This window comes from Arachis stenosperma, chromosome 5 (genome assembly GCF_014773155.1).
Source record: "Arachis stenosperma cultivar V10309 chromosome 5, arast.V10309.gnm1.PFL2, whole genome shotgun sequence".
Lineage (NCBI taxonomy): Eukaryota > Viridiplantae > Streptophyta > Magnoliopsida > Fabales > Fabaceae > Arachis > Arachis stenosperma.
Genome location: NC_080381.1, coordinates 30,272,971 through 30,345,059, shown reverse-complemented (window position 1 = coordinate 30,345,059; position 72,089 = coordinate 30,272,971). Strand labels below are relative to the sequence as shown.

The 72,089-nt window shown below is 34.2% G+C and overlaps 3 protein-coding genes, 1 non-coding gene and 1 pseudogene across 4 annotated transcripts in view; 3 read left to right on the top strand and 2 right to left on the bottom strand.

Moving 5' to 3' along the window:
- Positions 1–24,928: 24,928 nt before the first annotated feature.
- Positions 24,929–25,462, bottom strand: LOC130979775 (uncharacterized; annotated as a pseudogene).
- Positions 25,463–25,881: 419 nt separating this feature from the next.
- Positions 25,882–38,392, top strand: LOC130980647 (protein MAIN-LIKE 2-like). The gene is made up of 3 exons (XM_057904306.1): positions 25,882–25,950; positions 26,235–26,693; positions 38,276–38,392. The coding sequence occupies exons 1-3, from the start codon at positions 25,882–25,884 to the stop codon at positions 38,390–38,392; spliced, it is 645 nt and encodes a 214-aa protein (XP_057760289.1).
- Positions 38,393–40,235: 1,843 nt separating this feature from the next.
- LOC130984877 (U1 spliceosomal RNA) lies at positions 40,236–40,395 on the bottom strand. Its single transcript, XR_009088782.1, has one exon. It is a non-coding gene; the product is annotated as a U1 spliceosomal RNA (small nuclear RNA).
- A 4,525-nt stretch (positions 40,396–44,920) lies between these two features.
- On the top strand, positions 44,921–47,023 carry LOC130983110 (xyloglucan O-acetyltransferase 1-like). Its single transcript, XM_057907294.1, has 2 exons — positions 44,921–45,529; positions 45,853–47,023. The coding sequence occupies exons 1-2, from the start codon at positions 45,352–45,354 to the stop codon at positions 46,965–46,967; spliced, it is 1,293 nt and encodes a 430-aa protein (XP_057763277.1). The 5' UTR covers positions 44,921–45,351; the 3' UTR covers positions 46,968–47,023.
- Positions 47,024–70,066: 23,043 nt separating this feature from the next.
- LOC130980000 (xyloglucan O-acetyltransferase 1-like) overlaps positions 70,067–72,089 on the top strand; it is a 4,374-nt gene continuing 2,351 nt past the window's right edge. Inside the window, exon 1 of the mRNA XM_057903591.1 lies at positions 70,067–70,650. Coding sequence (XP_057759574.1) covers positions 70,191–70,650 — 460 coding nt within the window. The 5' untranslated portion in view covers positions 70,067–70,190. The remainder of the gene's footprint in view (positions 70,651–72,089) is intronic.

Sequence of the window (72,089 nt, the reverse complement as noted above, 5' to 3'; positions counted from 1 at the left end):
CTATCGGTTCATTAACGAGTGTTGCTAGATGCTAACATTGATTAGTAAATTTAGTATATATGACTAATTTATTACCTGCTTAGTGTTAAACTTATGAGATTACATACTAAAGAATGTTCTAATCTTTGCTAAATAATTATTTAATTATTATTTTGATTTGATCAAATAAACAATTATATTAATTCAAATGAAATATTATTATATTTATTGTTAGCACCAAGAATATAATAATAATATGATAATTGAAAATATTAAATGAAAAGCAAGAATAATTAATTATTCTATTTTTAAATTTGAATTCTAAATTTAGATGAGATCCTAATTGATTCTACTTCAAATTGAATTATGATATAATTCATAAATTTGAAAGATTCAAGTTTGAAATAACAAGATATAATTTAAATTTGAAATGAGATTCAAATTTAAAATCAATAATAAATCTCATACTATATATATGTATGCAAAGAGTAAAGAAAAAAATATACACAAGTTTTATTCCTATACCTATACACACATAAATATATGTGAGCCTAATTCATGGAGAACAATTTTATGGTGTGCAAAGTATTGCAAGAAGTTTCTCAATTTAGATCAGTTGTCCATTGGTTAAAGAATTGACAACAAAAGTTGGTCTTGGTGTGGATACGCATAGAGTCTTTGTACAATCGAAGAATAAATTTTTTTCTAAAACATCCTAAAGTATTTAGATTTGATCTATATATTGTTCGAGTAAAGTTTAAGTACAAAATAGATTTTTATGATTATTTTTTTTCATTTCATTGCATGTTATGAACACTTAGTAATCCTTCAATTTTATCATATTTAGAATATTAATGTAAGAGTATTATCTGCCAAAAAGAAATGCAAAACAATTATACATAATATAATGAAATACATAATTTTAGTTTAAAAAATCTCATGATAAAATACACTGCGTTCATCAATTATAATTGTCAAGGATATAGAAGCATCAAAACAGACAATAGTTAAAGAAGATTAGTTTTCTGTTATTTCCTATAAAATCAAGATTGCCTTGCTGTCATCTTGATTTTTGTTCTGAAGCTCCAATATATATATGAGTTGGAGTATGAAATGTAAAGCTAAGCTTCCTTACTGAAACATATACAAATCCAATTCACTCAATTAGAGATTCTTCGGTTCTTTTAGTGTGAAATATTGGTTTGTTCTTCCTATACTATATTCATCAAGAAATATTACATGGTATACAGAGCTTGATGATTCATGGTACCTGATTCAATGGCTCTTACCATTGCTGATTCTGCTGCAAATGCCAAACCCCTTCTATATCCAATTCCAGATAATTTTGTTATCTGGCAGCAACAGGAACTTTTTGCAATCTTTAGCCAAAATCTTCAAAGTCGTATTCAACCAAATCAACAACCTCCTCAATTTCTAGCTGATGCTGATCGAGCTACAGGTACAGTTTCTAAAGCATATACAGATTGGAATATTCAAGATTACATTCTGGGATCATGGCTTCTAGCATCCATGGATGTTTCTTTTAAAAAAAAATGAATGATGCATCGCAAAACTGCATTTGAAATCTGGAAAAAAACTACATGTTCATTTTGCTTCCTCCACAAAGATTAAAGCAATACAATTCAAGTCTCAATTGAAAAACTTCAAGAAGATGAGCCTTTCTGCTTCAGAGTATGTTTCCAAAATCAAGAACCTGGTAGATTCTTTATCAGCAATTAGCCATCCTATTTCAGATGATGATCACATTGATCCACTATGTAAAAGCTAAGTGACTAAGTCAAACATGTATACCATTGGTGAAGTTGAAGCTCTTTTGATCTCTCATGATGACATGTTGAAAAAATTTAAACAAAACTCTTCTAGAATTGCTCAAGTAAATCTTGCTCAGCAAATGGGACAGGTTTGAAAATCTTTCATATTGGTACAACTTACTTGTCTGATTCTTTTTCTGAAGATACTTTTGTTCTTCGAAATATTTTACACATTCCTAAACTCACTAAAAATTTGATTAGTGTCTCTCAGTTTTGTTTAGATAACAATGTTTATTTTGAGTTTCATGTTTTTTATTGTTTGATTAAATCACAGGTTACACACCAAGTTCTTCTTCAAAGGCATCTTAAAACTGGACAGTATGAATTCTATGGCCTTACTATCCCTAAATTTGTTCAACACATTTCATCCTATCATACTTTCCTTATTCAGTGTAATTTTTCTAATAGAATTTGGCATCAAAGGCTTGGTCATCCTTCTTATAATATTGTTAAAGCTGTGATGCAATCTTGTAATATTCCTTGCACTCTCAATAAAGATGAATTTTTGTTTTGCAATGATTGTTGTCTTGCTAAAATGCATTCACTACCATTTTCAGATTCTAAAACTATCTACCATTTTCCTCTTGAACTTGCATATGTAGTATGAGGACCTGCTCCTATTGTCTTTAGGTCAGGATATAAATACTATATTAGTTTTGTAGATGCCTATAGTCGTTATACACTTATTTTTTTATGTTGAATTGAAATAGTCTCGTTGGCAGATATAGTTAGAATTACTGAAATTTATAAACAAATATTTATTTATTTATAAATTAATTATTAATTATCCTATTCGTCAAGAAGAGACACCAACTATCAAGGTATTAAGTAATATTTATATTCTTTAATTTATCATCCCATAAATTTAGTATATGTGCAAATAATAAGTTCGTGTAATGTGTGATCAGCGAAAAAAATAGAATATATTAAATAGATAAATATTTATTTATTCATTTTTAAGGCTCTAATTTTTTATTTTAAATCAAAAGTATTGGATATTTTTTATTTAATTTATACTGCAAATAGACACATTTTATTTTATTTAATATTTAATAAATTTAGACTCTAATTTTTTTTATTTTTTTCACATGGTTAAATTGAAATAGTCCCATTGTATGATTAATAATTTTAATTTCTATCATAATAATTATATCCTCCTACTATAATATTAAGTGTTGATATTTTTTATTTAATTTATGTTGCAAATAATAATATTTTGTTTCATTTAATACCTAATAAATGTAGAATCTCATTTTCGAAAATTTTCTTCAACATAGTTGAATTAAAATATTCTCATTATACAATTAGCAACTTTAATTTCTATGATAATGACTATTTTCTTCTACTATAATACTAACTCTCACAGCATAATCGTCAGCACTACTACCTCACAAAATTTCATCTTCATTGTTTATAGTATTTAATTTATCATCCCATAAATTTAGCATGTGTGCAAATAATAAGTTTGTCTAACATGTGGTTTTAAGAAAAAAAAGGATAATACTGTAAATATATTAAATAAATAGATATTTATTTATTTTTAAGATTTTAATTTTCTTTTATTATAAAAGTATTAGATATTTTTATTTAATTTATGCTATAAAACTATTTATTTTATTTCATTTAATACATAATAAATTTAGACTCTAATATTCTTTTATTATCTTTGACGTGGTTGAATTAAAATAATCTTACTGTAAGATTCTTTAAATCGAGAAAAACAAAAGATGAAAACTTATGTGTGTAGTAGTACCTGACGTATTTGACAATTCAAAACATACATCGAATTATATGAATTTAATTTTAATACACTGTTAATGTAAAATTATTTTATACGTATATTCAATTACATAATGCCACATTAATAAAATTAATTATTTTTTATATTAACAGTGTGAATAATAATCTAAAAAAATGATTGTAATTATACAATTGTATAAAATATTTTACACTGTCAATCAGTGTATCAAAATTAAACTTCGAATCATATTACAAAACTAATAAGTATTGACACAACATCGAAGAGAGGAGTAAAACTTATAAGCATGGACACAAACGCTCTTTAAAAAGAACTTTTTTAAATCAATGAACATTTTAAAAATTATAAAATACAAAGAAAATTTCTTATAGCTTATTTTATATCACTTTGTTGATAACAAATAAAAGAAAATAAAAAAAACATGATAATTAACAGGAAAATAATTGACTGAATTTTTATTATACTTTATATATTGCCATGTCATTATGTATGAAGAGTTAAAGTGGGATATGATAATTTTTTTTATTACTTGAATAATGTAAATGATAATAGCATAGTCATTTAAATAAAATTGGACACTCATATTATTACATACAATGTCAGCAAAAATAAATAAAGAAAAAAAAACTTTAAAAAATATACAAAAACATGGAATAAAAAATATTATTTTTGGTAACAAAATTTGATTCACATATAACATACTTATTCAGATTTATATGTATAAGAAAAAATAATTCCAATCTAACGAATTAGATTAATACTAGAATATACTTATTCAGATTTATATGTATAAGAAAAAATAATTCCAATCTAACGAATTAGATTAATACTAGAATGAGAAAGATAAAATCTAAGATAAGATATCAACAATGAATACTAAAATGTATATATTTTATTTAAAATTCCAACTTAAATTTATTAGTAAAGAGAATAAAATTTAAAAAAAAAATAAAAAATAAGAAAGTAATTTGGGGCATTGAAAGAAGGGAGATGATCATTAGTAAGATTGTTCTATAAATATTAGGGTTAAATACGATTTTGTTCTTTATAGTTTAGGCAAAAAATTTTATTCGTGTCCAATTATTTTTATTCGAATTTATCCCTAAAATTCAATTTGATTCTAAAATCGACTTCGGACAAAAATTTCTAAAATTCTAAACTATCCCTAATAAAAAATTATAAAAGAAAAAAAGAAAAAGCACGTTTTGGAAAGAGAGAGAAGAGAAGGAAGAGAGAGAAGCACGGAAAAGAGAAAAGTGGTGACGACGCTGGCGAGGCCATCGCCGTTTCTGCTACGGCACCAGCACGTCCATGAGTAACCGTAGTGGAGACGGCGTCGACGCAAGCAGATCAGACGGCGGAGTCAGAGTCGCGTCACCATTCTTTTTCCCAGCAAGCTTTGCTGCGCTACTCCTTGTGCGCTCGCTCGCCGCTTCTTCTCGTCGCTCGCTGTTACTCTTCGCCCACTCGTCGATGCTCCTCTCTCGCCACTATTCCATAGGGTTCCAATTCTATTTATTTTTAATTTTGTTGATTCTTTGGTATTGATTTTTGCTTCTATTTCTTGTTTATTATATTATTTTTTCTTGCTACTTTGTTGTTGTGTCTTGTTGATACTGTTGGTGTTTTTTGTTTATTCCTTCTGCTTCTGTTTTAAAATTTTTATTGCTGTTTGTTACTGGTGTTTCTTGTTGGATGAAGAAGAAGAAAAAATAAATAAAAAAAACTAAGTATTTTGATGAAGAAAGTTGTTGAAGGAGGGTTGTTAAAGAAAGGTATTTTAGTTTGAAAGATAATTTTAAAACCAACTTTAACTTTAGGGACGAATTTGAATAAAAAAATTGCAAACAAATAAAATTTTTTGTCTAAATCATAGAGGCCAAAATCTTACCTAACCCTAAATATTACTTAAAACTTTAAAGTATCTTAAGAAAGCTTATTAAATAATTTAAAAATTTATATTTTTAAAATATATTTATAAATGTCAAAATCTCATCTTTTTTATAATTTTTAAAATTTAATCATTGATAAATTCTAAATATAAAAATAATTTTACATATATATATATATCCAATTATATATTGTTAAGAAAATAAAAATAGTTTGCAGCATATTTTGTAGTCCAATTTGCAGGGTATATGTGTGGGATAAATTTTGCTGAGTAATGGAATAGAAAAAAATTTGTCTTGGGTTACGCCGTATATGTATTCCAATTGAGTTATGCGTGGAAAAGAGTACGAATTTTTTATGTATTATTAATGTTCTATAATGTGTTCAGTTTGATAACTGAATTAAATTGAAAAATCGATCTAAAAAAGAAATAGACTCCACCAACAATTGCATGTAGTCGCAAATTAAGTTATAGATTGGAGTTTGGCGATTTTAATCGAGATAAATGGCCTTAGATTTGTGATAATGATCAGTATGCGAGATGGGATATATATAATGATATTTATATTAAAATAAAATTTATAAATAAAATTAATTTTAAATTTGTCAAAAATATGACAAAAAATAAATAATTTTTCAAATATAAATAATTTTAAAATAGTACTCATCGATTTTTGAATGATTTAAACTTTTTAATAATTGAATGAAAATAAAAAATTTTAATAATTTTTTGACTAATTTATTTTTTAATCTTGTCTCCATTAGTTTTAAAATAACTAATTCATTGAGAAAGTGTATAAAGACTTAATTGATCTTCAATTAATTAGTTATTGTTCTTTATTTGAAATACAAAATGTATTGAGTGAATGATAAAGGTTTTTAAAATTTGTCAGAAATATGACAAAAAATAAATAATTTTATAAATAAAAATAATTTTAAAATAATATTCTTCGAATATTAAGTAATTTGAGATTTTTTATAATTGAATGAAAATAATACTCTTTGAATATTAAGCAATGTGATTCGCTTAGCCATGCGTCTTTTGTTTGGATTTGTCCTTCCCACGCTTTGCAAGCCAGTTTGAATTAATTTTTCATTTTAGTTAGCATTTAATCCAAGCATGCATGTGTTTATGTTTTTATTATATTTGGTAGAGATTTAAACGTACCTGACATAATGTTTTGAGTTCATGGAGTTTCCACTGATCCAATGTGCGGGTTATGTTTTCGTGAATATCAATTAAAGAGTAATTATTTAAATTAATTTTTAAAAATTTTAAAAGCAAATATTTTAATTTTTTAAAAAAATTAATACATAGATTAATTTTTATGATTTTTTTTCCGTCAAACTTATTAGTCTCAAATTTATTTTCCGACGTGACACACTAATGAAAATTGTTGAATTGGCATATTAATTCGCACACGTGACCGTTAAGTGTCTACGTGTGCGAGGAAGACAAAACAATCCCTAAGGATCTAATTAAAACATCATTGTATTAGTACTTCTTCTTTCTCGTTCTTCATCATTAAAACTCCTCATGAAACCTAGTTCTTCATCTGAAGGAATCGTCACATCGAGGTTTAATTTCGATGACGCCAAGTAGAAGAAGTTCGTCTTCTTCGAATCGCCCTAGAGGGAGACACGGTGGCTCCATTGGTTTTAGTCTCGTACATGGTGACATGAGTAGCTTGGGAAAAGTTGAAATCACGAAGGGGCAACACCCAAAATGCTTATGCGATTTGTATGCAATAATTTTCATTTCAAGAACTCGTGAAAATTCGAGCAGATTATTTTTTGGATGCTCATTATATAAGGTAAACAATTGTTGGAATTATAGTTAGTTAAAATCAGAAAAATTTGCGTTGAATAATTTGTTTGTGGGATTTGCAGGAGAAACTCCCTCACTGCAAGTTCTTTGCATAGGTTGACCAAATTTTTGACATAAGCTTTAATGATAATTTTGTGGAGGCGACGTCTGGTGTGGAGTTGGTTGCTAATAGGCCACCCATTTGTGATAATGATGTTGCTGGTTTGGGACAGAAATTAGTAGAGTTGCAGAGTAGAATTGATATGTTATAGGTTCATCAAAATATAGTCTCAAAAATTGACTCCAAGAGTAGAGGTTTCAATGTAGCGTCTGTTTTTATGATTCTGGCATTTTTAGTGTTTGCCACGACAATGGTAATTATTGACTTGTAAGAGCTTTAAAGTTGACATATAAGGATAGAAAGCTTCCTTTTAGTTTAGTATTTGAATGCTATTTTGCTGAAATTGTAAGTGCGTTTGTAATGTTTTTTGGATTGAAGGGAAGTAAGTTAAAGCAAGTTTTTGCAATATGTATGTTTGTTAAAAAAATTCTTCATTGCATTATTAATCAATGTATAAACACCTAATGATATTTATCTGTGAACTTGACACAAATTATAAAGATAGTAACAAATAAATGGGAACAACATAACACACCATTACTTCCAATACTAACTAAATCACTGTAGAGTATAGATTTTAGAATATAGCATGCAAGTCTTCAAAAAAAACTATCCATGTCATAGTAGCAACCTAACGAGATAATAGGAAATGCTAAAACACAAACTCTTCATGCATATAGCAGCATAAAACATAATGACAACGAAACCTAGAGTTTTCTACATAATAATCTCTCATCCAAAACTAACATTATGATATCAAAACAAAAAATTAAAAGTATTTCAAGTTTTCATCCTTGATTGCTTAATCACCAAAACATAGCTTAAACTAAGACACCAAAATGCCTAATATCATGTCAACATGCATCACTGATCACTTTTTTCTCGGATGCTTGAAATCAGGATTTGGAATAAAATGGAACATCCTTGATGTAGTACCCTTACTGGCAGCTGCCATTGTTTTAGCTGAGATCCCTCCAGTTGTTGTAGATGGTGGAATCGGCGGTGGAGTGCTTGATTGAATGGGGGTGATTGATGTGGCTGGATGATAGGTTGTTTGACTCTAGCATTAGGTGGAATAGGCGCTTGAAAATTGGCAGAACCTTGCGATGATGGTGGTGTCATAGTTATCTGCATATAACAATTAACAACTTATTAGATTAGATTATAAACCTCTATATCAGAAGCACAACATATTCACTACCATATTAACTTACCATGTTAGGCATTAAACTCGAGTTTACTGTTTCTGATAGAACCTGATGAGCATTAACATTTACATTCTACAAGAGACTAAATCGCAGATAAAAAAAACTTCATTTCAAAAAAAATAGCAACATAGTCCCCATAAGTTATTACAAACTTTATTTTATTCCCTATCGAAAATTTAGAAAAGATAATGTAGTACCTATGAAAGTTTTAAAGAGACCATTTAGTCCCCACGATCAAGGCGTAAAGTATTTTGGATGGGTTTGATTTTACCTATGCTTGTGGAGCTAATGGAGAGACATTGATCTCACCCATAGTATGGATTGAGGTTCCAAAACTAGAACCAACTCTTGATGTTGTTCTCTTATTTAAATTGGTTGGTCTTTGATTTGTTAATGCTGAAGGGCCTTTGCAGGTCTTGTAGTTATGGCCAGTCTCGCCACATTTGCTACAAGTGACTCTAAATGATTTCTTAACTTTGTTGCAATCATTTTTGCTAGCTTTAATCTCATATTGGTTCTTTCTCCTTCTCTTCACTAATCTGCCTACTGATCTCTTCAGCTTTGGTAGAATCAAATTCATGTGTATTGTTTTTTTCCAATATTCCTCTGAATTAACTGGTTGAATGCAGTGTTGATATGTAGCTAGTGCTATCCCAATCTTCAACAGTGGGTGCACGTATGTTTCAGGTCTATCCCCTCTTCTAGCAACGGCAATAAGTGCATGAACACATAGGAGACCTACCAAGCAAAAGTTATTCAGTAACAATTTAATTTCATGAATGAAAATTAAATGATAAAGTCAAGTAACTACACCAGTTAGTTGCCAAGCGTTGCAAGTACACTTGTTCTGAGACAGGTTCACAAAAATTTTCGTATATCCTTGTTGCACCTTAAAGATTCACCTCTCATCGTCACTAACCCAAACTGGATGCTAATATCTCACACCTTTCATTATCTCATCTAGCCTCTTTTATTGAGTAAGAGCCACTTGAGTGCCCATGTGTGTCTCTAACACTTGCTTGTACTTAGTCATTATCATATAGCACCAATGTTTCTCGCATATCATTAGAATCTATTTGGAACGATAATTCACTATTTTTGCGTTCTAAATCTCGCACATGTTGTTGGTGAGGTTGTCAATCTTTGTCCCTTGATTGAAATGAGTCTTGGTTCAGCATGCCGGCTCGAATTTCACAAGGTAGCTCCATCCTTTTTCATTAACCCTTTTTAACTTCTCCATGCTTGCTTAGAATTTAGCATCAGTAGTGCATTTAGTACATTCTCATACAATATTCTTAACATACTTATCCTTGTATCAGTTTGTGAAGTTTTTACAAATATGCCTCACGCGTTTCCAATGATAACTGATGAGCGTGAGGCATAACTTCCTTTAATATAGACAACAAGCCCTAGGCCAAACAATGCAATTATCCAATATAAATCAGCCATGTGAAAACTTAAAGTAAGAGAATTAACAATTTTCAATTCCATTGTTGTGCTTAAAGTAATGTTATTATCAAATATAAATAAGTGATGTTAGAAACGTTTGACTTTTTCTAGAACACAAGTAGGTTATGTTTTTCTTCTATTTATTTTAACATTCAAGAGTGAAATAAAAGAGTATAACTTTGTTCAAGTATCAGACAAAATAATAGTTGGTGCATTACTATTTTCACTCTTGTGCTTTGTCTTCAATTGAAGATCTAATAAATGGAGAACAAATCTGTCACTACTACAAGAAAATTCACTTTTAGCGGCTATTTATTTTGCTTTTAGCGACAATAAAAATAACCACTAATACATTTATCGGCAATTAGACATTAGTCGTCTTATGCTCTGTCGTTAAAAGGTTTTAGTGGCAATTATAACATTTGCCGGTAAAGACCGTTTTAATGGTCGCAAAAAGTATATAACTTTTAGCGGCCATTTTCTTGGCAATTTATATGGCCACCAAAAGTAATTCCAAGATTGCAATGTTATTCCAAAACTCATTTTACCGGCAATTTATATGGCTACTAAAAATAATTCTAAAATTGTAATATTTTTCACTTTTAGTTATCATTATTATTGCCGCTAAAATCTTAAGACTTTTTTAGTTATATTATACTCATTTTCTTAGAAGCAACGAACTATCTTTTTCCTAGAATTAAGTATATATTTTTGCCAACAATAGTTATTATTATGCATAATATAAATATACTGAAATTAATTACTACAAAATGAGATATTTTACTAAACTCAAAATATTGATACACAAATTTCTCTTGAAAAGTAATAAACTATATTACAAATCTAACAATAAAAAATCTACAAGCCTATAACTATGTAGACTAGTTAATACAACTTCAAAAGTATTAGGCGCGAAGGTAGAACAGTAGTTGTATTTTGCTTCAGCAATATCAGCGAGAATACCTAAAATATATTTCAGAGCTATCAATTGCAACAAAATGAAAGTTTCTTCTAATACAAAGCTAATACTTTCTAAATATTTTATGAAATAGGAAGATGAAATTGCATTGCATTTTATATTTTTTTATGGTAAAAAATGTTCAAGGACCCATGTATTGGTTTCTATTTTGTTTTCCTTTTTCTAGAATTAAATATTGAGATTAGCTTAATATATTTTTATTGATTGGTCAACAATTAACTAAATACATGAATTAATAATGATTGAGTTTAGGCTTAGAAAGTCAAAACGAATTGTAAGATGACTTTACCATGGTGAATGCATAAACACCAATATCGAGCTAACCAACACCTCTTTAAAGTAACCTCTTCCTACACGAAACAAAGCAGAAAATTCACTCAACTAAGAAAAAGGTTATAAATAAAGTTAAAAATTTGTAATAAATGAACCAAACCATTTCTTATGCCATAAGTATCATTCGTTGAGTCACAAATCATAGTTTTTCCAATGCAGCCACCACCTCCTCCTTTTCAACTTAGTGCAAAAGACTAAAAGAAATTCTGATTAAATTTCATATGCATGAGATGTTACCTTTTATAACTTACATTGCCCTTCAGAGCCTTTCATAGAAGAATTTAGAAGCAAGAGTGATTAATTAGAAATTAGATATCATGACTTGACACTTTATAACTATAAAAAATTAGACAGTAGTAGAGACAAGATCGCATATCTGATACTTTAAAAACATATATAACAAGAATTCACTTACTTCACATTGCTGCACCACTTATTCAATTAGATATAGTATTGGGGTACATACACGCCCTCGAAGTCGCGAAAATAAGCATGATATTCTGCTGGTAATTAATTTCCAAAGTCCAAACAAATTATGACATTATAAGACCAAGATTGGTTGTAAACAAAGGAATTAAGTAAATTTAATACTTGCAGATCCTTATATCAGTAAGAGAACGTTCCATAAATTTTCATGAAAATGTAAAGTTGCTTCATTGGAAACCATGGGAATCTGTTTTGCAGATCCTTATATCAAGTTATAACTCATGCAGATTTTTATGGCCTTTGCCAAGCAAAATGGAGGAGCAAAAGCCCATTCCAATCTTTTGGTTAATTTAGCAACTAGTTTCCTTAAAGTAAATTATATTAATTTCATCTAAAAATAATACTTCTATCATATTAATGCAGCTTCTGCCTAATGATTTAGTAGGTTTATGATTAAGGTTCGGTGCTATGATGACTTCTGAAGCCAAATATATTATTACATCCAATTTTTAATTGCAGATCAGGTCATCTCAGATACATTTTCAATCAATTGAACATTCAGGAAACAGCAACATTGATAATCCACATACATTTAAATGCTAGAGAAAAAGTTCAAAGAATTACCTTTTCTACAAGATCCCCGGCAATTCCTCTAACAAGTTCACAGAGATTGTTTTCAGTAAATGATTCATTGATCCAGAAACTGATGTCCTTGTAACAAGGAGGATACTATAAAAAATAATTTTCTCAGTTAGAATTTTGCAAATTTTCCAATCACGATATAAAGTTAATATTTCTTATAATCGATAACTGTACAGCTGGTAAGGCTATTCAATTCTCTGTAGTTTGATATTTACAAATAGGATAGGTATTTTTGACAATAATGGAACTAAACAAACAAATATAAACAGGAACTGTAATTTCAATTGTGATAATATATCCCAAGAAAATAATATTCTTAGTGATGAATATATATGGATGATTAAAAACAAATGTTAACACCTAAGGTAAACACACAGATATAATGTAAAAGTTACATTTGATCATTGAGTTTGCCACCATGTCTACTGGTATCTGCATCATCATTGAGTTTGTCGTTAAAACATATATATATATATATATATATATATATATATATATATATAGTGAGAGAAGAAAAATGAAGAAATAATTATAAAAATTTAGAAACTAGCTTCACATCTTCATACTGTATTATTTTTGTTAAGGAAGAAGAATCAATTACTTGAGTTATAAAAAAGTGAATTAGTTACAAAATCTAAATCTGTTATGAGCTGAGTTAGTCACACTAACTGAGTCTGTTAAGAGTCATTAGGTGTTAGTTAGTATGGCTCTTCCAATTGTATAAATAAGTATGAATTTCACTAGCGACATAATTACAATTTATCAAAATCACATTCAGGTTTACCCTTTTCTATTTGCTACTCATTCTCTCTACATCACAGGGTTCTTCTTCTTTGAGTCTCACTTCTTGAATAAGGGTATTTTTTATGCCCGAAACAACAGCGTTTTACTTTGATAATTCCTATAATCCAAACCATGAAACCTATTTACATTACTTAGCATTCACAGGAAATAGAAACCTACAACTTCACACTTCTGTGACTGTTATCAAATAAAGTAATGAATACCCTATACCTTCCTATGTACACCATAATACAACAGAATGATGAAAAAAATACCTTTCAATAATGACAAACAGCCAATGTCTCTATGAACTCTCTTCTGTCAGATTCCACAAAAGAAGATAAAACTAAAAATGAAAACTCAGGCTTCTGAATATTCAAACCAAACAATTAATTGAGCAAAAGAAAAATTCAACAACTGAAAAATATGTCAAGAGGGAGAAGTAGCGATCGTGACCAGAGAGAAACAGAGGAGCATAGCAGCAACGAATAATGAACAACAAATTTAGTCACCAAAGATAAACAGAGGAGCAGCAACAACCGTTGGCGACAGTGACGGCTACAACAACAACAAAATCCTGCTAAATTTCAGAATTAGCAAAAATATAAAATGAAAAACAGAAAATCGAAAAAATAAAGGGAGAAGATCTACCGGCAATGACGATCTTGTGGGCCTACGCACAAGACCGGCGGCGGTGTAAGCGGCGGAGGAGCAGTGTTGTGAAGAGGAGGAAATGGCAGAGTCGGATGTAGCGACAGCATCTCTTGTGAAGAGGCACTTTTTCTCTATCGAACTCAGGGGTTTGGTTTGGGCGTTACTGCCAGATCTGGAGATGCGTTGGTGGAGGAGGCGCCTTTGCTCGACGGTGGTGGCGATGGTGGCAGCAAAGGCTACGACGAGCTTAGGGTTTTGGCATTGAGACCATTCTTCACCTTCAACATAAGCTAGGTCTTTCTCTCTGAATACCTGAATCAATACCTTTTACACTAAATTTCAAGAAGGGCACGTAATAGCTCATTCTATAAGGCAATTGTTATAAAAATTTATTTTAATGATAATAATACTGGCTATAACTGTATGGCCACTAAAATTATTTTACTAAAAAGAACTTTTCTTATATTTATTAATTGTTATAAAGACAATTGACATTATAATATATAGCAATAATAACAAATATATAATTTCCACAAAAATATAACTTAAATTATAGAATTAATGACAATTATGTTATTGCCGCTAAAAGTTTGTCGTTAAAACATATTTTTCTAGTGTGTGAATACTATATATCTACCACAATTAGTAACACATGAATTCCTAACATTTGTAGAAAAAATAATTGAATATACTTTGATGATTGAATAATCATCCTACAACTTTGTGACATAATGGACCTACATCAATCATTTCATGGTAGTTTATATTGCTCTATCATCCATGAATTAATGTATAATAATAATAATAATAATAATAATAATAATCATAATAATAATAATGGCATGCAATGAAAGAATAAAAACAAAGTGATTTAGCTTAAACATAACTGCATGCATTCATCACATGCAGACACTGCCAAATATGTCACTCAATTCCTGTTATAGCTACGAAGAAGGAGAATAAATTGGATGAGTGCATGTGAAAATGAAATTAATTTAAATAAAGTAGTGATGAGAGTGATTAACCAAATCATGTTTGGCACTTTGGTTTGGTCCATATCACAAACAAGTGGAAAAAGAAAGAAACATTTGTCACTGAGAATTACTTAATAATACATGTTTCATTTCATTTCAGACAAACATTACAAATCGATTACCTATATACCAAACATAAATTAGCCAAGTGAAAACTTGAAGTAAGACAATTAATATAAATCAGTCATGGATATACTTAAAGTTAGACAATTGACAATTCTCATCAGCCATTGTTGTGCTTAACATAATTCAATTACTGAATTTAAATCAACCATTTGAAAAATTAAAGTAAAGCAATTAACTAACTAGAATAACATTTAATTCGGAACCCAAGAAAAATTTAACAACTTTTGACGTAGTTAAAAAATATTACCTTTTGATGGTCCAAGATAAAATTCCATCCATAAATATATTAATCTCCAAAATTCTTTTGTAGTAAAGTGAGAAACTACTTCCGGCTTTTTTTAGTTTTACTGTCAACAACAGCATACGCAATTACATAAAAATGATTGTTTGCATCTTGACCCACAGTCAACAACAGTTACTCCCAAAGTAACCATTCAAAAAACATCCATCAAGTCCGATTAGTTTTCTACACCCAGCTTTAAATCTCCTTTTACAAGTCTCTAAACAAATGTATAACTTGCTGAATAGTGGAAGTGACTGGGAAATTGGTGTCACATTCAAAATCATATGGCTCCCTAGTTACTCCTCAGCAGCTCAGTCAGGTATTCCCTCAACTTACACTACTAGAATTTAAATATTTACTAACACTTTTTATCTAACATTTTTAAAAATGTTAGTAATACTAATAAAATCTTATTTTTAGTAACATTTGTAAAATAAATGTTACAAAATATATTTTTTCTTAAAAGGAAGAAAAAAAATTAGATTTAAATCATTAAATGTTACTAAATGTGTACTGAGATATTATCTTTCAATCTCTTTCACGATCTCATTCGCATCTCCTTCCTCTGCCCTTCATCTTCTTCTTCGATCTCGATCGCAATCTGAATCATTCTCCAGATTCGGATTCTCCTCTCAATTTTGGTAAGCGTTTTCTCTCTTCTTTAACATTTTTCTATTCACTCAGTTCTTCAATTCTCTCATCTCTTACTGATTTTGATCCAAATCTGAATCATGCATATGTAATTTCTCGCCTCTGGTTCATCCTTTCGTCGCCTACACTGTCGCTGTGCCATTCTCTTCTCGCCTACGCCATCGTCTTCTCCGCAGTCGTCTTCTCGCTGGTTCCATCGTTGCTCATCCCACGACTTTGTGAGTTCCAGATCTCTTGTTTAGTTATCTTCTTGCTCCTTCAATCCTCTTTAATCTTTACTAGATGATTAATCTGTAATTAATTTGATGTATAATTATTAGTGAATTTAGGTTTTTAATTGGTTATTTAGTAGTTAGGTTTTGAATTTAGGTTTTTATTAAGTTGTTTATTTGAATTTAGGTATAAATGAGTTTAGTTACACTGTCTTTTTAATTATTATTCATTCTGTTTTGCCAATTTCTTGCTTATATTATCTAGCTGTCCGATGCCAACCGACCAGAAGCAACTATTTCTTGCAAGTGTAGCATAATAAAGGAGCAGAACAAGCTTAAGCTCTACAAGGTAAAAAGTCTATAATTTGATTAGTTGATTAGAAAATGTTAGCAAAACGTGTTACACTTGCTTTTTTTCATTTCCATCTTTCAGTATATTTGATCCCTTTTTCATCCTCATGCTGGAAATTAAATATCACTTGTAATTGTAGGTGGAACTAATTCATGTTTAATTATTATTATTATTATTGAGGCTGATGAATTTGTTTTTTCTTTGTTCCTGCTTGCTGATTAATACCAAAGGCACGTGCCGGTATACAAGAAGTGCATTTTCTTCCTTTCAATCCAACTAATAAGAGGACTGCATTGACCTATATTGATCAAGATAGTAAAATGTATAGAGTAAGCAAAGGTGCACCCGAACAGGTAATTTACCATCATTTATATACTTTTATGGTTAACTGTTGATATTTTGTCATTTTTATTCTCATTGAGTTGTAGCATGATGGCTAGATCCTACACCTTGCCCACAACAAATCAGACATCGAACGCAGAGTTCATGCAGTGATGAATTCGTCACATTGTCATTTACTATATTTGCTATATTTGCTATAGTTCCCGATGGAAGGAAAGAAAGTGCTGGAGGCCCATGGCAGTTTATTGGCCTTATGCCCCTCTTTGACCCACCTAGGCATGATAGTGCCGAAACAATACGAAGGGCACTAAATCTCGGAGTAAATGTCAAAATGGTTACAAGTCCATAGTCAACACCTTTGACTTGGTTGTGTTATTGTACAAAATCACTGTAATTAAGTTTGCAAAGATTGGGAATTGGCTGTTGTATTGATTATCATGACATAGTTAAGAATTTAGGCAACACAAAGTATCCTTTAGAAATGAATATACTCATTTATATATCTTCCCTTTTTGTGTTATCAGGTGATCAACTAGCTATAGGAAAGGAAACAGGACGACGCTTGGGAATGGGTACCAATATGTACCCTTCATCTGCTTTACTTGAACAGGACAAGGATGAATTCATTGCTGCCTTGCCTATTGATGAACTAATCGAAAAAGCAGATGGATTTGCTGGTGTATTTTCTGGTATGTCTCGATACTATCCCGGGGACTTCACGTGTACTCGAATAAGTATTAATATGATTGTTGTTTTATATTTTTGGTCAGAACACAAGTATGAGATTGTGAAGCGTTTGCAAGTGAGGAAACATATCTGTGGAATGACTGGTGATGGAGTGAATGATGCACCTGCTTTAAAGAAGGCAGACATTGGTATAGCTATCTTAAAAGTGAAAAATCAAATAAAATAGAGATGGTACTAGTACAGAAAATAATATAATACCACCCTCGTTGTTCTTATGCTAAATCTGAGGTTAGGTTAAGCCTATGAGATTTTGGCATTATCTGCTCTAGTGCTCTTAGCTTTATGAATTCCACCATGCTTGAAGGGTATCATCACTAGGGCAATTCTTTCCCTTGAGCTAGTTCTTTGGGTGGAATTACATGAAAATATTAAAATGGTATCATTATTTATGAATTCCACAATGTTTGAAGGGTATCCATTTCGGCCTATACATGGAGTCATCTGTGTTCACCAAGTCATTAATTATTGTAATACTATTGGCAATTTGAGGCGTTAATTGAGTAATGCTGAATGAAGAGAGTTAATTAATTAATTATTGTAATTAAGTAATGGTTGCTTCTCTTCACCAAGACGTGATGCTTTTCCAGCAGGTCTAAGAGTCCTTGTTGTTGATGATGACCCAACATGGCTTAGGATCCTTGAAAAGATGCTCAAGAAGTGTTCCTATGAAGGTTCTTGTTCTTGCTACTCTTTCTTTCAACTCATCACTAACTATATATATGCCACTCTTCTTATGTTATTTATATATTATATGCTAAGTTTGAAGTAATAATTAATTGTTGCGCTATGTACTATGCTTCTCCAAAATTGATAATATGAAATTTTTTTGATTGCCTTTAATGATATTTTTGGGTCTAAGTTACTATCTGAATTTTACCGTGTTATGTTAATAGAAATGATCTAACATGTTAAAATTGAGAACATGTTATTTAATCTTTTTTATAAAAATAAATCTTTTAAGATTATTTTATTTTGTTTTTTACTTAGTCATTTGAGGTTTCAAGATAAGTTTTATTTTATAAACGAAAAAGTTGGGTAATTGAAATCAGAACAATTTATAAGTTAGTGATTCTATTCTCTGTTACGATATGTTTACTAAAAGAAGTTCTCTTATTGAATTTCATGCTTGTTAATCTTTCAGCCATGAGTATTAACTGTCATTTGGATAATTGATGCAGTAGTATAGGCACCTAGTGCTTTAATTTAGTCATGCATTAACAAAACATGTATTTAAATTTCGACAAGAGTAGAGAAAAACGCATTCTTCAAGTAAAATTTATGAATTGAAGTTTAACATGTAAAAGTCAATTAATTTTACAGAGATCATGTTGACAACAATATAGGCACCTCACAATAATTATTGCACCAAAAAGTGAGCTTTGATAGGATTTCGAACAATTTCCAGTTTTAAAATTGTAAATAGGCTACTTGAATTTGTATATAAGACAATTGTTTATGTTGTTGTCTTCCTAGGATGTGTTCTCTTCCATAGTGCTCCATTGGATGCAGGGACAATTTTCACAGTTCTTGCAACATTGAGGATCATGTCAGAACCAGTTAGGATGATCTCCGAGACTCTCTCTATTCTTATCCAAGTTGTGGTATCTTTCGATAGGCTCAATACCTTTTTGCTTGCTGAAAAGTTAGGCAGTAATGAAATTGTAAGGAGTGTTAAGCAAAGTTCAGTTGGTGACAACAATGCTGTAGAAATTAAATTTTGAGATAGCAAAGTTCAGTTGTCTTCCTATCTCATACCTTTTTTTGTTCTTTTTTCATTTTATTTGCATCACGAAGCAAACTTGTACAATGATTATTGATTAATGAAAAAGGCTATAAAAATTTTATTTTGTAAATTTGTGAATTTAATGAAATATTTCATGTTGTAGTAATTAATTTTAGTATATTTATATTATGTATAATATAAAATAAAAAATAAAAAATAGTATAATATAACTAAAAAAAATGTTACTAAAGATCTTTTGTAACATTTTTTAAGTATTACAAAAAATATCTATGGTAACATTTTTTGAAGTGTTACAAAAAATATCTATAATAATATTTTTCTAAGTGTTACAAAAAATATCTATGATAATATTTTTTTAAGTGTTACAAAATATATCTATTGTAACATTTCTTTAAGTGTTACTAAGAAAGGTCTATTGTAACATTTTTCATAATATTACTATAGAAGATCTATTGTAACATTTTTATTAAATGTTATTAAATCTTTAGAAAAATATTAGTAAAACTCTTTGGTAACATAGGGTATATTTAACATTTGTTAAAATATTACTAATATACATAGCTAACATTTTAATATGATTTGGTAACATTTTTTAAATGTTAGTAAAAATCAATTATGTAGTAGTGTTACTGTACTGTACCTTCTCATTGCCAATCAAATGCTCTCTAGCCTCTTTCAGATCCCTATATGCCATCTTCCTATTTATTATGACATTGTAGTCAATTTTGATGTGCTCATATATGCCTTACTAATGGTCATGTAAGGTTGAGTTCGGAACCTCTTTTTCAGCTTCTTTTCCACCCATTTTTGACTTATCATGTTGTTACTGAATTCTCTGACACAACTGTGTATTGTGTTTTATTTTAAGGGTTTAAGTACGATTTTGATCCCTAAGGTATAGGCTAAAAAAATTTTTGCCCCAATTTTTTTGCATATAAAAATTTTTTTCGTTCCCAACCTTTTTTTGCAAACCAGAATAATGAATTTAAAAATTTTCTATATCTCTTTATGTAATGTTTCACTTTAAATAATCTATTTTTTAGAGAGAGTATTTAAATGACAAACATAATAGTAGGAAAATTTAATAAATTATGAAAATTAATTTCATCTTTATAGTATAATTGCATAATTTCAAAATATGCAAAATAAAATAATAAAGTATAATTTAATTGATGTGCACAATAAAGCAAATTTAAAACTTATATAGTAACGATCTAATGTGAAAAGTAATGATAGCCTTATATTCTAAGGTACTATATTATATTGCGACTTAAAGATATGAAAATAAAAAATAATTCGAATATAAAATTTTTAGCCATGCTTCAAATTAAATACTGTTGAAAAAATAAATAAATGAATTTAATAATATTTATAAATAATTAATTTGTAATTTTATAAATATTTATCTTGATTTTATTACACATAATTTTTTTAATATCTTATTTAATTTAAATTTATAAATTTTATACGTTCTAAAAGTTAAAAAACTTATAAAATTTTTATATTTATTATTAAATATTTTTTATTTTTATCTTTTAAATTATTTCATTAAATTTATAAATTTAAAATAAAATATACAAATTGTTCTGAGAGTTACCTAAAATTGAGTTGTTTTGGATTTGAACGTGAAGTCTAAATGCCTCTGAGTGATTTGTCCGACGTTTTTTTCAATGAGGATGAATCTGTCCGAGATGTTTGTGAACAGAGGTGGGAGTGGTACGTGCAAAGGACTCTGATGCTTAAATTAGTAAAGGTTTTAGGTAGATTTTTAGTAGATTGGGTTAAAAAAATACTCGAGGGTGTCAGCAGTGACAGACTCAGAAAATTTTAAGAGTGGGGGCAAAAATATATATACTAAAATAAATTTTGGTAAATATTATTAATTATATGGAGATATAAAAATTAAAAAAATTTAGTGAACACTTTCATTCTTAAAATATTATTCATTATATATAATTTATAAAAAATTATTTTTTATTTCTAAAACTTGAACTTAAAATATTTTAATTAAATTATAGATAACTTATTTTTTTAACTAATTTTTTATACACGTTTAATAATAAAAGACTGAATTAATTGGCACATTAGTGCCTAATGATACACTAGTATTTATAATTTGAAACTAAAATTATATATAAATACTAAAAAAATTAAATCTGGATATGAAAAGTATGTTTATATAAAATAACAGAAACATAATTCACAATTTTTTATTTCTTTCTTTTTAAAATAATTAAATTTGTTATATATTATTTAATTTAATTTTGATATAATGTTAGATGAAAGATTTTATGCATCTGTTTAATTATGTATTGTAATTAAAATATTTTTTATTACTATTTCTAAAAATAAAAAATATATTCTAAATAGTAAATTAATCAATTTTTTTTAAAATTTTATACACAACATAAGTACATATAATAGAACAAAAGATAAATAATGAGTAATAAAAATGAATAAATTGAGAATAAAATAAAATATTAGATTAATACCTAAATTATAATTGTTTGAATTAAAATTTGCAATTGAAAATATCAAAAAGAGAAACAATGAAATTAGAAGATACATAGAGTCATGGAAAGCTATATAGAAAAATAAAAAATTTAAAATTTATTTTTTGATGAAGAGAAGATGACCACTAGACAAGAAATAGAAAAAAAAAAGTTGAAAATATAAAAATAAGAAGAGGGTTTAAGGAAATAAAAGAGTAACGACACAAGAATTAAATTTGATTAGGTTAAATAATCATAAAAATGATAGAAAAATAAAAAAGTGAATTTGGAACTTTAGTTAATTGAGTTTAATTTATTTGTAGTGGGGTCATTTAAAATTTGAAGTGGGGGCATATTATATATAACTATAATTTAAAAAAAATAAAAACATTGTGGGACAAGTGCCCTCTCATTGTTGCTACTAGGTTCGTCCCTACTCGAAGGAGATTGCTCAATACATATTCACAATAGTTAAAGCAGATCCAACCATCAACATAAGGGCTCTACAAGAAGGGGTGGAGAATCACTTTAGTTATAAACCGTCATACAGAAAGATTTGGCTTGCAAAGAAAAGAGTCATTGCTAGGATATGGAGATTGGGAGGAATCATACAATGATTTTTTTCGTTGGTTATTCGCAATGCAAATATACTTACCTGATAAGCTTCATTACATTGCCTTTACTTATAAATTCTTAATTAAGTAACCACTTATATGTTAAAATAACTTATGACTTTTTAGGTACTTGGGTGCAATTTGTAACATATAGCCTTAATCTGCTTCAGTCGAAAGTGTCGTGTTTTATCAGATGTTCTGGACGTTTCATTCGTGTGTTAAGGCTTTTAAGAATTGTAAATCACTTATTTCCATCGATGACACTCACTTGTATGATAAATAAGAAGGCACTTTGCTCATGGCTCGTACCTTAATATGTTTTTCGCCATAAAACTACAATATGACAGAATATATTAGAATAAAATAATTTTAAAGTAACTCACTTTTTATCAAACGTATAACTTAATCTAACTAACTAAACTATAACATATAATTTATAATTTAATTGAGAGAAAAATATTTTTTTCTAAAATTAATAAACTCTCTTCCTATATTCTCTTACCTACCTCTCTCTTTTTTATCTATTTTTCTTTATCCTTTCCACTCTATATACAATTTATCATTTATATTTTATATTAATAATTTGACAAACTAAAATATGTTGCTAGATATTTTTGCATTACAATTAAAATAAAACTTTTCTTTCCAAAATTAACAAACTCTTTCTCATTCTTCTTATTTATCTTTCTCTCATTCTCTATTTTACTCTACCTTTCTATTCTACAAAAAATAAAATTAACTAGATAATTTAATTAAAATTTAAAATATTATTATTATATACATATTTTTCATTTAGTTCTAAATTTTTACTGTTTATCTATCTAATCTATATTTTCACTTCTCTTCCTTCAAATATTTATTACATATAATTTGGAGAGAATACTAATGTTGTAATTAAAAGTTAGAACAAAATTCAATTATTTAAAAAAATTGAGTTAATTTTATAACTATCAATAGAAATTTTTTTATGCTAATATCTAATTATATTTTGATATACATAGAGAGAAAAATATATTATTTTTAAATAACAAACATAAAAATTAATTATTTCTATTTGTGCAATAGACTTAATACCTAATCAAATGTAAAAATATACACGTTAAATTATTTTAAATTTATTAGTAAAGAATTAAACTCTTTCACATGAAAATAATAACTAAAAATCTTATTATTTGATTTTTTTATCTATGGAGACTCAGACCTTCTTAACCGATAGAAACTTTTGTCCCCTACGACCTTTTTGTAAAAGTAATTTGATTTTATAATTTTTTTGTATTATAATCTACAATGTCATGACAAAACTGATATAATTTTAAAAGATTTATATTCCCGTAATGTTATTACGGGTAAAAATTATTAGGATTTAAATCTAAAAATTCTAAATACTTAGACCATAAACTATAATTTTACTCTAAAGCATAATTAGTTCAAATGATCATTTCACATTATCTAAACTAACAATAGATGGTACTCTAAACTAACTATATCATCTAATTATCAAACTAACTAAAATTAAAAACTAACAACAAAACTTAATCTAACTAAATAAACATGTTAAAATCATAAAATAACACAATAATAAATTAAATTAAAAAGAGACAAAAGAACATAATTACTTGAAATTGTCAAAAAGACCGAAAATAAAAAATTTTACAAGAGAAAAAAGAATGAAAGTGAAAAAAGTGAAAAGTGAAAATAGTGAAAAGTGAAAATAGAAGGGCCATAAATTTTTATATTTGCGCAAACCTCCTTGAAGTTTGTCGGAAAAACTGACGAACTTTACATTATATCAGAAAAAAATCTTACAGAATTTTGTAAAATTGTCTAATTAGATTTATATATTTAAATAATTTTTAAATAATAAATTTAAAAATTAATTATTTTTATTGATATATCAATAATTCAATACACGATTAATTAGTAATGGGGCATCAGACAATAGTTTCGGAGAAATGGATCTCATGGATTATGGGAATGCAAATGGAGGTGGTGTTTTAGTTCCAATTTACTTGTCTACCAGTGATATGGAGAGGTTTGCAAAAGAACTGGATGATATGCTTGGAAACCCAAATCAACCTATCTAGAGTGGTAAATACCAAACAATTCTCAGAATTTACTATATAACCAATTAATTATAGCATATGTACATTATTTGGGGTGGGGATTCAGAATAAAAGAATGGTTTGTGTAACATGGCATTGGTTAGGTGATATTGTTGTTTTTTTGTTAAGTTGAAACAAGAAATCATGAGCAACTATAACCAAATCCATTATGTTCATTGAGATTCAAGTTCATATGGACCTCAAGTCACATATTGGTCAAATATAAAAAGAAGACAGAGAGATAGGTAAGGTTGTTCCAAAAGACGCATCACATTATAGAAAGAAATATACAATACAAGCATATCCCATAACAAAAGGGATTTCATTAGACACTACTTCCAGCACAAACCATATTAGATTATTTCCACTAGTCATCATGAGAAAATTCATCAGTTGACAAGAAACTAAACACTACCGAATCCTTAACGTTTCCTTTAAAATAAGTGTATTTTCTGAGCAGACCCTCCTTAAGGAACCCAGCCTTTTCCACTACTTTCTGAGAAGCCTTGTTCTCAGGGGAAGTGAAAGCCTGCAACCTTACCAGATGAGACAAGTCATTGAACACTTGAGGCATAGCCATCTTCACTGCTTTTGTGGCTATGCCTTGGCCCCAGTAGTTTGTGGCCACGGCATAGCCTATGTCAGCCTTGCATCTATCATCACCTGACCATGGATACACCGAAACAAAGCCTATGGAACGGTCGTCAAGGCAGATTGAGCGTCGTCACGGATGAGGTATGCACACGTCTCTTATGAAGGCCAAAGCCTCTTCCCTTGAACCACAAGTCTTCCATCTTAAGTTTTGTGTGACTTGATCATCCCCAACCCATAGCAAAAAGTCGTCAACATCGCTTAGCTTGAATGGCCGCAAAGAAATTTTTGAGAGATCCGAATTCGACATTTTTCACCGTCTGCCTTATATATTATTCAGGGCAATTTACACATATAAAATGATTGAAGAAAACGTTTACGCAAATACAACATTGGCAATTTTCAGACGCAAATGCAACAAACGCAACTATATATAATCCGCTACACCCTGCAGCAGAACTTAATTGCACGTAATCCGTTACAGGATATTGCGGATTACGTTGAGGGCGGGATTACTCATAAACCGCTACACCCTGTAGCGGTTTATGACCAAATGGCTTTTATGCATAATCCGCTACACCCTATAGCGGATTATGAGTATAGTGGGTTGTCTATATATACCGCGTGAGGCTGTAGCGGAAATCATTTGAGTTATTTTGGAAAGAAAGTTAGAGAGAGAAAGTAGAGAAAAGAGAGAGAAAATTTAAAATATTTGAGTAGTTTGAAAAAATGGAGGATGAACGGCGGTTGTACCAGCTCGACGGTATTGCTCACGTAGCCGGAACCATTGATGCAGAGGTAAGTGTCTGTATTTCCAAACACTATTTTAATAAATATATATTTTATTCAATATTAAGGAAGTAATTCATTAATTAGATAGATAGAGACTTAGTTTAGGTTTTGGTTTGTAAATGAAAAATTGAAATATAAAATTTGACATCTAACATTTAATAGTCAAGGTAGAGAGGTAAATTAGTAATTTCAAAACCCAAGTAGCTTAAGACTAGAAATACAAGCTATAGTTTGGTTGGTGATGTTATTGTTAGAAATTAAGCCGGTGTTCTTTATTTCTGAAAATGCAGCCAACCCGATGTGTGTATAGCGTCCGTAGGCAACAGAATATGCCGTTACATGATAGGATCATACCTTACTTAGAGAGGGCTGGGTTATACCACCTGGCTAGGCTGAACGCGCATTGGTTCTGGTTGGATGAACCTCTGGTTAGCGCATTTATTGAGAAGTGGCGGCCTGAGACCCACACTTTTCATATGCCATTCGGAGAGTGTACTATCACGCTCCAGGATGTGGCATACCAGCTCGGGCTGTCCGTGGATGGCCAGGCTGTTTCCGGGTGCATGACAGACTTCCACATGCATATCGAGGGGGCCAGACTGGCATGGGAGTGGTTCAAGGAGTTATTTGGTGAGCTTCTGCCACCGGATAAGAGAAAGTTATACACAGTCCACTTCACATGCTTTCATGAGCGGTTCAGGGTGTTACCAGCGGATGCTTCGGAGGAGACCGTGCGCATATATGCACTGGTGCGCGAAATTGCAATCACACTTTTGCAATCCCGCACAACTAACCAGCAAGTGCACTGGGTCGTCCAAGTAATACCTTACGTGAGTAAGGGTCGATCCCACGGAGATTGTCGGCTTGAAGCAAGCTATGGTTATCTTGTAACTCTTAGTCAGGATATCAATAATTATCAGGGTTGATTGTAAAAAGCAAAAGAACATGAAATAAGTACTTGTTTTGCTGTAATGGGGAACAGGTTGAGGTTTTGGAGATGCTCTATCTTCTGAACCTCTGCTTTCCTACTGTCTTCTTCTTCAAGCACGCTAGGCTCCTTCCATAGCAAGCTGTATGTAGGGTTTCACCGTTGTCAATGGCTACCTCCCATCCTCTCAGTGAAAATGTTCAACGCGCTCTGTCACAGTACGGCTAATCATCTGTCGGTTCTCAATCGGGATGGAATAGAATCCAGTGATTCTTTTGCGTCTGTCACTAACGCCCAGCCCTCAGGAGTTTGAAGCTCGTCACAGTCATTCAATCCTTGAATCCTACTCAGAATACCACAGACAAGGTTTAGACCTTCCGGATTCTCTTGAATGCCGCCATCAATTCTAGCTTATACCACGAAGATTCTGATTAAGGAATCCAAGAGATATCTACTCAATCTAAGGTAGAACAGAGGTGGTTGTCAGGCACATGTTCATAGTTGAGAATGATGATGAGTGTCATGGATCATCACATTCATCAGGTTTAGGAACAAGTGATATCTTAGAATGGAAGCAAGCATGATTGAATGAAAAATAGTAGTAATTGCATTAATCCATCAAGACACAGCAGAGTTCCTCACCTCCAACCATGGGGTTTAGAGACTCATGCCGTAGAAGATACAATAAGAAACGTGTAAAGTGTCATGAGGTAGAGATACAATATCAAAAGGTCCTATTAATAGTGAACTAGTGACCTAGGGTATACAGAAATGAGTAAATGACGTAAAAATCCACTTCTGGGGTCCACTTGGTGTGTGCTTGGGCTGAGCATTGAAGTTTTCATGTGTAGAGACTTTTTCTGGAGTTAAACGCCAGCTTTTATGCCAGTTTGGGCGTTTAACTCCAATTTTTGTGCCAGTTCCGGCGTTTAACGCCGGGATTTCTGAAGCTGATTTGCAATGCCGGTTTGGGCCATCAAATCTCGGGAAAAGTATAGACTATTATACATTGCTGGAAAGCCCAGGATGTCTACTTTCCAACGCATTTGAGAGCGCGCCAATTGGGCATCTGTAGCTCCAGAAAATCCACTTCGAGTGCAGGGAGGTCATAATCCAACAGCATCTACAGTCCTTTTCAGCCTCTGAATCAGATTTTTGCTCAGGTCCCTCAATTTCAGCCAGAAAATACCTGAAATCACAGAAAAATACACAAACTCATAGTAAATCCCAGAAAAGTAAATTTTAACTAAAAACTAATGAAAATGTAGTAAAAACTAACTAAAATATACTAAAAATATACTAAAAACAATGCCAAAAAGCGTATAAATTATCCCCTCATCACAACACCAAACTTAAATTGTTGCTTGTCCCCAAGCAACTGAAACTCAAAATAGAATAAAAAGAAGAGAATATACTATAGACTCCAAAATATCAAAGAAACTTAGCTCCAATTAGATGAGTGGGACTAGTAGCTTTTTGCTTCTGAACAGTTTTGGCATCTCACTTTATCCCTTGAAGTTTAGAATGATTGGCATCTATAGGAACTCAGAGCTCAGATAGTGTTATTGATTCTCTTAGTTAAGTATGATGATTCTTGAACATAGCTACTTTATGAGTCTTGGCTGTGGCCCAAAGCACTCTGTCTTCCAGTATTACTACCGGATACATATATGCCACAGACACATACTTGGGTGAACCTTTTCAAATGCTAAAGTCCCCAATTAGAGGTGTCCAGGGTTCTTAAGCACACTCTTTTTGCCTTGGATCACAATTTTATTTTTTTTTTCTTTTTCCTCTTCTCTTTTTTTTTCATTTTTTTTTGTATTCACTGCTTTTTCTTGTTTCAAGAATCAATTTGATGATTTTTCAGATCCTCAATAACATTTCTCCTTTTCCATCATTCTTTCAAGAGCCAACAATTTTAACACTCTTAAAACAACAAATTCAAAAGATATATGCACTGTTCAAGCATTCATTCAGAAAACAAAAAGTATTGTCACCACATCAAACTAATTCAACTAGTTTCAAAGATGAATTCGAAATCCTGTACTTCTTGTTTTTTTGTGATTAAAGCATTTTTTATTTAAGAGAGGTGATGGATTCATAGGACATTCGTAGCTTTAAGACATGAACCTTAAATTTTTATTAATCACGAATTAAGAACAAGACTCAAAAATAGATATAAGATAAGACTAATAGTAATAGAAAACAAAAATTTAAATAGACTCCTAATGATAGAGGTTATCATAGAGTTAGGACTCAACAACCTTGATTTTGAGAAGTGGATGCTCCCTTAACTTGTGGGGTATTTGACCCTTCAAGGGAGAGCTTTTGGCGCTTCAACTCCTGTAGCTCACGCCCCTGCTTCTCTTGTTCCTTCAGCAATTTGCAGAGCATGCAGTTTTGATTCTGCTATTCTTCCTTAATTTGTTCCATAGCTTCTTGTAGCTTGGCAACAGATGCTTCTAGACGAGTCCAGTAGTCAATTTCAGGAAGTTCAGGGAGGAACTCCTGCGCCCTCCTTTTGATAGAGTTATCTTGCATTTGTCCTTCCATTGACCTCTTGGTGATTGGGTGCTCAATTGGGATGAATTCATCTACTCCCATCCTCACCCCAGCATCTTTACATAGCAAAGAGATTAAGCTTGGGTAAGCCAGTTTGGCTTCAGTGGAGTTCTTGTTTGCAATTGTGTAGATCTCACAAGCAATCAGATGATGAATCTCCACTTCTTTTCCCAGCATAATACAATGAATCATCACTGCTCTCTTGATAGTAACTTCAGAACAGTTACTAGTGGGCAAGATAAAACGCCCTATGAAGTCCAACCAGCCTCTTGCAACTGGTTTGAGATCTCCCCTCATGAGTTGGTTTGGGACACCTTTTGAATTGGTCATCCACTTGGTTCCAGGGAGGCATATGTCCTCTAGAACTTGATCCAACCCCTTATCTACTCTCACCATTCTCCTATTAAAGGATTCAGGATCATCTTGTAGTTGAGGTAATTTGAAGACCTCTCTTATTTTGTCTAGATGGAAGTAAATAATTCTCCCTCTGACCATGGTTCTGTAGGTATGAAAAGCGGTTCCAGTCATTCTCTGCTTATCTGTCAGCCACAGATTTGAGTAGAATTCCTGAACCATATTTCTCCCAACCTTTGTCTCAAGGTTGGTTAGAACTTCCCATCCTCTGTTTCGAATTTACTCTTGGATCTCCGGATATTCATCTTCTTTCAGATCAAATTTAACTTCCGAGATCACTGACCTTAGACCCATTATTTTGTGGTAATGGTCTGCATGTTCTTTGGTTAAGAACTTCTCTTGACTCCAAAGGTCTTTTGGAGCATTCTCTTTCTTGCCTCTTGAGTTGGTTTATTTTCCTTTGGGGGCCATGATCTTGATGAGTCTTAACTTAGTGATCACAGAAAAACACACCAAACTTAGAGGTTTGCTTGTCCTCAAGCAAAAGAAAGAAAAGATGAGAGAGAGGAGGAGAGCAAATTCGAATGGTGGGGAAGGGGAGTGTGGCCGAACATATATTTATAAGGAAGGGAGAGAGAGTTCAAAAATTTTGAAGGAGATTTGAGAAGATATGGGAAGAAATTGAGAGATATTTGAGTTTTTTTTTTTTGAAGAAGATTTGGAAAGGATTTGAAAGGGATTTGAAGAATGATTTTAAATTTGAAAATTTGAAGGTGAATGATGAAGGTTTGAAATGTATTTATGTAGAAAATTATGGATTAAAACAGGAAAGTTTGAAAAAATTTGAAGTGGAAAGCAAAATCTCAGTCTCCCACCTTTCTGGCGTTAAATGCCCAGAATGGTGTCCATTCTGGCGTTTAACGCCCACATGTTGGCCAATTTGGGCGTTTAACGCCCAGCCAGGTACCCTGGCTGGCGTTAAATTCCAGAAACCCCTTCATCACTGGGCGTTTTGCTAAACGCCCAGGATGCTGCACACCTGGCGTTAAACGCCCAGAATGGTGCCCATTCTGGCGTTTAACGCCCAAAATGGCACCTTTACTGGCGTTAAACGCCCAGAATGGTGCCCATTCTGGCGTTTAACGCCCAAAGTACCTCTTATGGCATTTTTTCGCCAACAAGCTCCTTTTCTCTGCTTTTTGCACTGAATCCTTCTGTAACTCTGTGAATTCCTTCAATTTTGATGATTGCCCTTTGAGAATATGTATCAAACTTTGATTAAACAAAACAGATAACCTGCTAATGACTGGGTTGCCTCCCAGCAAGCGCTTCTTTAATGTCTTTAGCTGGACCTTCACTGAGAATCATTCAAGCCTCAGTTTTGAGCATTCTTGCTCAAAATTGCTTTCAAGATAATGCTTAATCCTCTGTCCATTAACAATGAACTTTTTGTCAGAATCAGTATCCTGAAGCTCAACATATCCATATGGTGACACTCCTGTGATCACATACGGACCCCTCCACCGGGATTTAAGTTTTCCTGGGAACAGCCTGAGCCTAGAGTTGAAGAGCAGAACTTTTTGTCCTGGCTCAAAGACTCTGGATGACAACTTCTTGTCATGCCACTTCTTCGCCTTTTCCTTATAGATTTTTGCATTTTCAAAGGCACTGAGTCTAAATTCATCTAGCTCATTTAGCTGGAATAATCTTTTTTCACCAGCTAACTTAGCGTCCAAGTTTAGGAATCTGGTTGCCCAGTAGGCTTTATGTTCCAGTTCCATGGGCAGATGACAGGCCTTGCCATACACAAGTTGGTATGGAGAGGTTCCTATTGGAGTCTTGAATGCTGTTCTGTATGCCCACACAGCATCATCCAAGCTCTTTGCCCAATCCTTTCTACGAGCAATTACAGTCCGTTCTAGGATTCTTTTTAGCTCTCTGTTAGAGACTTCAGCTTGCCCATTTGTCTGTGGATGATACGGAGTTGCTACTTTGTGGCTAATTCCATATCGGACCATAGCAGAGTACAGCTGTTTGTTGCAGAAATGAGTGCCTCCATCACTGATTAGGACTCTGGGAACACCAAATCTGCTGAAGATGTGTTTCTAGAGGAATTTCAGCACGGTCTTAGTATCATTAGTGGGTGTAGCAATTGCTTCTACCCATTTAGATACATAGTCCACTGCCACCAGAATGTAAGTGTTTGAGTATGATGGTGGGAACGGACCCATGAAGTCAATACCCCATACATCAAACAATTCAATCTCTAAGATCCCTTGTTGAGGCATGGCGTATCCGTGAGGCAAGTTACCAGCTCTTTGGCAACTGTCACAGTTACGCACAAACTCTCGGGCATCTCTATAGAGAGTACGCCAGTAGAAGCCACATTGGAGGACCTTAGTGGCTGTTCGCTCACTTCCGAAATGTCCCCCCATATTGTGATCCATGGCAGTGCCATAGGATCCTTTGTGCTTCCTCTCTGGGTACACATCTGTGGATTATTCCGTCTGCATATCTCTTAAAGAGATATGGCTCATCCCATAGGTAGTACTTGGCATCTGAAATTAATTTCTTTCTTTGCACCCTGCTGTACTCCTGGGGTATGAACCTCACAGCTTTATAATTTGCAATATCTGCAAACCATGGAGCTTCCTGAATGGCAAAGAGTTGCTCATCTGGAAAAGTCTCAGAGATCTCAGTAGAAGGGAGGGACGCCCCAGCTACTGGTTCTATTCGGGACAGATGATCAGCTACTTGGTTCTCTGTCCCTTTTTTGTCTCTTATTTCTATATCAAACTCTTGCAGAAGCAACACCCATCTTATGAGTCTGGGTTTTGAATCCTGCTTTGTGAGTAAGTACTTAAGAGCAGCATGGTCAGTGTACACAATCACCTTTAATCCTACTAGATAGGATCTAAATTTGTCAATGGCATAGACCACTGCAAGTAACTCTTTTCCTGTGGTTGTTTAATTCTTTTGTGCGTCATGCAGAACACGGCTGGTATAATAAATGACGTGCAGAAGCTTGTTATGCCTCTGTCCCAACACTGCACCAATGGCATGGTCACTGGCATCACACATTAATTCGAATGGTAATGTCCAGTCTGGTGCAGAGATGACTGGTGCTGTGACCAGCTTGGCTTTCAGGGTCTCAAATGCCTGCAAATACTGTGTGTCAAACACAAATGGTGTGTCAACAGCTAGCAGGTTGCTCAGAGGTTTTGCAATTTTTGAAAAATCCTTTATAAACCTTCTGTAGAATCCTGCATGCCCCCAGAAAGCTTTTGATTGCCTTAACATTGGCAGGTGGTGGTAATTTTTCAATTACCTCTACCTTTGCCTTATCCACCTCTATTCCTTTGCTTGAAATTTTGTGCCCAAGGACAATTCCTTCAGTCACCATAAAGTGACATTTCTCCCAGTTTAAAACTAGGTTAGTCTCTTGGCATCTTTTCAGGACAAGTGCTAAGTGGTTAAGACAGGAGCTGAATGAGTCTCCATATACTGAAAAGTCATCCATGAAGACTTCCAGGAATTTCTCCACCATATCAGAGAAGATGGATAGCATGCATCTCTAAAAAGTTGCAGGAGCATTACACAGACCAAAAGGCATTCTCCTGTAGGCAAACACGCCAGAAGGGCAAGTGAATGCTGTTTTCTCTTGGTCTTGAAGATCTACTGCAATTTGGTTGTAACCTGAATAGCCATCCAAAAAGCAATAATAATCATGACCAGCTAGTCTTTCTAGCATTTGGTCTATGAATGGTAAAGGAAAATGATCCTTTCTGGTGGCTGTATTGAGCCTTCTGTAGTCAATACACATATGCCACCCTATAACTGTTCTTGTAGGAACCAGTTCATTCTTTTCATTATGAACCACTGTCATGCCTCCCTTCTTGGGGACAACTTGGACAGGGCTCACCCAGGGGCTATCAGAAATAGGATAAATAATCTCAGCCTCTAGTAATTTAGTGACCTCTTTCTGCACCATTTCCTTCATGGCCGAATTTAGCCGCCTTTGTGGTTGAACCACTGGTTTGGCATTATCCTCCAATAGGATCTTGTGCATGCATCTTGCTGGGCTAATGCCTTTAAGATCACTTATGGACCACCCAAGAGCTGTCTTGTGTGTCCTTAGCACTTGAATTAGTGCTTCCTCTTCCTGTGGATTTAAAGCAGAGCTTATGATTACTGGAAAAGTGTCACCCTCTCCCAGAAATGCATACTTCAGGGATGGTGGTAGTGGTTTGAGCTCAGGTTTGGGAGGCTTATCCTCTTCCTGAGGAATTTTCAAAAATTCTTTTGTTTCCTCTGGTTCTTCCTGATCAGGCTGAACATCCTTGAAGATGTCCTCTAGCTCTGATTCTAGACTTTCAGTTATATTGATCTCTTCCACCAAAGAGTCAATAATGTCAGCGCCCATGCAGTCATTTGGTGTGTCTGGATGCTGCATAGCTTTTACAGCATTCAACTTGAACTCATCCTCATTGACTCTCAAGGTTACTTCTCCTTTTTGTACGTCAATAAGAGTTCGTCCAGTTGCTAGGAAAGGTCTTCCTAGAATGAGAGTTGCACTCTTGTGCTCCTCCATTTCTAGCACTACAAAGTCAGTTGGAAAGGCGAATGGCCCAACCTTGACAATCATGTCCTCAATTATGCCTGATGGATATTTAATGGAGCCATCAGCAAGTTGGAGACATATCCGGGTTGGTTTGACTTCTTCAGTCAACCCGAGCTTTCTGATAGTGGATGCAGGTATTAGATTGATACTTGCTCCAAGGTCACACAGGGCTGTCTTGGTGCAAGCACCTTCTAATGTGCATGGTATCATAAAGCTTCCTGGATCTTGAAGCTTTTTTGGTAAGCTTTTTAGAATGACTGCACTGTATTCTTCAGTGAGAAACACTTTTTCAGTTTCTCTCCAATCCTTCTTATGACTTAAGATCTCTTTCATGAACTTAGCATAAAAAGGTATTTGCTCAAGTGCTTCTGCAAACGGAATCTTTATTTCAAGAGTCCTTAGAAAGTCTGCAAAGCGGGCAAATTGCTTATCCTGTTCCGCTTGGCGGAGTTTCTGAGGATAAGGCATCTTGGCTTTATATTCCTCAACCTTAGTTGCTGCAGGTTTATTCCTTACAGAGGTGGTTGGAAAAGCCTTTTTAGAGGGGTTACTATCAGCACTCTCAGGTGTCTGATTCCCCATTGGCGTTTGAACGCCAAGATTGGGTGAAGAATGGGCGTTTAACGCTAACTTTTCCCCCTTTTCTGGCGTTTGAACGCCAGAACTGGGCAGGAAATGGGCGTTTAACGCCAGCTTCCCCCCCCCCCCCCCCTTTCTGGCATTTGAACGCCAAGAGTATTCCTCTCTGGGCTCTTACTGTCCTCAGAGGGATTTTGGACAGTGGTTTGGTTATCCTCTGTCAATTGTTCCTTTATTGGCTTTTTGCTACTTTGAGCAGTGTTATTCAATGTCTTCCCACTCCTCAGTTGAACTGCTTGGCATTCTTCTGTTATCTGTTTAGATAACTGCTATTTTGCCTGATTCAACTGTGATTCTATGTTCTTGTTAGCAATTTTAGTTTCTTGGAGCATCTCTTTAAATTCTGCTAACTATTTTTGTCATCAGGTGTAATTGCTGATTAAGCTCAACCATCTGTTCTTGAGGATTAGGATCAGTGGCTACTGCCATAACTTCTTCTTTTGTAGAGAACTCATTGCTAGAGTACAAATGTTGATTTCTAGCAACAGTATCTATAAGCTCTTGAGCCTCTTCAATCGTCTTCCTCATATGTATAGATCCACCAGCCGAGTGGTCTAGAGACTTCTGAGCTTTTTCTGTAAGCCCATAGTAGAAGATGTCTAACTGGACCCACTCTGAAAATATTTCAGAGTGGCATTTTCTTAGCATTCCTCTATACCTCTCCCAGGCATTATAAAGGGATTCATTATCCTCTTGTTTAAAGCCTTGGATGTCCAGCCTTAGCTGTGTCATCCTTTTTGGAGGGTAAAATTGATTTAGGAATTTGTCTGATAACTGTTTCCATGTCTTTATACTTGCTGTAGGTCGGTTATTCAACCACCTCTTAGCTTGATCTTTTACAGCAAATGGAAACAGTAATAATCTGTAGACATCCTGATCCACCTCTTTATCACGTACTGTGTCAGTAAGTTGTAAGAATTGTGCCAGAAACTCAGTAGGTTCTTCCTGTGGAAGACCGGAATACTGACAATTTTGCTACACTATGATAATGAGTTGAGAATTTAGCTCAAAGCTGCTTGCTTTAATGGGAGGTTTACAGATGCTACTCCCATATGCAGCTGTAATGGGGTTAGCATATGACCCCAGAGTCCTTCTGGACTGTTCAATTCTACTTAGGTCCATGATGGAGAAAGGGAATATGATATGTATTCACAAGCAAAGTAAATTTTTTTTTCAATTTGACCGAAAATAATAAAATAAAACAAATGGAAAATAAAATCAAATTTCGAAAACTAAAAGAAAATAAGATCAAAGCAAATTGAAAACTAAATCAATTAGTTAATTAAAAAGATTTTGGAATTAGCAATTGAAAATTATTTTGAAAAAGATTTGATTTTTGAAATGAGGAAAGAGAAAAACAACAAAATGACACCAAACTTAAAATTTTTAGAAAATCAAACACAAATTTTCGAAAATTTTAAAGGAAAAACACAAAGAAGACACCAAACTTAGAATTTTTAAAGAACAAGAAAGGACTAAGAACATGCAAATTCGAAAAATTAAAAGAAAACAAAAGCATGCAATTGACACCAAACTTAAAATATGAAACTAAACTCAAATAAAAGACTCTAAACCAACAAAAATAAAACAGTCCTAATCTAAGCAACAAGATAGACCGTCAGTTGTCCAAACTCGAAACAATCCCCGGCAACGGCGCCAAAAACTTGGTGCACGAAATTGCAATCACACTTTTGCAATCCCGCACAACTAACCAGCAAGTGCACTGGGTCGTCCAAGTAATACCTTACGTGAGTAAGGGTCGATCCCACGGAGATTGTCGGCTTGAAGCAAGCTATGGTTATCTTGTAACTCTTAGTCAGGATATCAATAATTATCAGGGTTGATTGTAAAAAGCAAAAGAACATGAAATAAGTACTTGTTTTGCTGTAATGGGGAACAGGTTGAGGTTTTGGAGATGCTCTATCTTCTGAACCTCTGCTTTCCTACTGTCTTCTTCTTCAAGCACACTAGGCTCCTTCCATGGCAAGCTGTATGTAGGGTTTCACTGTTGTCAATGGCTACCTCCCATCCTCTCAGTGAAAATGTTCAATGCGCTCTGTCACAGCACGGCTAATCATCTGTCGGTTCTCAATCAGGTTGGAATAGAATCCAGTGATTCTTTTGCGTCTGTCACTAACGCCCAGCCCTCAGGAGTTTGAAGCTCGTCACAGTCATTCAATCCTTGAATCCTACTCAGAATACCACAGACAAGGTTTAGACCTTCCGGATTCTCTTGAATGCCGCCATCAATTCTAGCTTATACCACGAAGATTCTGATTAAGAAATCCAAGAGATATCTACTCAATCTAAGGTAGAAAGGAGGTGGTTGTCAGACACACGTTCATAGTTGAGAATGATGATGAGTGTCACGGATCATCACATTCATCAGGTTTAGGAACAAGTGATATCTTAGAATGGAAGCAAGCATGATTGAATGAAAAACAGTAGTAATTGCATTAATCCATCAAGACACAGCAGAGCTCCTCACCCCCAACCATGGGGTTTAGAGACTCATGCCGTAGAAGATACAATAAGAAACGTGTAAAGTGTCATGAGGTAGAGATACAATATCAAAAGGTCCTATTAATAGTGAACTAGTAACCTTGGGTATACAGAAATGAGTAAATGACGTAAAAATCCACTTCCGGGGTCCACTTGGTGTGTGCTTGGGCTGAGCATTGAAGCTTTCATGTGTAGAGACTTTTTTTGGAGTTAAACGCCAGCTTTTATGCCAGTTTGGGCGTTTAACTCCAATTTTTGTGCCAGTTCCGGCATTTAACGCCGGGATTTCTGAAGCTGATTTGCAACGCCGGTTTGGGCCATCAAATCTCGGGCAAAGTATAAACTATTATACATTGCTGGAAAGCCCAGGATGTCTACTTTTCAACGCAATTGAGAGCGCGCCAATTTGGCTTCTGTAGCTCCAGAAAATCCACTTCGAGTGCAAGGAGGTCAGAATCCAACAACATCTACAGTCATTTTCAGCCTCTGAATCAGATTTTTGCTCAGGTCCCTCAATTTCAGCCAGAAAATATCTGAAATCACAGAAAAATACACAAACTCATAGTAAATCCCAGAAAAGTGAATTTTAACTAAAAACTAATGAAAATGTAATAAAAACTAACTAAAATATACTAAAAATATACTAAAAACAATGCCAAAAAGCGTATAAATTATCCGCTCATCATGCACGCACGTATATTATGATGCTTCTGTCGACACAGCTATTCATGGACAAGAGTGCTAATCGAGTCCACCTTCGCTGGTTGCCTTTTGTGGCGAGACTTGACGATATGGGCAGCTATAGCTGGGGCGCCGCTGCATTGGCGTGGCTGTACTGATGCATGTTCAAGGTGGCGAACAGAAATGTCACCAACTTGGCTGGACCCCTACAGTTGCTACAGTCATGGATCTTTTGACAGGGTCTTCCCACAGGTAGGGGGTATATAGCATTTGCCTGAGCCAGCGCTCAACATAGAGTATCTTCATAGTAAGGACGACAAGGGTGGAGATAGATGGTTCCCCACTTACTATAGGACCTGGCATCAGCATTGGGACGAGCGAGTTCGTTCTGTGTTAAGTGTCCAGAGAGTTCCTGATCCTGGTCCATTCCCTGAGTACCTGGACTGATGGCACCGTGTTGCACATAGGATTCTGTCACCAGGAGTTGCTTTCGTCGACCCCAGGCCGACCCAGGTTCCGGACGATGCTATACTCAGAGGGTTGTCGCAGGTGCCGACTAGAGTTCCAGCGTTCGATATGCCGGATAACAGACGTTTGGAGCGGAGACAACGCATCGGTACATGTGCCACTGATCACGACTGGCGCTGGCTAGACGACATGATGCAGGAGGAGCAGGTTGGTAGTGATGACGGAGGCTAGGCAAATCATCACCTTCGTCGATCTTCTGCTAGACGACGGGCTGCTCGTGGTGGAGGAGCACCTCCCATCCACCACGATGACAAGGCAGGATCGTCCCGTCAGCACCTTACAGACACTCATGCTGGTGGCACCGCGGAGGCTAGTATGGGTGGTACTCCTTTTACCCACGTATCTAGCTCTCAGGTACTACATGGGTGTAGCACACAGTTGTTAGCCGATCTTGCTACCACTTCTTTCACCATGGATTTGGACGATCAGTTGGGTGGACCCCAGTTCTATGCAGATTTTGATGAGTTCATACGGGGTGACGACGTTCATTAGTACCAAAGCCCGATTCCAGGCGGCCCTTCAGACCCTACGGAGTATAGGCCACAGCCAGCGGATATGCCTGAGACCCAGGTTCCTGAGACCCAGCTCCCGGTCGACTTGAATGAGCCCGCAGGCAGCCCGTACGACACTTGGTTCGGGATGGGGGGGGGGGAGACGCGACCATCTGCATTTGGAGTGGGGGCACAGGAGGCTCCGCCGGGAGATCGGCGAGCGGCTAGGGTTAGGCGTCCGACTCGATGTGGCACAGGCTCGCACCTACTTGGTCCATTCGGAGGCGATCATGATGTTGATGGTGACCATCCGTAGCGTCCGACTCTCTTAATTTCCAACAGTTATCCATGTATGAATTATGACTTATTTATTTTCTGTTAGGGTTAACGACTTGTGACAATTATATCTGTATTAGTTATGTAGTTATACCTATATTATTTTTGTATGAGTTACTGTGAATGACGATTATATTTTGTATCAATTCGTGCATTTTGCATCATGGGTTTTAAACCCTAACATATAAACACCACTATATTCATAATTCGCGATACCCTGTAGCAAATTACGTGCAATTAAGTTCTGCTGCAGGGTGTAGCGGATTATATATAGTTGCGTTTGTTGCATTTGCGTTTAGAAATTGTCAATGTTGTATTTGTGTAAACGTTTTCTTCAATCATTTTATTTGTGTAAATTGCCATTTTATTCACGTTATTTATAATTTTATAGCGGCCTTGTTTTTGATACACCATCACCTGCTAGTCTAGTAAACCAACTCACCTATCCCACAATCCCCATATATCTTTGATTTTTTTTTCTTTTTCAGGACCCACTCACCTTACCCCATAATAGCATCGTTATTTTCTCCGGGCCTGCAACAACCAGCTAAATTTAAAATATATGTAAATAAAATGGACGTCTACAGACTACAACTACTTTCTTCCAATTTATATATGATTTAAAAGACTTTAAACTGAAATTGGACAGGGACTGCGCGAACGCAGGTCCCTACTACAACAAATTATGATGTAGGCTCTCCTACTTGAGGAGACCTTAGGCAGGCACCCCTCCTAAGTGCAGTGTAAGTCACCAACCTAGGCCATAGGCCTTTTTGATCACCCATTGACCCCATCCAGGTAAGTATGTTAGAATGTTGCTGATTAATCTATATTTATACACTGCATTTTCACCTCCCTTTCTTTATCTCAGGTGATGTGGGACTTCAAGGTTCCTTTTTACTATCTATCTCTATGAACCTGCGGCTTCTCCCTTTGGATTGGCGGTATCTCTTTCGCTGAACAAATAGTGAGGCTAATTCTTTTCTTCTCAAAACATTAGGTTTTTGGCAGATCAAAGTATACCTGTAGCTGGAGCGTTAGACATTTATGAGAATTTTGAAGCTAGGAAACTGGGAAAGGTGCTGCTTCATTTTCTTATTAACAATATTGTTTATCGCAAGAAAACACATTCCTCGGATATTTATCAAAAGTAAAAGACTCCTGCCAAAAATATAAAAAAATAAATGAAAGAAAAGAAAAAGAAAAATCCCATGATGAGCACTTTAGGATGCAAAATTGAAAAGGAGGTAGCAGAAAACTTAGTACGGTGTTTAAATTTTAATAATAACTGCGTTCACTCTTTCACTTCAAGTGTTCCATAAACTATGTTGATGTTTGTTGAATGCAATTATATGCTGATGCTGGTTGAGGCTTTGGGACTGCTTCATATCGATTTGGAATATTTCCCCAATTAAGATAGTTTTCCATAGAAAACACATGAGAGGTGAGTTAAGAACAAAGATTCAGAGCAAGCCACAGATATTTATCAAAAATATAAGACTCCTGCCAAAAATGTAAATAATAAAAGAAAAAGATGAGCACTTAAGGATGCAAAATTAAAAAGAAGGTAGCAGAATCAAACTTGGAAACGAAACACGTAGTCTTCCTACCATTAAACTGAAGATGAACGTTCTTTAAATTTTAATAATAATTGACTTCACTCTTTCACTTCAAGTGTTCCATAAAACGATGTTGCTTTTTGTTGAATACAAGTATACAACTACACAAATGAATCAAGAATCCATCACCGCAATAATTGGTGCTTGTGTGACATTTCAATTCACCTTGACCTTTATGGATGGTATGTGGATTCCTTCCTAAATATGATACAACGATTCACGTACAAGTGATTGCAACATTGAATTTCCATGGGTTGCTAAATCCAATACACAGTTTTGAACTTTCCACGCATTGGGCCGAGAGTGAGTCGAGTCAAGTTAGACCAAACTCAAATTCAGTTTACGAAAATTAAGCTAAATTTACAGCTCGACTCATTAACAATCGAATTTATTTCATAAGTTCAAGATCCGCTCAACGAAAGCTCACAAACTAGCTCGATCTCACGAGCTAGTCTAAATAATAGGAATATAATCTATAATTCTCTATCAATAAATTATAATTTATATATTATAAAAAATATTAAAAAAATAAATTTTATATACTGTCTATCTATTAATTATAAATTTTTTATTAATTATATATAAAATTTTAAATAATTAAAAATATTAATATATATATAATTATATATTATTATTTTATATATATATATAATTATTAATACACGTATTTTATACGTATTTAATTTATATTTTTAATATTTTATATATAATCGAACAAGTTCGACTCACCAGTTCAATTTATCGACCTGACATTTACCCAATATCAAACTTGTTTATTCCTGTTACCTCTATTACTGTAAAGGTTTCTTAATTAGCTCCCCGCTTTTTCATAGTGCTAACCATGAAAGATGATTGACTTGGCGTCAAAAATTAAAACTGAAAAGACTAGAAACATGAAAAATAGTGTTTTTATTTTTGTTATGCATTTTTTTTAAAAGTTTTCGTTGAAAATTTTTTTAAAATGTTATTTTCATGCTTTATTTTTATTTTCATCAAAAGAAAAAAAAAATAAAAACGCCCAAACCAATCATCCCCTAAATTTTCATATTAGTTACGGCGGCTACCCAGATTGACCCAGGTGTATGGGAAGGGGGCACTTGGCCCACTAAATTAAAAATAAAAAGTAATATATATATATAATAACGGATTCAAAAAATTTTGACAATAAAAATAAAATATATATAATATAATAATAATTTTTATAATAAAATTATTATATATATATAAAAATAAATTATATATTAATTATTATGTATTTGTGTATATATATATATATATTGTTTAATTTATTTTTAATGTATATTTTGTATTTTAATATATATTCTATACAAATAATTTTTTTTTACAAACATATAATATGATTATTGTAATTATATTTTATTATTATAAAATATGATTAATTTTTAAAATAACTAATTTACAAATTAAGACACTAAAATAGTAAATAATAACATATAATTTAGAATTTTATTTTTTAGATTTTATATTTTAAAAAAATTAAGTAATCTTTTTCTAAACAATACAATCGAAATAAGTTTTTTCAATTAAAGCAATTGCACAGGAAAAACTAAAATTAATTTAAAAGAAGATAAATACTCTTTTAAGTTGATTTTTAAGAAAGAATAACAATCTCATTTAAATTGAGAATTGATTATTATAATAGACATCTAATATGAAATTCTTAAATTAACTATTAAGTACTAAAAATTGAATAAAAAATTATTATAGGGTCAAATTTAATAATTTAATGAGAAAAAATAAATATTATTATTATATACTACTCAAAAAAATTTCAAATTATGGTGGGGCACTTACCCCACAACTAGGAACATAGATCCGTCCCTATATATATATATATATATATATATATGTTAAAAATAATCTTTTGTTAAATTTAATATATAAAAATATTTATTTTGTTTAATTTGATTTAATATAAAAATTAAAAATAAATAAATAAATTAACTCAATAAAAAATTAATGACCAATGTTAATATACTTTTTAAAACTAATTAATTAGTTAATTATCAAACTAAATTTTAATTTTCTAAATATAAGTAAAATTATCAATATCTGTTTTGTTTTAAAATATTAGTTGAAATAAGAAAAAATAATATCTATCTATTAATTAATTTTCTTTATTTTAAAATTATATAATACTTTCTAATTTTATTTCTTAAATAATTTTACTTGTAAACTATTTTGAATTAAAAAATATTTTATGTCATAAATATTATAACAAATAAACTTTCTAATTCAATGAGTGGTAATTAATATTTGAAAATTATAATGAGTAGTAGAATAATTATTTTTTTCTTAAAGATAGATATTATTTTATTATTATAAAATAATAATGTTTCCATAAGGAAGTACAAAAGAAGTTGGTATTCCTAATTATCACTAAATGTGATTGGAAGACAAATAGCTTAAGAAAGAGTAAAGTAAGAATAAAGAGAAATTGTTAGCATTCATCAGGTATAGCTATTGAGTTCACGCACTAGACTTCTGACTTCTTACACTATCTCTGGTGCTGTGCTTATTAGCTTCTCAAAGACGTACCTATTCTTCGCTTTCCAAGTGCTCCAACACACCGCCGCGATGAAGAGGATCTTTTGTCTACCTTTGATTTGAGCCGCTGTCCAAGATAAGGCTCGTTGCCATCAATTGATGAAGGTCTCCTCTTCTCTCTGCCATAAGTGGGGTTATTAAGCTTAGACTCCAGATTATTGAAGACAGAGGGCATTGGAATAAGGCATGAGAAATTGATTGATCTTTCAGCATGCATCTTGGGCAAGTGGCAGGGGTGGATGCAAACTGGCTATGAATTTGTTGCAAAACCGGAAGCTTTTCATGAAAACTCTTCCATAAAAATATCTTAATTTTATGAGGTAATTTCAATTCCCAAATGCTAATCCATACCCTGTTGTATTAGAACAATTATTTAAAAGCATAGAAGTTAATTTTGATATATTAAAATATGTATATTATTTTACATAGTCATTCAATTATATTTGTTCTTTTAAATAATTATTTACGTGATGAATGCAAAAAATTATTTTTTAATTACAATACATAATTAAATAGATGCATAAAATCTTTAATTTGATAGTGTAACAAAATTAAATTAAAAAATATATATAAAATTTAATTATTTTAAAAAGAAATAGATAAAAATAATTATAAATTAAGTTTCTATTATTTTATATAAACATATTTTTATATACATGTTTAGTTTTTTTTATATGTATATATAATTCTAGTTTCAAATTATAAATACTAGTATATCAATATGTCAACTAATTCATTCTTTTTATTATTAAATGTGTATAAAAATAAGTAAAAGTAAAATTAATTAAGATGACAAATTATTTATAATTTAATTAAAATATTTTAAGTTTAAATTTTAAAAATAAAAAATATTTTTAAAAAAATTATATATAATAAATAATATTTTAAAAATAAAAATATTTATTAATTTTTTTTAATTTTTATATCTCTATTATATTTTTAATATAATTAACCATGCTTAATAATATTTATTTTAATAAAAATATTTTTATCTCCACTCCTAAAATTTGTTGAGTCCATCACTGCGGCTAGCCGGCTACCCTTCATTCTCTCTTCCTTATAATGTAGAGTTTCTTTCTTCGTTAACTATCCTTGGGAAGAAACAAGAATATTGTATAGATCTCAATTGAATACTTGATTTTTTTTTTCTTTTTTTTTTTTTCCCTCTCTGTTTGTCTCTGATATGAAACTAGGAAAGATCACTTATTAATTCCCTCAAAAATTTCCCTTCTCGTTTGTATCTTATTCACGGCATCAAAGGTTAAAATACCACAAACCTTATCTTCAATTGGTCCCCTCATTCTTCCTTCAATTGTACCCAATTTCTCATCATAAATTCACATTGATTATCTATTATCACATTTTGGTGATTATAAATAAATATAGATTAATAATTACTAGCTCTGATCATTATGTGGAGTATGGATGCTCCTAATTATCTTGTGAGCATGTTAGACATTACCCTTCTTAATTCTCTTGGCCAAGACAAGAACAAGAAGAAGAAGAACGATATTAAGGAGAAGAAGAAAGGTTATTAGGATATGAAACAAGGTAACGGACGTTCATTTGAAGATTATGGGTCTTACAAACCCATTCAAAGTCTCGTACACTCTCTATGCCATATTTCCCATTATTGGACTCATAATTTCATTCTACTTTGTGCCCTTTCCCTTCATTACAACATTTCAAATCAAACTTCCATATTATTCCATTTCCACCCCACTCATGGTCAACACCTCTTCTAATTCTTCAGGTACTTAGTTATTCTTCATTCTTGTAAGGAAAATCATTCATATGCAACAAATTTATATGAATAATATGCTTGTTTGAATTATTAACCGGATATGATTTCGATTCATTTACTAATTAAAGATATGTATGTAATCTATACTTGATGATTGTTTCTGGCAAAGTTTTGATGAGCTTTTATTTTATTTTATTTTATTTTATTTTATAGTTGGCAATAAAAGTTCGTAGAAACATACAACTGTTACAAATTGATAAAAATAAAATCTAAGATAGAGGAGTAGAAATTGTTTCTAAATATGTATGTTCTGTTTTTTTTTTTCTCCTCAGGAAAAATAGAATATGCAAATGAGAATTCATGTGACTACTCCATTGGCAAATGGGTCCGTGACGAAAGAGGACCTTTGTATAATGGAACCTCCAAATATTGCAAGATGAAGAAAAATCAAAATTGCATCGCTAATGGAAGGCCTAACACAGAGTATCTTTATTGGAGATGGAAACCCAATGATGATTGCAACCTTGCTAGGTTTGATCCTAGTACTTTTCTCCAACTAATTAGGAACAGACACGTGGCATTTGTTGGAGACTCTGTTGCTAGGAACCAAATTGAGTCCCTTATTTGCATGCTTGGTAGTAATAATGATGATGACTCATCAAAACCAAAACGTTTGTACCATAAAGGTTCACGAAAATGGAACATTCTCTCCCACAATGCAAACTTGTCCTTCTATTGGTCCCCATTTCTTGTGAGAGGTGATATGAGATCCCAGAAAGGGCCACATTACAATACAATTTATTTGGATCATGTTAATGAGAGGTGGGCAAGGGACTTGGATGAAATGGACATGATTGTAATTTCACTAGGGCATTGGTTTGATGTTCCTTCAATTTACTATGTGGGTGGTTCAATTTCAAGTTGCCTAAAGTTGCCACAACTTGGTTATTGCAATCATCATGTTAATGATTTTTATGATCCGTTAAGACAGGCTTTAAGGGTTGCTCTTAATACCATAATCGAAGCGAAAGCAACTAAAGGTGACAAACTCAATGTGATTGTTAGAACGTATTCGCCGTCTCATTTTGAAGGTGAGTGGAATAAAGGTGGTACTTGTTTGAAGGATAAGCCTTATGAAGATGGAGAGAAGAAGGTTGAAGGAATGGATGCTGAGATAAGAAGGATTGAGATGGAAGAAGTGGAAATTGCTAAGGAGAAAGCCAAAGAATTTGGAGGGTTAATTAGGTTAGAGATAATGGATGTGACTAAGTTAGCATTGTTGAGACCAGATGGCCATCCAGGTCCTTATATGAATCCTTTTCCATTTGCATCCAAAATTGTTCAAAATGATTGTGTTCATTGGTGTTTGCCAGGGCCTATAGATACATGGAATGAAATTTTATTAGAGATTATGAAGAAGTTGGTGCTACATTCAAAGGCTGAATAATACTCCTGATGAGACATTCTCCACATTCTTGTTAATAATCTTTTTGTGGTTTAATCTTCCGCCTTATGATTATAAATATACATTGGAAATTAGAATACAGTTCCATAGTAAAAAATAAATGAATATTAGAAAAGTTTTGATAAAGGAATAATTATAATGTTTTTTTACTGTGGTTGTTCTCTCTTTTAGATCGGTACTAAAAAGAAAATATTTGCAAACATTTTATGATGATTCCACACAAAATTTAATTTTGTAAGAGATCGGTACTAAAAAGAAAATATTTGCAAACATTTTATGATGATTCCACACAAAATTTAATTTTGTTATAAATTTCAGGAATAAATATAATTTTGGCCCTTATAATTTAGATTGAAATCAAAATCGACTCCAAAATTATTTTACATTCAAAATAGATACTAATGTAAAATTTTATTTTAAAATAATCATTTATCTAAAATTTAGACAAAAATACTCCTTTTTCAAATTTTCTCAATTTCTTATCTTCTCTAAAATTTAATATTCTGAAAATCAAATCGAATCGACCGGTTCAATTGGATTAATTGAAAATCAGTCATATAGCCAGTCCAGTTGATTCTTAGAACCGTTCTGCAAAAAATTGATAAAAATCGGTCAAATCGGTGGTTAATCGAAAAAACCAATCGAATCGGTCAGCTTTTTAAAAGTATCGATTTTGAAATATGGGTTTGAAACGACATTGTTTTGACAAAAAAAAAAAAAACAAAAAAAAAAACAAAACGAACCCACTTACCCACATTCTTACCTGGTAACCCGTAACCCAACCCATTATTTTGAGACTTAGTCCCCTTCCCCTCACTCACTAGCCACAACACTTCAACCCTAAATCCCTAATTTCACTACCAAGTTCCAATCTTCATCCAACTCCAACAGAAGCCATCGTCCCTCCCTGTCTACCACAATCGACGCCACATCAGAGCTACTGTCACCGGCTAGAAGAACCTTCAACGGGCGGAAGGAAGTCATCGTCGCGGATTGAAGCTACTGTCAACGACGTCATTCATCTGGTTGTCTAAACTCCGAAGCTCCCGTGGTCAGCATCGTCTACTCGTCGGAAGCTTCTCTGTCAACGTTGTCGGGCATCTGTTCTGCCGCCGTGACCTAGCCGCCTTTTCTGTTTTCTGCTACAGTGAGTTGTACTAGGTTTTCAACTAATTTTTTTGTTAATTATATGAATTATATGAATTGATGCAGAGTTCTTTTTTTGGTTAATTATATAAATTATATGAATTGATATGAATTATATAAATTGATGCAGAGTTCTTTTTTTTGTTAATTATATGAATTGATATGAAATGATATGAACTATATGAATTGATGTAGAGTACTTTATTTGGTTAATTATATAGATCGATGCAGAGTTCTATTTGTAATGGCTGATGTATGTAATTCAATTTTGGATTATTCGGTTAATTAATTATTTAGTTAATTATCTATAATGGCTTCTGTATGTAACTCGATGTTGGATTTTTGAATTTTGCTGTGATTGTTGTAATTGCTGCTGTATATAATTCACTAATTTGTAATGGGCTACTGGTTGTTGTATGTAATTCAATTTTGGATTTTGAATTTAGTTGTAATTGTTGGCCTGGCGGCTGTATGTAATTCTCGAAATTTTGCTGTAATTGTTGTAATGGCTGCTGTTCATACCCTGGGTCGAGCTGTCCGACCCGGAATGTTCGACAGACAAAGCGACCGACCTCTTCAGGTCAGGACAACCTGACCTCTCCTCAAAGAGCTCGGCCAAGTCACAAGAAAGCCCAAACGAAGGGCCCAAATAGAGGAACGCGCCCCAAATCCAAGGGCAGCCCAAGCCCATAGAAATAAAGGCGGTTCCCTTAAAGATGACCTCACTGAAAGATAAAGATAAAGATAAGATAAGATAACTAACTTATCTTATCCGCAAGAGGCCACATCTCACCATTATAAATACACTAGAGCACCCATGTATAACTCATACTCTGATTCTACTTAATACCTGCTTAATACCCTTGCTAACTTAAGCATCGGAGTCTCTTGCAGGTACCCCCACCCTCCGGGGATGAAGGATCAGCACCACCACCAAGTCCAACAAGTCGGACACACCAGCTCCGGCCGATACCCACCTGCCGGACACGTCGGTTCCGACCAACACAGACGATCTCATCCAAGATCGACCTACAGTTTCAGGTAACCCTCGGAATATTGGCGCCGTTGCCGGGGAACCTGGAAGTCATCCTATTGACATGGCAGATGACCATGACAACGACCACAATTCAGGTTTGGAAGACAGAACGCCGCATAAAAACGCGGACACAATTTTCAAAGATACTCCAGAAACCAATGGAGACAAAAATTCATCAAATCTAGGAGTAATAGAAGCACTTCAAAATCGATTGGAGCAACTCGAAAAAGAAGCCCAACATCGACGTGAAAAGGAAGAAGATCTACACCGGGAGATAAGGCGGAGCAGAGAACTAGAAGATAAGCTTGTAAAACTCGAAGCCGATGTTAAAACTAAAGCTACTCGATCATCCGCAGAAGATAGCTCTCAGAAAGATCAAGATCCATTCACCAGAGAAATTATGAAGACCAAAATTCCAAAAGATTTCAAGCTTCCGGATATGACTCTATATGACGGCACCTCGGACCCCAACCATCATCTCAGCAACTTCAGAAGTAGAATGTACCTCACAGATGCCTCAGATGCAGTCCGCTGCAAAGCCTTTCCAACAACTCTCACCAAGACAGCCATTAAATGGTTTGACAACCTACCTCCAAAATCCATCTCGAGTTTCGACGATTTGGCCAAGAAGTTCCTGGCCCGATTCTCCATACAAAAGGACAAAGCCAAACACGCACCTAGCCTACTAGGGATCAAGCAAGGAGATCGGGAGAGCCTTCGCAACTACATGGAAAGATTCAACAAAACATGCATGGACATACAAAGTCTACCAACAGAGGCTGCCATTATGGGCCTTATAAATGGCATACGAGAAGGACCATTTAGCCAATCTATATCAAAGAGATACCCTACATCCTTAGACGAAGTACAAGAACGGGCACAAAAATACATCAACATGGAGAAAAACTCTCGACTTGGCGAAACCTCAAGGTTCGGCTCTGCCTACCGAGATAAAGAATCCAAGAAAAAGGAAGATCGCTCCGGAGAGAAAATCAAAAAATATCATAACTATACTCCTCTTAGGGTATCCTTGGTAGATGTTTACAAAGAAGTCTGCCATACAGAGAAAATCCCTCCAGCTCGGCCACTTAAAGGCAAAAGAGGAGGAGGAAATCGGAATGAATACTGTGAGTATCACCGACTTCGAGGGCATTCCACCAACGAATGCTTCGACTTGAAAAACGTCATAGAAAAACTAGTAAGAGAAGGAAAGCTAGATCGGTTTTTGGCCAATCGAGATGACGAACCAAGAAAAAGAAGAAGGGACGAGGATGTTGGACGATCTGAACGATCACCTCGCACACCGGAAAGACACGTTCACGTAATACACGGAGGATTTGCCGGAGGAGGAATCTCCAAATCATCCCGAAAGCGACACCTCAAAGAAGTATACCACGTCGAAGGAAAAAAAGGAAGCCCCAGACATCCCAGCAATCACGTTTACCAAGGAAGACGCATCCGGAATCATCTCGGGACATGACAACCCCATGGTCATTATGATCATACTGGCAAACGCCAACCTTCACCGTACATTAATTGACCAGGGAAGCTCTGCCGACATCTTATTCAAAACTGCCTTCGACAAACTCGGTCTAGACGAAAAAAAGCTAAGAGCATACCCGAACAGTCTGTTCGGACTAGGAGATGCCCCAGTTCAACCACTGGGATACGTATCACTGCATACAACCTTCGGAAAGGGGAACCAATCCAGAACACTCAAGATAGACTACATCGTGGTCGACGTAAGCTCAGCCTACAATGCCTTAATAGGTCGGGCAACGTTAAATCAACTCGGCGCAATAGTTTCAACCCCACATCTATGTATGAAATTCCCAAATGCGGAAGGGATAGCTACGATAAAGGCAGATCAAAAAATGGCACGTCGCTGTTATAACGAAAGCCTAAACCTCCGAGGTGAAGGAGGAGAGTTCCACACAATCGAGCTCGGTGGAGTTCAGAGGCGAGAAGAATTCCGACCACAACCCGAAGGAGAAGTAGAAAGAATCCAGATCGGAGACACCTCGGATAAAACAACTAATATTGGCACGATCCTGAAAGGAGACATAAAGGAATCACTAATACGGTTCCTACGAGATAATGTTGATCTCTTCGCATGGAAAGCTGCCGACATGCCAGGTATTGATCCCGAACTAGTGAGCCACAAATTGGCAGTCTATCCGGGATCCCGGCCAGTACAACAAAGACGAAGAAAACTTGGACCAGAACGAGCTCAGGCTGTAGAAGAACAAGTACAAGCGCTACTTGAGGCCGGGTTCATAAGGAAAGTCAAATATCCACTATGGCTAGCAAACGTCGTCTTGGTGAAAAAGTTAAATGGGAAGTGGCGAATGTGCACCGACTACACCGACCTCAACAAAGCGTGCCCAAAAGATCCCTACCCACTCCCAAGTATCGACGCTCTAGTGGATGCTTCATCAGGATATAAGTATCTCTCATTCATGGACGCATATTCAGGGTACAACCAAATCCCCATGTATCCACCAGATCAAGAAAAAACCTCGTTCCTAACACCGAAAGCAAACAACTGTTACATCGTGATGCCTTGGTCTCAAGAACGCAGGAGCTACTTATCAAAGGCTAATGAATAAAGTTTTCTCAGATCACATCGGAAAAATCATGGAAGTTTATGTAGACGATATGTTGATAAAGACACAAAGTGAATATACATTGTTATCCGACCTGACTCAAGTGTTTTACACTATCAGGAAACACAACATGCGGTTCAATCCCACAAAATGCACCTTCGCAGTAGAAGCCGGCAAATTCTTGGGCTTCATGCTCACACAAAGGGGATTGAAGCAAATCCAGACAAGTGTCGAGCCATACTCAACATGAAAAGCCCAACTTGTATCAAAGAAGTACAACAACTCAACGGGAGGTTGGCCGCTCTATCCCGATTCTTAGCAGGAGCTGCGATAAGATCTCTTCCCTTCTATGCTACTTTAAGAAAGGGAAAATAGTTCGAATGAACGACAGAATGTGAGCAAGCCTTCCTAGACTTCAAGGAGTTCTTAGGACGGCCACCTATCCTATCTCGGCCACGAGAAGGAGAACCGCTCATATTATATCTCGCAGTAGGGAGCCGGGCAATAGCCTCAGCACTAGTCAGAGAAGACGAACATGGGCAAAAACCCGTCTACTTCATTAGCAAAGCACTACAGGGATCCGAGCTGAACTACCAGAAAATAGAAAAGTTTGCCTACGCTCTGATCCTCACATCCCGGCGGCTTCGCCCATATTTCCAAGCGCATACCATTAAAGTTCGAACCAACCAACCCATAAAAGGGATATTACAGAAAATAGATCTAGCAGGAAGAATCCTACAATGGGCAATCGAGTTGTCCGAATTCGACCTCCAATACGAGGCGCGTATAGCAATCAAATCGCAACACCTGGCCGACTTCATCGCAGAGTTTACAGACATCCCAGAAATCCCCATAGAATGGAACATATACGTAGACGGATCCTCGAATAAAACAGGAAGTGGTGCGGGTGTGATAATTGAGAGCAACCAAGGAACTCAACTTGAGCTCTCCCTTAAATTCGGATTCCCGGCCTCAAACAACCAGGCAGAATACGAAGTAATATTAGCTGGTCTAAAGCTGGCTAGGGAGGTTGGAGCTCGGAAACTCAACATCTACAGTGACTCACAAGTCATCACCTCACAAATAACAGGAAGCTACCAAGCCAAAGATCCGACCATGAAAAAATATTTGGATAAAACCAAAGAACAGCTCGGACAACTCGGGGAATATAGGATCCACCACATACCTCGTGAGCAAAATGCCTGAGCTGACGCCCTTTCAAAATTAGCCAGTACCAAACCAGGGGGCAACAACAGAAGCCTCATCCAGGAGGTATTACAGAACCCGTCAATAGCGGAAGAAGAAAGAATCCTAGCCATAATAGGTCGGGATCAAGGATGGATGACCCCCATAATAAACTACCTCAAAACAGAAGAACTCCCTACAGATGAAAAGGAGGCAAAGAGGCTGAAAAGGGAGGCACAGTACTACACTATCATAAACAACACGCTGTACAAAAGAGGGATATCAACACCTTTACTAAAATGCGTACCAACTTCCAACACAAAGGAAGTCTTGGAGGAAGTACACAGCGGCATTTGTGGAAATCATCTCGGAGCGCAAGCTCTCACCAAAAAGATACTCCGGGCGGGATTCTATTGGCCAACTCTACAAAAGGAGGCTACAGAATTTGTAAGGACATGTCCACCATGCCAGAAGCATGCCAACTTTCACATTGCCCCACCAGAAAAGCTCATCAGCGTGACCTCACCCTGGCCATTTGCGAAATGGGGACTCGACCTTCTCGGACCCTTCCCACAGGGATCGGGACAAGTAAAATTCCTCATAGTAGGAGTAGACTATTTCACAAAATGGATCGAGGCAGAACCCCTGGCCAACGCCACCGCTCAAAGAAGTCGAAAATTCCTATATAGGAACATTATTACGAGGTTCGGGGTACCATACTCCATCACCACGGACAACGGTACCCAATTTACAGAGGCAGGCTTCAGAAAATTGGTGGCCGACTTGAACATAAAACACCAGTTCACCTCCGTCGAACATCCCCAAGCCAATGGACAAGCCGAAGCGGCCAACAAAGTCATATTGGCCGGACTAAAGCGGAGGTTACAAGAAGCAAAGGGAGCCTGGGCCGAGGAACTTCCACAAGTCCTATGGGCGTATCGAACAACCCCCCATTCTACTACAAACGAATCACCATTCCGACTAGCCTACGGAGCGGAGGCAATGATTCCAATAGAAATCGAAGAAGGATCTCCCCGAGTAGTCCACTACAATGAACAAGCAAACTCCCAACTTCAGAGAGAAGAGCTTGACTTGCTACCCGAAATCCAAGAAAGAGCTCGGATCAGGGAAGAAGCTCTAAAGCGACGAATGGCTTCCAGATATAATCAAAAGGTAGTGCCGAGAAGTTTTGCAGAGAATGATCTCATCCTAATCAGAAATGACATTGGAACAACTCGACCCGGAGAAGGAAAGCTGGCAGCAAACTGGAAAGGACCCTACCGAGTCATTGAAGTACTGGGGAAGGGCTACTACAGACTGTCCGAGCTTGATGGACGAGAGCTTCCTCGATCATGGCACGCCTGCAACCTAAGAAGGTACTACAGTTAGAAAAGGTAAAGGATCTCACTAAATGGATGCGCTCTTTTTCCTGAAAAGGTTTTTTAATGAGGCACCATGTCGAGACCTAGATCATACCCGACTTAAAGGAACAAGGAAATTCCCACATGTATATATTTGCATTTTTTCTTTGAATAAAGTTTATTTAGATATTCTACAAGATTCCAAGACGCATTAATCTGAAGTATTCATCGTCCGATTATAAAGCAACAGGTCGGCAGAAAGTGAAAAATAAATTCACTGCGCGACCACGATAAAGACAATCGTCCGATAAAGGTGAAAACGCGATTCACCCAAAGGACGATCTAAAGACGCCAACCATTTTCTACAAATCGGCAAAGATGAACACAGAATAATGTAAGAAGTTATCGAAAGCAATCCAAAAAAAGAACCTGACGAGGTCTTACGGATAGCTAATATAATAACTTAAAGACTGGCCGACGTTCAGAAGTCGGACCAAGTCAACCCAAGTTATAAGTAAACCCTGGAAAGAGGTCTGGCCAACCCTATTAAAGAGGATTACTTTAACTTAGAAGGGCCTGACATAACAAAGTCAGCCCAAAACTAAAAAGTTATACAAGTAGTCCCTAAAAGAGATCTGACAAAGATCCAAGAAAGAGGACAACAAAAAATAACTTAAAGGAGACCGATATAACCAAGTCGGACTCCTACCATTAAAAAGTTATCAAAGTAATCCCTGGAAGAGACCTGAAAAAGGTCCAAAAAAGAGGATTACAGAAATAACTTAAAGGAGACCGACATAACCAAGTCGGACTCCTATCACTAAAAAAGTTATACAAGTAGTCCCTGAAAGAGATCTGACAAAGATCCAAGAAAGAGGACTACGAAAAATAATTTAAAGGAGACCGACATAACCAAATCGGACTCCTGCCACTAAAAAGTTATCAAAGTAATCCCTGGAAGAGACCTGACAAAGGTCCAAAAAAGAGGATTACAGAAATAACTTAAAGGGGGACCAATGCAAAAGAGCCACCAAGAAACAAGTTGGACCCATAAGTCACAAACCTCAAAGGATCCAAGCTACAAACAATAAAAAAAGCAATCTGAAGAGGTCGAAATACAAGATTTCAAACATCAGTAGAAAACTGAAAAGATACCAAGTCAAAAAACTACCTCTGTTACTCCACAAAAGTTATAAGGCCCGGAAGGCCACCAAAACCTACCGTGAAGGGAAAGCGAGCTACCTTTTGTTTTTCAAAATAAAAAGTTGCTAAACAAGCAACTAGCAAATGTCAATGAAAAGTTTTAAAAGCCCACAAGCCGGGCAAACTATACATCCAGAAAGAGATCAGCAAACATCTGGAGCCTTCTTGGCAGCGTCAGGACAAGGGGAAGGAGGACGAGTCTGAAGGGGCACGGCATCTACGGTTCCATCATCCCGGTTCAGAATCTGGCAATCCGGATCAGATGTAACGAGAGGAACAGAGGAGGTCGACACCTTAAGAGAAGGCACTGGGGGAGGATCAGCCTCATCATCATCCTGGTCATCAGGGACAATCTTACCATCCCTCACGACATTGTCCAGGCTGATGAGAGTCAAGTCGGCATCAGGAGCAACAACTCGGAACTGCTCCATCAGGTTCTCGGAGGCAGCAGTTACGCTACCCACAAGGTGACCTTGAAGCTCACCATAATTAACTCGAGCTGTTTCCAAATCTTCCCGAAGATGCATCAATTCCCTATAAGCCGAGACATAGCTATCCTTATGTTTCAATGCCATGTCTTCGGCCAGCTTCAAAGAAGCAGCAAGGGCAATAGAGCTGGCCTTCTCACCCTCCAGCTCTTTCTCCACCTTCGCCAACTTCACCTCCAACTCCTCCTTCAGACCCTTGATTCGATCAAATTCCGACTTGGCCTCTTCCATAAAGGATTTTGTGGCATGAATCGGAATCCCCTGAATTGTTCAGAATATAGCGGCACCCATATGAGCCATCTTCACACTACTTTTAGTGATAAAATCCAGATGCTGAAGAAGAGAAACATCGTCCATAGAAAGCCCACCATAGGGGGCAATTTGCTGGTCGACAAACTCGATAGCATCAAAATCTGGGGCATCCAGGTTAAAGGGCTCGGATGACTTTTGCTTCTTACAAGGAGGGGCACCAGGAGCTGCAGCAGAAGAATGCGGAGGATCGACCAAGCGAACCCGAGGAATAGGAATTGCTTTCCTCGGCCCGGGAGAACTAGGTACAGGAGGTTTAACTGGAACCTGGGAAGATCCCTCTCCGGCCGCCTTGGCCGAAATGTTTAAAGCAGCAGTTGCCTTCTTCGCCTTCTTGAAGGCCTTCATAGAGTCATTATTTTTCGACATCTCTGAAGAACACAAAATCAACCACAAAAGACAAATTACAACATAGAAGAAGAAAAAAGCTCGGAAAGCAAGTATAAAATAAAGCAGACAGTACCCAAAGCAGCCCGAACCAAAGATGGATCACTCAAAAATCTCTTCGCATCCAGATGAGGAGGCTTCCCCCACAAATCTTCAAGAACAACTACAAAGGCCCGCTCAACCTCACTAAGCATTTCCCATGTGTAACGTGGCACTCTTACATTCTTTTGCCACTCTAGAGGAAAAGCAGGCTCGTCATTTTCATCAAGAAAAAAGGGGCGGGCCCCCTCGACAGCTCGAACTTTAAAGAAGTAGTTCTTGAAGTCCTTAAAGGACTCGTCATACATCGCAAACACTTTATGGCCCTGGGCGGACCGGAAAGAAACCCAAGAAGTCTTCTTTTTTGAAGAACCGCCAGGCTTGGCAGAAACAAACAAGTAAAGAAACAGAGTCTGGGAAGGTGTTACATCTAGTTCACGGCAGAGAAGTTGAAAAATTTTAATAAAACCCCAGGAATTGGGGTGAAGCTGGGATGGAGCTATATTACACGACCACAACAGGTCGGTTTCAAAAGCAGTAAAAGGAAAAGTAACATTCAACTGGCTGAAAAAGTATTCATAGGCATAGAAGAAGGGACGCTCCCTCTCAATGGAAGTCGGAAAGCAAACCCTCTCATCAGAATCAGGAGCAACAAGCTCGTAATCCCCCTCGCGAGCATTGTCACCACAAATCCTATGACGCTTCCTCAGCTCTGTGCAAAATTCAGCATCCACAACGGAAACACACAACAAAACAAGGGAGTCCAGCCAATTGCACATCCCCTCGGGAACTCTGGAAGACATCTCTACAATGTTATTGCGAGAAGACATGAGGCCAACTAAATCCTACAAGTAAGAAAAAAGATAGGGGTTACTACAAATATCTCGGATAGGGAGAAAACAACTCGGTCAATACTTCTCAGATGATGAAACCACAAAAAGGAAAACCCCAAGACTCAAACCAAAGTCCTGGGGCATCCTTTGGAGGCAATAACAAAGCAAGGATTCAAGAAATTTCTACAGCTTACGCCCCGGCACTCATCAGAAAGAAAATAAAGTCTCAAAGGAAACAAAGGAAACACAAAGTCACCACCTTTTTACAGTCTATCAGCAAAAAGCATTATCAAACTTTTTCAGAATCAAGCAAAAATCATCATCAAAGGTGCAACCAGAAGCGGCGACAACATGCAAAAGCCCTAAGAAAAGATTCAAGCAACGAGAAAAGCAAAAGACTCGCACCAAAAAACGAAGAAAATCCAGAACACGCAAACAATCAGGCATGGTAAAAACAGAAAGATCCCAACTTTCTCTGAGCAAAATTCAAACTTTCTACCGACATATAAAAGAACAGAGGAAGAAAAATCGAACCTGGAGAAATAGAAGAAAAATCTCGAAAGGAGAGCCGAAGAGCAGAAGCAACAAAGCCACCCCTCGAAGCGAAAAACCGCAAAGATAGAAGGAGAAAATCTGGTAATCACCCCTCTTCCACAGAGAGCAATGACAGAACAGACGTTGCAGGAAGAAGTTACGAAAGAAACAGAAAATGAGAGAGTAAAGGGAGAAGTTACGAAGAAAAGCGAAGAAGAGAAACCGTTTTTTGAGAAAATTCAAAATAAAAGCTAGGAAAAAACGGGGCAATTAAATACCAATTAATGAAGGTACTAAACCCTTTTACGTTCCCAAAAGCAAAACGCTGATATAAAAACGCGCGCCTTTAGAGGAAAACGTTCTACATTCGAAAGATTCTACAAAAAGAAGAAATCGACAAAATGCTTGAGTTCGGCTGCGTCATGAAAGGACCGAAGTCAAAAACTCGACCTCAACAGAAAGACCGAGCTCAAGCAGGGGCACTGTTCATACCCTGGGTCGAGCTGTCCGACCCGGGATGTTCGACAGACAAAGCGACCGACCTCTTCAGGTCAGGACAACCCGACCTCTCCTCAAAGAGCTCGGCCAAGTCACAGGAAAGCCCAAATGAAGGGCCCAAATAGAGGAACGCGCCCCAAATCCAAGGGCAGCCCAAGCCCATAGAGATAAAGGCAGTTCCCTTAAAGATGACCTCACTGAAAGATAAAGATAAAGATAAGATAAGATAAGTAACTTATCTTATCCGCAAGAGGCCACATCTCACCATTATAAATACACTAGAGCACCCAGGTATAACTCATACTCTGATTCTACTTAATACCTGCTTAATACCCTTGCTAACTTAAGCATCAGAGTCTCTTGCAGGTACCCCCCACCCTCCGGGGACAAAAGATCAGCACCACCACCAAGTCCAACAAGTCGGACACACCAGCTCCGGCCGATACCCACCTGCCGGACACGTCGGTTCCGACCAACACAGACGATCTCATCCAAGATCGACCTACAGTTTCAGGTAACCCTCGGAACAGCTGCTGTATGTAATTCACTAATTTGTAATTTGTATATTGTATGTAATTTATATGGAACAAGTACAAAGTGATCAACAACCACAAGATAATACCATCCAAGAATCTCAAACAGGTTCTTCTCGAGGAAAATCTGACCTGGTTTGGGAATATTTCACTGTGAAGTATGACAAAAATCAAAAGGATATATGCATCTTTTGTTTGAAAATTTATAATTGAGGGAGTATATATAGGATGAAATATCACTTTGAAAAAATTCTTGGACAAATTAAAGTATGTAACAGTCACTGAAGAGGTTGAAATTCAATTCAAAAGGCTTTTGATGGAAAATAAAAAAAATAAGATGGAAAAAAATTTTGAGGAGGAGTCTTATGGTGTGTAGAGAAGAGATGTTGTTGCTACACAAATTGGAAGTCATTTTAAAGAAAGGACTACTCTAGAGTTTCAACCGACTTTGAAAAGTGTTTTGGCCAGTAAAGAAATTGTGCACAAGGCTAAGTTGGGATTTGCTAAATGGATCATTGATGCACGTATTCCTTTCAATGCAATTCAATCACCTTACTTTCAACCTGCATTGGATGGTATTGCTGCAATTGGACCTGATTTCAAGGGACCATCATATGATGAAATGAGAGTTCATTTGCTAGTCAATCTCAAGAAAGAGTGTCAATTGCTTGTTGAAAAGTATTGGAGCTCGTGGAAAAGCACCGGTTGTATGCTAATGGCAGATGGTTGGATTGATCAAAGGCAACAAAACTTAATTAACTTCCTAGTTTATTGTCCAACTGGTATGTCATTTGTTAATTCTGTTGATGCTTCTAATATGATCAAAACTATCGATACTTTGTTTTCTGATGTTATTGAGTGGGTTGGACCTAGTAATATTGTGCATGTGGTCACTGATAATGCTACTAATTATGTTTTTGCTAGAAAACTCATTCATGAAAAGTATCCAAATATTTTTTGGTCTTTTTGTGCTGCTCATTATATCAATCTTATTTTGAAAGATATTGCAAGTATTTCTCACATAGCTAACCTTGCTTCTGTGCTTTCAAAGTGACTGTGTTTGTTTATGTAACATCCTATCACCCTAAGCCTTACCTCTAGCTGTAAAACGAAGGATAACAAAGTACCACAACAGTTCTAACGCTCATATAGTAGTATATGTAGAAGGAAATAGTAATACGAGAAGCCTTATGAATAAAATAAAGCTCAAGCCAGAGATAGAAAAGCGCAAAATATTCACACGATAACTACAAGCGTAAAGGCAGAGCCCGCGTAGTTTAGACTGACTAAATTATATACAGACATAACAAAGTTTTTGGAAGGTTAAACAGCAACATATGTCTCTCAAAGTAAGCCTCTAAGGCTACAAAGTTACAAAAAAAATACAAAAGAGAGAGAGAATCTACATCAAAATGATCCAAAAATACAAAAGAGATAGTAAAAGATCACCCGCTCTGTTACCATCCCATAACTCATCGAGGTGGGTTGCGACCTGCATCTGAAAAACAACAACAACATATGGTATGAGAACCAGAGGTTCTTAGTATGGTAACAGTTCCCAGTAATGTAAGATAAAAGGTTCTGGGACGCCAAAGGCAATCTTAGAACTTCACATCAAGTATAAGATTCAAGCTTATAAAACAATTTAATAAAATCTTTAAACAGGCCATCTATCTTAGGGGATTTCTAGGATAACATTTACACCGCTGTCCCACATCCTTCACCAGCCTAACCTCCATGCGATCCTATCGCCACTGCCTACCGAGCTTCCTCAATCCCAGTAGAAAATACAAGTAATTACATACAAGTAATACACAAATAATGTTCATATATAACAAGTAAATAAAGAAGTAGTTCAGTATGTTATACAGTTAGGCATAGGATGCAAGTAAACAAAGCAATCAACCACATAGAAAATACACATGATGAATGCCTATCCTATTGGCTGTGACATCACATTGTTGGTTCAACTACCAACCCAACACATTCCCATGGGAATGTCGCCTTTCAGTCACGAATATAAATGGGATCCCCTAGGGATATAGTGCCCGGCACACTGTCCAAGGGATATAGTTCTCGGCACACTCTTGTGATCCAAAAGGATGCGAGCGGGATCTTCAGCCATAGACCTCACATCTCAACGTAAGCAGGATTAACCACCATCCTTGCCAGGTGCATAATGACTCAATAGTCTCAGTATAAATCAGCATATATTAATAGTTCTCAATGATCACTTTCAGTACTCAACAAATTCATCATTCAACTCCAAGTTCCAAACTTGCCTTAAACATTATCAATTCTCAAGTCCTTAAGTTCATCATCAATATAGTACTCCGTCATAATACCCAACTAGTTTATCCTAAGTACTCCAGAAACCTAAGTCTCAATCTTCTAAACTCATAACAGAAATTCACCAATTTAAATCACTAACTCATCTTTACTAGTCTTAGAGTCTAATTACTAGCTAAGAGTCTTAACTAAAAGTTAAAGAAGTTTGAAAAGCTAGAGAATCCTTGAAAATGAAGAAAAATTATTTTTCAGCAAAACAAGGGTCTTACATACGCGAACCCCTGTCCCGTGTACGCACATGGTTGAAAAAGGGTGGTCACGTATGCAACACCTTGCTTGTGTACGCAAGTATGCAAAACAGAATGGAATTCTCGCGTCACGTGTTAAAAACTCGCGTACGCATGCCTTAAAATACATGCTCGCGTACGCATGCTAGTGCCCGCGTATGCGAGAGCACTTGGTAGTGGCTAATACTCGCGTCGCGTGCACAGATCCGTGTACGCATGCACTCCCAAACTTAGAAAATTTTGTAAGTTGCAGAAATTAGGATTTTATACTGAACTTCAAACGCGCATAACCTTTTCGTTTTAAAACATTTTTTGTCCGTTCTTTGAACGTCTAAAAGCTCTCGTGTAACACCCCATTACCCTAAACCTTACCTCTAGCCGTAAAGCGAGGGATAACAAGGCGTCACGATATTTCTAAAGCTCATACATTAATAAATATAGGAGAAAATAGTAATACTAGGAGCCCGATGAAGGAATAAAGTTCAAAATTGCATAAGCGGAATTACAAAGCGCGAAGGGTTCACACACGATAACTAAAAATGCAAAGGCATAAGATACAACATGAGACTTAATATAATAATAGTCAAGATAAAAAGAGGACTAGTCACAGCCTGCGGAGTTTAGGCCAGCTAGTCAAACTAAAATACAAAAGAGTTTTGAAAGTTTTAAACATCTTATACAACTTATCTCTCAATTCAAGCTTCTAAGGCCATAAAGTATAAAATAAAAAGGGTGAGAGAGAATACTACAACAAATAATAAAATACAAAAGAGTGCATAAGATCCTCTGCTCTGTCACTATCTCGTAACTCACCGAGGTGGGTTATGACCTACATCTAAAAAACAACAACATATGGTATGAGAACCGGAGGTTCTCAATATGGTGACAGTGCCCAATATATAAGATATAAGGTTCCGGGATGCCAAAGGCAATCCTAGAACTTCACATCGAGAATAGATATTCAAGCTTAACAAAAAATAGATAACAAAAACCATAAGCCATAAACAGGGTTATCTAAACTTAGGGGATTTCTAACTAATACTAATCACACCGCTGTATCCCACAGCCTTCGCCAACCTAACCTCCGTGCGATCCCCATCGCCACCGCCTCCCGATCCTCCTTAACGCCAGACAATCACAAGTATATACAAGCAAATAAAACACAGGTAATACTCATGTATAGCAAGCAAACAATTAGCATTTATGCATGTTCTTCAAATAGGCATAACTCAAGTAATCAGAGCAAGCAAGCATATAGAAGATGCATATGATGAATGCCTGTCCTATTGGCTCATGATATCACTTGTCGGTTCATAAATGCCAACCCAACACATCCTTTTGGATGTCGCCTTTCTTGCCACGCTAGGGATATAGTGCCCTGCACACTCGTGCAGCAGAGAATCTGCTATGCCAGGGATATAGTGGCCTGCACACTCATACGGCAGAAAAGGTTATCAATCATAATTTCATCCCAGGGATATAGTGCCCTGCACACTGTCATTCTATATCCGACAAGTTCACCATCTTATTATCTCGATCTATTCTCAACCTTCAAGCCTCAGAATCCCAGGAATATAGTGCTATGCACACTCTTGCAGTAGTGAATCTTCTACGCCAGGGATATAGTGCCCTACACACTCTCATTATCCAACGGATTCATCATTCTTTTCCAAGTTACCAAGTTCCAATCTCATCATCACCATCATTAATCCTCAAGTTCCTTAAATACGACATAATCATTCCAAATCTCAGTCTCATCAAAGAAATACCTCACTACACCACATTCATTAATCTCATCCACAAACCTTCCAAAGCCTAAGTCATGGGCTCTAAACTCATATCAAAGAAAATCACCAATTCAAATTAACTATCCTATCTTCACTAGTCTTAAAGTCTAATTACTAGCCACAAGTCTTAAGTAAAAAGTTATGGAAGTTTGGAAAGCTAACCCTTTAAAGTAAAGAAAAATTATTTTTTCAGCAAAACAGGGTGTATGCGTACGCATACCATAAATTTGCGTACGCATACCTGCCTTTGGCCCATCTCACGTACGCATACATAGGGCCGCATACGCATGCCATCCCAGAATTGCAAAATTCTGTAAAGTTGCAGAAATCAATTTTAAACACCAAACTTTAAACATTCATAACTTCCTCTACAAAAATCCATTTTCATCAAATTTTATACCAATTTAAAGATCTTTAAATGAACTATAATTTAAGACAAATTTCAACCAATTTTGAAAACAAGGGCTCAAGTTATGATCTATCAAAGTTTACCAAAAACAAGTTTTTACCAAAGAAGACAATTCTCAAATTTTCCAAAACTTCCAAATCCAACCAACTCAAACATACTCAAAACAACCCCAAAATAATTATAGGCACTCCCCGAACATTTATCAATGACTTAACTATCAAAACCTCTCAATACTCCCATCCTTCAACTTCAATTCCTCCTAAATTCACACAAAAAATTTCTCAATCATCCATTCTCAACAAGAACCACAACAACCAATAATCCATATCATCATCATCAATCATCTTTAACATCAACACCCAACATTATAACTCATCAAGGCATCATACTCATCAATAATCATCGTCTACCAACATATATATACTTATCATCATATTCAAACTCATACAACCTCCATCTAAGCCACAATCAGGCATAGCATTTATATATAATTAATCATACAACCACATTATTCAAACCTATCTTAAAGGCGACTAGCCTAAGTGTCCAAGAACATTACATATTACATAAAGAAAACCAAAACCATACCTTGGCCGATTTCCAAAAATGCACCAAACACCAAAACGAAGCCATCAAGCTCGATCCAATGCCTCAAATCAACTCCAACAAACACCAAAACTCAATCTAACATCATACAACATACCAACATCAAACCTAGGATTCACAAAACAACTAAACACAAGGGTTTAGTGAGACCTTACCTTACCCAATGAGATTAGAAACAAAACCCAACAATATTCTAATGCTAGATCACCCATAAACAAACAAAATCACAAAATTTACTCAAAAACCAAACATAAAAATGCAAAATTGTTAAGGCTAAAAATTGGAGCTTGAGTTTTAAAATCTTACCAGCAAAAATTAGTTAGAAGTATCGGGCTCAACGAAAACTTTGCGTGACTGCAAACAACTCGTCAATCTGAGCTCTGTAGCTCAAGATATGGCCAAAAGAAGGAGGAGAAGTAATATTGCCTTGGGACTGGTCCAATCCATTAGCGTTTTTAGTCCATTTGGCCAACTTTGGACCAAAACCTTTAAGATTAACACCCGATTTTTTATTCTAAATTATTTTTGTCCTTTCAAAACAATAAATTCAATTTTCAAAATGAAAAAATCTTATTTTTCTCCATATGCGTTTCAGGTTAGACTAGAGCCAATATTGCTGGTCTAAGTGTCGGTACTCATTTTTACAAAAATTTTCATAAAATATACATTTTCCTACTTAAAAAAATTCATTGAACTCAAATTTTATCTTTTTATTTTCAAAATATCATTTTTATGTTTTTTAACCAATTTCGGACAGATAAATTATTATTTTATTAAAGTGTTTATTCCAGTTCTTACATCTCGGACCCAAATTTCATAAAAATCAAGTTTCATAAAAAATAAAGGCCCGGAGGTCAAGTTATTTCTTGTCAAAGTTTGTCAAAAATAAGGTTTTGAACAAAATCATCAAAATTCTCTAATTTCCAAAATCTCAAAACCAAACCAAATCATATACATTCTAATTCATATAAAAACTCACTGTTCAACACCCACAATTACATCCATACCATATGTTCCATCACTTACCAATTCACTTCCTCTATCATTTTCACACCTAATCATCATTCAATTTACCAATCCCTTAATCAAATTTTAACCATATCATCCATGAATATTAATCCATACATACAATCATCATTTATCATCTATCATCATCGTATTAGCTCTCTACCACAATCATATTTCAACATCAATAATCAACATCATAATTCATCAAAATCACCAAAATCATCAAAATCATCATCACATACCATCAATTAAACAATTATCAACAACCAATTCAATCTTATCCTAAGGTCTACTAGTCTAAGATTCACGAAACATTACACATTACATAGAAAAAACCGAAACCATACCTTGACTGATTTCTAATATGCACCAAATTACCAAATTTGATTCCAACAAGCTTTCAATCACAAACAATCCACCAATCTCAATTCTAATGCTCCAAATCAACTCCATAATTACAATTTCAAGCTATACATACCTTATTACCACAATTAATACTTAGAGTTCACCAAATTCACAAATCCATGAGGGTAAAGACAAACCTTACCTTTTCCAATGGTGTTTTGGGTACAAACCAATAATAACCTACTATTGGATGGCACCTAAACAACCAAAATCACAAAATTTATTCAAAACCTAAACCTAAATTTTCAAAATTATTAAGGTTGAAGAATGGAGTGTGAAATTCAAAATCTTACTAGCAAATCATAATTAGAACTGACGGACTCAGCGAGAGCTTCGCGTAACTACAAACGGGATGTGAAAATTGAAGCACCATAGATCGAGTTATGATCGATTTAAGATGGATGTGAATAGTAACTTTCCTTTCTTCTCTCAACTCACTTCAGCAACTAGGTTAGTGTTTTTGTGATGTCATGAGCTGATTTGGCTCACTAAAGTCGTTTATATATGTTGGGCTTAGATCTAACTTGAACTCAGTCCAACCCGTTGGTATTTTTGGCCATTCATGAAAAAAATCAATATGAGTATATTAAACATCCAACTTCATGAAAAAAAAAAACTCCAAAACATCAAAAGATAAATATCTAATACACCTTCTTTTAAACTTGGAAAATTAATGACACAAAAAACATAAAATTGAAACAGCACTACAGAGAGGAGGTTACTGTGTTGGTGGCGTTCGTCAGGGGGAGCAAGGGTAGGCCATCGGGCAGCATGGGGTGACGAGTGTGCCTATGATGGAGGGACGACACAATGATGCAGTGGCAGTGGGGGGTGGTGGGCTTCAACGACGACGGAGCCGCGCGAACGATGGTTCGTTGGTGCCACGACGGCGTGAGGGAGGGCGACATGAGGGAGGGCGACATGAGGGAGGACGCGCCCACTGAGGTGCGATTGAAGAGGGCAATACGAGGGCAGGGGAGCGGTGTGTAAGATGATGGCGACACGAGGGAGGAAAAGGTGACGCCGGCGCTGAGAGAAAAGAAAAAGAAAAATGATACTGAGAGATAACTAGAATTACGTAAGTATTGAAAAAGTTGAAAAAAAATCTGATTATATTTCATTAATTAAAAATCTAATTTTTAAAATTTAAAGTATCTTTTTTTTAACCTATTATTTAGGTTGTTCAGAAAAAATGTTATTCTCCTATATTTTCTCATTGTAAATATAGAATATATTAAATGTCATTAGTACATAAATAAATAAGTATCTTTTAATATGCAATACTTTAAATAACAAACATAATTTTTTATTTTTAAATAATAAATATAAAACATATAAATATAAAAATATAAATTTTTTTATTTATTAAGATCAATTATTATAATATAAATTTTTTATAATATTAAAAAATTATGTTAAAATAATATTATAAATCACAACATAAAATAATTAAACTTATTTTATATTACTTAATAAATAATTAGATTTTATATTAAAATTTTATTAACTAATTATTTTATTAAAAATATTATTATATAATATAAATTCTTATTAAAATATTTATCAAAATATAATTCATTTAAAATAGTATATATAATACATGGATAAGCTGACCTTTTATTTTTTTTAATTTATTTAAGAAAAATTATTTTGAATAAAAGAATAAGAAATACATGTATCTTTTATGGAAAAAGAAAAAAATAAAAAAATTTTTACAAGTCGTGTTTAATTTGTTGCCACGTTGCGTCTTATAGTTTTTTTATATTTTTATTTTTCAATATACTTTGATTTTTATAAAAAGATATGCGTATTCTTTATTTGTTTTCATTTTTTATTCGAAACCAATTTTCTTAAAAAATTTGAAAAAATAAAAAGGTCAACATTTTAATAAATTATATTTTTTATAAATATTTAATAAAAATTTATATTATATAATAATATTTTTAACAAAGATTTAGTTAATAAAATTTTAATAAAATAATTTAATTATTTATCAAGTAATATAAAATAATATTTAATTATTTTATATTTTTATATTATAATTTAAAATATTATTTTAATATGATTTTATAATATAAAAATTTTATTACATGATAATTGATCTTAATAAATAAAAAATTATTTTTTGTATTTATATATTTTATATTTATTATTTAAAAATAAAAAATTATGTTTGTCATTTAAAATATTATATATTAAAAAATATTTATTTATTTATGTAGTAGTGATGTTTAATGTATTTTATATTTATTATAGTATATCAATATTTTTTTGTAGTAGTTTCTGATTTTCATTTAATGAAATACAATTTATAAAAATGTTACAATTTAATAGGCACAAAATTATTGTACTTATTTTAGATATACTTAATATTTTTCTTTCTAATTCTTCGTTTGTCTCATCTCATTTTCATTTTTTTTTGGTGTCTTTTTTTTGTCATTACCACGCATACACACAAGGACCGAAGATTTTTTTTTGTTAGATAAATTGAACAATCTTTTATTTTAGATATCACAAACTTATTTACACTACACGCACATGTACATTTAAGAGTTCTATTTATTCATTACTTAGTTTGATTCCGAATGTAATATATTAAGAGACATCATATATTATCACTCAGCCAAAATTTCTGCTGCCCATTGGATTAAGGCCTCAACCTCTTGTTATGTCTAACTTAATTTTGTTTTGTTCTTTGTTTTTTTTTTTTGCAAAATGGATTTAACAAATGGGCAAGATCGATTGTATGACGTTTTCCGAAGCTAAAACGAAAATTGCAATTAAGGTTTAGTTTAAATGGCATAATTTTCTGTCTTTTAATATATTGTATTTGAGTTTAAAATTTAGGACAAATCTAGTAATAAAATCATTTAGTGTTGTGAGTGTATGTGTAGTGTAAATATATTCGTGATATAATGTCTAAAATTAAAGATTGTCCAATAAAAAAAAAAAAAACGAAAACCCATTTGGCCTAACTCATTATTGAAAGAAAACAACCCTCACTTATTCACACGAGGACTTGAGGACAAGTGTTAGAAGAGTATTGCAAACCCTGGGCTACTCAAAGAAAGAAAGAAGAAGAGAGAATAGCAAATGATAAATAAGATAAAATAGAATGTCTAAACAACAAAACAAATAACAGATACATAGTTACAAACGATGCATGTGATGAAATGTGAGAAGGTGATTGGGAATGTAGAATGAGAGGAAGAAATTATACATACCCTTATCACACACTTGTCTCTTCTGTGGCTACTGTACAAACAAAGAGAGTGATTTTTATTTTGTCGTCATTGTGTGCAACAAATAATTTAATGGTTGATTATGAGTGGGGCGTGGGGGGATGCGATTGGATTAAAGACAGCTAGGGGAATGACATTGGGTAAAAGAAACTTGGTTATATATATATATGTTTTCTTCTATTGAAGAAAAATTGAAATAATTATTCAAATAATTTATCTACTTAAGACAATGGAAATTATTAGTTTAGTGAAATAAATTATATTGCAAAATTAGTTTTCATATTTAACTTTTATTATAAATTATATTACAGTTATCTAAAATTATTCTTTTGTATCAAAATAACATCAAATTTTACAGTATGGGCATTTGTATTTTTGTAATATATACTTAATACGACACCATGCACTTTAATGAGTTGAGGACATACATGCACGTTTACTTTGCGGGTATGTAATGTGTAGGCAAGTGAAAAACAGTTTTTTGGGCTCGTAAAAAATAATAAATAAATAAATTCTTCGGGCAATATATAATAAAAACAGCAAAATATTAAAAATATATTTAAAAGACAATAAAAATCAAACTAAAAGAATCTAAATTTTCTTATTTTATATTTTTTAATTATTACTAAAATAAATGAATAATTTTAAATATAATAAATATATAATTATTAATATTAAATTAAATAAGATAATTTTAGATTATTATTATTCTCTAACATTACTCAAAGAAAAAATTTAGAGAACTAGCAATTTTTGTATTTTTTAATCAGTATCTTAACCATTAAAATAAAAGTGAGTGATATCTAGATTGTAGTTTTGACCAAAAAGACAAGAAACGATAGAGAGCGAGATGATGGAGATTCCTATAGCATGTGTTCGCATTTTAGTTTAAGGCTTAGATGGATAACCCAGCAATGAATTTGTGTCATTCTCTCTTCTGAACTGCCGACATATAATTTCTCTTGAATCTTGTTATTAGCTGAAAGAAACTAAGAGCGAGTAGTAGTGAAGAAAATGAGAAGCATAAACCCTTCTTTGAATTATCATTATTCATCGATGTTCCTCACAAAGAGAGTTATTCCATGCACTCTCTATGTGGTTACATCACCCATGTCTCTTTTTCCAATGGTTTTCCTTTGCTTTTATCTATACTTTACACCATCTCCACAAACTCATCATCCTCTTCACTATTCAATTTCTAGTGCTATTGCCTCCCCTCCCCTTCCTCCTCCTCCTCCTCCTCTTCTACTGCCGCCACCTCCTTCTCCTCCACTATATCCATTGTCTCCTCCTCTTCTACTGCCACCGCCGCCTCCTCCTCCTCCTCGGCTATATCCATTGTCTCTTCCTCTTCCTCATCCTCTTTCTACTTTTCCACCACCCGTTTCTTTTCCTCTTCCGTCAGCACCACCACCACTACTGCGACCATCTTCTCCTCCTCTTCCTCCTCCTCCTTTTACCACCACTATTACAGGTACATGTGCATGCATGCAAATTTTTAAGATATATTATATAAAGAAATTTAGGAGACAAACTAATATTTTTATTAAAATTTGGCCAATACTTATTCAATAAAAAAAATAAATAATCTCACACCACTAAAAATATTAATAATGACTATAAATTATAAAATTTATTAGTCTCTAACACTGCTCATATTATATATATATATATATATATATATATATATATGTTATTGTGTACTTCTTAGGAGCAAGATGCTATATATGCTTTGTTTGAACAATTTAATTTTTTACTTTTCTATACATAATAGTGTGATAAAAATTTTTCACTGTATTTGATTAAAAATTATTTATTGTTTGCATGGTCAATATAAGATGGTTTTATGGAAGCTTCTTTTAATAATTTATTATCTTTGTCTTTTTTCATTTCAGATTATTGATTATCAATTCTATAATTAGATAAATAAGAACATAAAAAAATAATAGACAAAGACTTAACAGCCTGGGAAGTCGCTAGTTTCTAATAAATTTGAGATGTTAAAAAATATTAATGACTGGATAGAACTAACAAAGCAAAAATTATAAATCTTATATAATAAAAATATTTAGTAACCAAACAAATCAACCAAAAACAGGCATAACTTGTCTTAATTTATTGGTATGCTTTCTCTAGCTACTTTTCAACAATTCTTTTTGTATGTTTAGTTATGATAACTTTAATTATATATATATATAGGTCGCTTTTAGGTAGAACTAATTATATATATTATGCAAATTTGATTTAGTTAGAAGTTAGAACTGATTTGGAAATAACACGATTTGTATTAACAGTTCCTCTTAAAGTATTTTTTTTTTGTATGTTTAATTATACTTTAGTTATATATACATAGGTGCCTTTTAGATAGAATTAATTTTATATATTATGCGAAATTGATTTAGTTAGAAGTTAGAACTGATTTGGAAATAACACGATTTGTATTAGCAGTTCCTCTTAAAGTAATTTCGACAAGAAGCTTTTAAAATAAAAATAAAAAATTTTTCTTAATCAATTCTAAAATCCATACTTCATATTCTAGGGAGAACAACCAAACTTTATCTTACTGTTGGTGGGAAATAAAACCAGAATGATTCTTAAGAACTTCTAAAAAATAAAAATATTAATAATTTGGGTATTTATGCTAAGATTTTAAAAATCGAATCAGTTATTAAATTGCTTATTGTTCATCGATTTAGCAGTTTAAATAATTCAACCGGACTAATTGAATTATAATTAAATAATATATAAAATTATAAATAAATACACAAAATAAAAATAAATATATGCTAATATAAATTATAAAAATACATAAATTAAAAGTGCAAAATTAACTAAAATTTTATATTCTCATATAAATATAATATAAGAGTTAAATAAAAAAGAAAATAGTCGAATCTCAAAGTTTATATATAT

Excerpts from the sequence above, each read along its gene's own strand:
- LOC130983110 (XM_057907294.1), top strand. The coding sequence starts at position 45,352 with ATGGGTCTTACAAACCCATTCAAAGTCTCGTACACTCTCTATGCCATA. Across the intron at positions 45,530-45,852 it reads CACCTCTTCTAATTCTTCAG|GAAAAATAGAATATGCAAAT; the intron begins GTACTTAGTTAT and ends TTTTCTCCTCAG.
- LOC130980647 (XM_057904306.1), top strand. The coding sequence starts at position 25,882 with ATGGAGGATGAACGGCGGTTGTACCAGCTCGACGGTATTGCTCACGTA. Across the intron at positions 25,951-26,234 it reads CCGGAACCATTGATGCAGAG|CCAACCCGATGTGTGTATAG; the intron begins GTAAGTGTCTGT and ends CTGAAAATGCAG. Across the intron at positions 26,694-38,275 it reads CCGTGCGCATATATGCACTG|CTATTCATGGACAAGAGTGC; the intron begins GTGCGCGAAATT and ends CTGTCGACACAG.